This window comes from Camarhynchus parvulus, chromosome 3 (genome assembly GCF_901933205.1).
Source record: "Camarhynchus parvulus chromosome 3, STF_HiC, whole genome shotgun sequence".
Taxonomy (NCBI): Eukaryota; Metazoa; Chordata; class Aves; order Passeriformes; family Thraupidae; genus Camarhynchus; species Camarhynchus parvulus.
The window spans coordinates 88695614-88767463 of NC_044573.1; the positions used below are offsets into that span (position 1 = coordinate 88695614).

Genomic DNA, 71850 nt, shown 5'->3' on the forward strand with positions numbered 1-71850 from the left:
GGAGCCCTTTTCAAGCATCTGTATGCAGAGAGGTGCAGAGAGAAAAGATCTAGACAGAAACTTCATTTACACTTAAGCCAGAGGTACAGGAACAAGTAAAAACCTTCCCCTATACTATGCATAGAGGATCCCTTTACCATCTACAGCTGATATTAAAAAAACACTTAAAGAGTAAAAGGAAAGCCATAGCTTCAGAGTCTTTCATCTGACTTTTAAAACCAAACAAGAAGGCCTACCTCTAGTCACTCTGGGGTAGGTGATGCTCAAAGCAAGATTATTCCCTGTAGAGTTGCAGCATCTCGTGCTTAGTGCCTAGAAGAGGAACTCTTCCTGTCATGAATCAAACTGCAATTGCCAAGTATCTTAAGAGAAAATGGTGGCAGTAGTTGCTTTTTTTAATAGTTTTTTTTATGAAGCTTTTCAGGCATTTCTGCCCTCAAAGAGCAAGACAGTTTATCAAATACACAAAGAACCAATTTCCCTCCATTATATACATTATATACAATTGAGTGATCAGTTCCTTCATTGGGTTTTCCTTGTAAATGAGACTCTTCATTGTCGATGTGAATGAAGAATACCTGCCATAAAATACCCAGCCAGCTCCTCAGCTGCAGTGTAGCCTCAGTGTCAGCCACTGGAAACTCCACATGTAAAACAGAAATAATTTCTGCTTTTAGTCTATCCCACTTAAACCATTTCATGACTAGCTTAAGGCTAATTTTGAAAAAAAAAAAGTAGTTTTTTTAAAGTCTGTTTTTTCTCTTGTCCATTTTTATGGACATCACACAGTAGCAAGTCTCTCTTTAGAGGTTTTAGTCTCTGAGGGCTGGATTTTTGTGGTGTCTTGCCGAGGTAATCCATAGAGGTAAATAGAAATGCACACCAGGAGAGCACCCAGGGAGAAGGTAACAGCTGAAAGGAGACAAAATAGTTTAAATAAAAACATTCATATAAGAAACCTTCAGCAAGCCATGTAAGTTATGATATCTGAATGACAGTATTGAAGTTACCCAAAACTAAACAAGACAGCAAACTTGGTAAGTCACAGCATTTCGCTTCATCCTCTGTCACTGGGATCTCTTGAGTGTTTACAATCCCCACACAGTTCCAGTTGGTCTCATAGTAAGAATGTGGTGGTGGTGGTCATAAAAGCAAGAGTAAAGCATCTCCTGCAGTCCCAGGTGCCAGCTGTAGAGGCTTACATTACAATAAACTTAAATCATAAAAAGCCAGGGGATGTAATAAAGCACCCTGTGATAATACCTTTTTTGCCTTTCCATGTCTAGACAGAGTTATTGAGAGACTCTATTAATGAGGCTTTCACAGAAAGATCATTAGTCCAGGTTTGATTTGTGTCAACTGTCAAGAAAACACTGCCCAAGTAAGTTTTTAAAATTTTTTTCATCCCTTGCTTTATGGTGCTTTTTTGTAGCCAAACACTGATTATTTTCTCCTTACGCAAACTTTCCTTAAGTTTTGTCTCACTAATACTACATCAAAAAGCTAGTTTTCCCACCATTTTCCCACACCATCTTTGGATTAAAGTAGGAAACTACCCACAATTCAACAGTGAAGGACTGAGCGGGAGTGCTGGGCACAGTATCAGACGCAGACTTGACTGGGGAGAAAACTGCAGAACAGCCCAGAGCCATCTGCTGTTTCCTGTCAAAGATATTCACCACATCAGTCAGTCACAACCCCAGCTGCTCTTTGACTTTCTCTCATGGTGGTGTCCACAACAGATGGGGAAAGTAAAAGTTAATGCAGTAGTGGGTGTAACTCATTAGGGATGTGTAAAGCCCTTGAAGAAATAGCTGAGGAATTAATTTGGCACTGGCTGTACTAAACCCAACAAGAAATAATAATCCATCAACAGCAGTCCCAGATTAAAAGCTGAATCATACACTAAACTGCATCAGAAAGTATGCATGAAAATAAAGCTGTTTAAACCAGAAAGGTTCTTTCTGTTTGAAGTTGCAGATGCCTCTGAAAGAACAAAGCACCGATGCCTTTGAAAGCTGAGTCATCTGCACAGTCACCTTTGTGCACTATAACAGGGACCAATGATGCATTAGTGCACAGGAGTCCTGCAGAAGACCTGAAGCTAAAACCAGTAAAACTGAGAGGTTTGGCTTTGGTAGGAGCTGCGTGCAAGCAGGCTGGGCAGGCAAAAAACAAGCACAGCCGTCAAATCAAAGGCAAAAAGGCACTTACTTATCTGGAGGCCAAAGAGGATGACTGATGCCACAGTAGAGAGAACAATGGCTGCCGCTGCAGAAAAGCCTTTCATTATGTTATCTGTGTACTTAACAACCACCGAGGTGTAGAGGCCACCCACGCTGGCCAGAACTGGAAGCAGATAAGGTGTTACCATAAGTACAGGTGCAGGAGGTTACTCTTGAAATTATGCATTTTACTCCACTAGTGTGCTTCTGCTTTGGGCTACATTGTCCTAATTAATGATTTAACAGATCATTCAGGGGAATGGGATGTTTACATGGCACGCTGTAAATAAGATATAACTAATTTAAAGATGATCTACTTGCTAGTCAATTATTTAGGCTGCTGTTTCAGCACAATTTTAAATTGAATAAGTGAATAATTTCCAAGAAAATGTTACTTTTAAATAAAATCCTTCGAAACATGGTTAAGAGTGTGTCATACTGAATTTGTAGCTTCCTGCAATCAGTTGTATCATTGTTAAAGAAGAAAAACAATGTCAAATAACAAAAACCACAAGGTACTTACAGACAACAAACCAGACGTAGTATGTGTAGCCATAGAAAAACCCTTTCTCAAGAACTTTGGCTCCATCTGACATGTACACAACACATAAATTCACCACAATCCCAGATAAGTACAGCTGAATGTTCCTCACCCACAAGGAAGTATCTGAACTCTTTAACACCTTTTCAAAATAAACTCCTGAAAAAAACAAAACAAACAAAAACCCGAAAATATTTCAGTGAGAAGAATGATTCATGGTTTATTGCATTTTAAAACCAGACAACCTCTTAAAGCCAGCAAGCTCTCAAGTTCACTGTCTGTGGAAGACCGCTGCTGAACACCAATGATGGATCCAGGGATGTGCCGTCACTCCTCAAGGCTCAAGCCCTGGCCGGCTGAGAAGATGAAAAGGCATCCCATGGGAGTACTTCACTGAACTCCAGGGGCATTTTCCACCTTGTACAAATTCCTTTACATCTGTGTGACCACGAATATACGCTACAGCACAGGGACTATGAATGTTCCTCCCTTAAATTCTCAAGTACTTCAGATTTGTAACTAACTCAGCCCTATAAGGAGTTACTGTTGTCTCAGAATCTTTTGTTAAATTGTTTCAATTGGGCTGTTACGTTTAAGCGCGGTTAAAACCTTCAGGCCTAAACCATTGGTCAAGTCGGGGTAAGTTTAGCAAGGGGATCCACTCTGACTCAACGGGAAGGTCTCCCTCAATCCTGTTTAGCCTTACCCTTTCCTATCCCTACCCCTTTTCAATCCACAGCCTCCATGAAAATAATTTTATGTTGATTTTAGTTTTAGATTTGTTTTTGTCCAATTTTTCTCAGAGGGTAGGGGAGAAAGGGAGGATCTGTATTACCTCAGTACTGAAACTGAAAACTCCTCAGGAGCTTTGTGCTGGCAGAGCACTTGGCAGAGCAGCTTGTTCTGAAACCACAGCTTCAGGGGATTACAAGAGCAAATCAAAACTGAGGCCTTCTGCTAATTGAAAATACAGGTTGGTTTTGAGGAAGTGGATTTCATTTTAATCTAAAGCTCCAGCTCTCGATACCACACTGAAGAGCATTATTTATATGCTTTGCATTACTGAAACTCCCCAAATACTTCTTCATTATTCTACTTGGGAGGCATTTGTCAGACTAAGAGGCAGACATTTGGCAAGGCCCTCACCACCTGCCTTTTTAACCATTGCTCACCCAATCAGGACTCTTCCAAGCTCTGGAATTTCCTCTACATTTCAAAACAAAGCAAGCAGTTTGTAGGACTCTTACTAGTGACTTCCATGACCTTCTGGTGAGACCCCTATTGACTAGAAGTTTATTGGTGATTAGTATCACACACCATCCTTCATACAATGTGAGAAACTAATATGGAACCAACAAAGGTGGCACAAAGACCCATGTGTTAGAAGCCCTAGGGACATACCCCTCCCCTCCCACCAAAAATCCCCAAATTGGCTTCAAGGAAGGTCCTTCTGCTCTTTTATTAGTGAAAAATGCAATTTATAATTTAATAGAATACAGTGAGTACTTATGGTGAATAAATGAGGAGGCAGATTTATACTCCAGGGGTTCAAATAATTATAAAACCAAGGAAATATTGTACTATCTCATAAGAATATAAATTTTTGAAATGTAAACAACAACAAACTAGTACTGTTAATGATTTCAGCCTTTAAAATAACCCAGAATAATTACCTTGAGATTTCTGCCCCCTGAGAAGACCCACAGAGCACAACGAGGTGTAACGAACATAACAGAAATTTGGCTTGAGTATGAACCATACTTGTAAATGTTATAAACTGAGAAAACAGTAGGCAAATCAATAGAACTATGCTTCTAGATTTGTGAATATACATTTCACAAATCCACTAGGCAAGAAGAAGGAAAGAATGGGGGCTGATTAGGAGAACCTACTCCTCAGAAATGTTGTAAGTCGCAAAGGATTTGCCGTTAAATTATCCCTCCAATGCTTTTAAAAGCATTGCTGTGGCCCCAGATACTTGGAAATTATCACAGGATCAGCAATTTGAAGAAAAAACTTCTTTTCCATCTCTAAGTGACAAACACACACAACCTTTTTTTCGTTTTGCTGGACTAATGAAACACTCCGTAAAACATAGTCAGTCCAGAAACTGGACGTCTAACGGCAAAATAACTGCTTCATGTGAGCGTAGGAAGGAAAAACAGGAAGGCAATTTAAATAGAATTTATATTTTCAACATGTAAAGCCCCAAGGGCACAAGGAACTCTGTGGATGAAACACACAGTCCCTCCCAGCTGCCCCAGAGCTTCAGCTGTCAGCAAGGAAACCCAAGCTGCAATCCTTCTGCAGGAGAAGAAAGCCCTAAGTGTCTCATGCTGCCTGCATCAGCCTGTCAGTGCTCTGAGTTTGCAGGTCTTTGGAAGCACAGCTCTTGACCCACATTATCTGGGAAAGCAGGAGCTTTAGGAGATTCTGAAGGCTGTATTTTGTCTTGCAGCTTTGGAGCACCTATTTAAATTAGGAAATTCATAACCTTCCAGGAAAAGCTGACTGAGCTCTACACAGTTTTATTTAGTATTTCTGCTTCAAAGTGCCTATTTTACTGAAATGACACCAAATAAGAATGACACTCTCCTCCTCTACCCAGCAGAATGTTTTTCCATGAGTAATGAGCATCTATGCACAGCAAAAGATCATTCTTGCAAGATTTTCCAGTACTAGAGGTAGGTGATAGTACGTTTTTTTTTCAGGGGGAAGAGAAGAATCCAGTTTACAGTCAGGGGAATATGCCCACTTGAGTCAAATTTCAAATTAACAAGTAACTTGCATTTCTTTATTTCTGAGCACCAGTTCACTTGTCCCAAAGTTTTGGTGTCCTTCTCCAGAAGCCAGAGAAAAAACTACGCTGAGAGGAGGGTTGTAGAACAAAACAAAAATAAACAAAACCAAAAATCCTTCACTGAGTTTATCCAGGCTTCCTGCTACTACTCTCTTTGCCTTCTTCATGCTCCCTCCACACCCCAGTTAGATTTTCCACCTACAGAACTATGGCAATGTGTATTTCAGGACTGAGCTGGTACAGAACTAAGTGAGGAGCTCAGTTCCCCTTGTAAAAAAAACGCAAGTATTTTATGTGATCACCAAAGGGGAGCTATTCAATGCAAAGTAAACTTTATAAAATTGATGTACATTAATTAAATGCACGGAGTGAGTCATTATGCTGCTCCCTACAGTCTTATTCACAGCATTTGAAAGACACTTCCAATTGCAAACCAGCCCTCTATGTTGCATCGTGTAAAACCAATGGTACATGCTCCTATCATTTGCTTGACAATGGGAGTAATCATGTTATGAATCTGCCATAATTACCAAAAGTAGAAGACAGTTATGGGCAGAGGGAATAAACTATTAGAGGAAGACAGTTAACAAATGTAGAATGTTCAGTTTCAAGCACTGAGAGTTCTCCAGTCCTTTAGAGACAGCCCACATACAGAAATAATACTGTACCTGCAAATCCTGAACAAAACACTGCCACAGCAATCGCTCCAAACCCTAGCCATGGGTTCTGCTCCACCTGCAACATCAACCATTATTTCAAAAAGGATATAACATTTCAGTCATTCACAATAATCAATTTCAGAGTGCTGTGGTTTAAATTCAGCCAGCAACTGGGCACCACACAGCTCCTCACATAACCCCCCAAGCCCCACAGTGGGGAGAGGAATTAAATACAAAAGGTTAACTTTATGGGTTGACAGAAGCACAGTTTAATAACTAAATCAAAATAAAAATTACTAATAATTCTAGTATTAACAAAAGGAGAGAGAGATATAAAATCCAAGAAAACGAAATGATGCACAAAGTAATTGATCACCACCTGCTGACAGATGCCCAGCCCATCCTGCAGCACCAATCAGCCCCTGCTGGCCAAATTCCCTGATTTTCCATAGTGGGTGTAACATTCCATGGTAAGGCATATCCCTTTGGCCAGTTGAGGTCAGCTATTCTGGCCACACTACCTCCTGGTTTCTTGCGCCCCTCCTCACTAGCAGAGCAGGAGACACTAAAAAGCCCTGGACTCATGGTTAAGCACTACTGAGCCACAATTTAAACACCAGTGTTACCAACATTGTTCTCATACTAAATCCAAAACACAGCACTGAACCAGCTACCTGGAAGGAATTTAATTCTCTCCCAGCCAAAACAAGGGCACAGAGCTACTTCATTAAGTAGAGCAAAATTATTAGCATTTCACTGCAGCACCACATGCCCTTGCTGATCTAGGGCTGGCCCTCAGGTCAGCTCAGTGTAGCTGGGTGGTGTTTCCCTTTCTGCGGGCGCTCTCACAGTGCTCAGAGGCCCTGTCCACTTGGCTGTGGCCAGTATTCCCAGAGGCATGACCTACCTTTCCCACTAATGCAGCTCAGCAGCAAGTATGACTTAAGAAACAGAAGACACTGGTTTCTCCCTACAACAGTATTAGGTCAGCGCCTCTGAAGGGTGTGTTTAAATGACATACCCACATTGCACTGGAGTTTTGCTCCTAATTCCTTGCACTACTTTGATTCCAAGTTCTCTGTTCCAACAATTACAATGTTACCAAGGCCAACTGCTGGAAACAATATATTACTCAGACGCTCCTAGGATGGTGCATTTGATTATGATGGCTGTGGTAATTTATACTAATTGTAGCAATCTGTTGCATTTCCAAAAAAGTGAGACCAGAGCAATACCAGAAGCCTGCCTGAACTGGTACACAGTAAAGGTGAAAGCCAAGGATCAAGGACCATTTATTCTTTATCTGAAGAGGGAAAATTTTAACTCTTACCTGTACTTTTGTAGCCTGAGCAGGCTCCCACTGAACAAGGGTAACACCACCACACAGCATGAAGACAGAGAACCACTGCAACTTACTGAGGGTACGGCTCAGCATCAGGACTGTACATAAAGCTGTGCAAGGGATCTTCAACTGGTATGTCACCTACAAAAGATGGGAATGTAGTGTAGAGGACACGGTTTTATAAACTCCTCCAAAACAAGAAAATAAAATAGAAAATTTAGCTACAGAATGACAGATTTTTATATTCATTGATTTCCTACATATCCATCTCCAACTACAACAATGTGAATTTGAAGTGACTCTAGCAGTGAGCGGCTTGGCTCAGAAAGCCAGAGCTCTGCAGCAGTGTATGCTCTGAACAGAACAAAGCACAGTTTCACTTTTAACACTGAGGCTGAAGAGACTGCTGCATGCCAGGCAGATACCTGACACATGTGCCTAATGAACCAGGAAAGAGAAATACATTTCCAGGTCTGTTACTGGCAGAAACCTGTATTACCTGGTAGACTGCAGCATCCAAGTTGCTAAGAGCCACGAATGCCATATTGTTTTGGAGAGCGTACACCACAGATGGAACACTTAATTTTAGCAATTCTTTAGGACTTCCGAATACATTTTCTTTTAAAGATGTTATTAATCTTGTCAGACTTCCAGCTTCTCTGCAAAATAAAATATTAGCATAAAGGAGGGCATTCCTAAACTGGTATTTTAAAACAGAAATCAAATCAATGCATCCCTTGGGAGGGCTGAAAATTCATCTTCCATGATCAGTTGTACTTTCTGTTCATAAAAGAAAAAAAAGATTAACTGGCAAAAAACAAGTGAGGTTTTCAACAAGTAGAAAGCCCTGAAGGCAAGAGAAACATTCTGGAATCAGGAAGTTAGATGCATTAATATGTAACAGCGTGTCAATATAGGCAATGGAACAGAAGGCTGTTGTTCACATCTCCCCTTTTAATGTTTGTGTGTGATGTCAAATGCCCATGATTTTCCAGATCCTCTTTAAACTAGGCCTCACAGTACAGTCAAAAAAGGATTGTACCCTTGCACACTTCTCATTCCTCAGTCAGCCATGGGCTCCCAGTCTCACTTGTGCTGTGGGAGAGGCTGGACCAGCAGCAGCACACACATGAAGAGGGCTGGTGGGCGTGTGGGGGCTCCCTGTCACCTGTCCCTGTCTTTGCCTTTCACACCTCTCCTTTAAGTAATTACAGTGTGTGACAGAGCAGGCAATGGGGAAGAAAGCTTTGCTGGTGGCTGCTTTTGCAGTTTGCTACTCAGCTTTTCACAGCTGCCCTCTGTATTACTGGTACTCCCTCATCACTTGTACATCAATCTGACATTTGCTGCTTACTTGTTGCTGCTGCTCCAGTCCTCTTCCCGGTTCTCCCACGGCCCCCCTTTCCAATCTTCTCTCGCTTACCACTGACAAATACCAACATCCAAAATCATTCCTGCCGCCTCCCAGCCTTTCAACTTGTAAGTTGTACTCCTCTTAAATTTAATTCTCCTTGTGATTCTATTACACACTTGTATGAATAAATAGCTTTAACCACCTTGTTTCAGCATATTTTCTTTTCGTGATCAACCACTGACTCTGTACTCCAGTTGTTCAACTTTTCCTCTCTGAAGATTTACAGGCTTTACCCTCTCATGATCCTTCCACCCAAATTTCTCTCCTTCCTTGCCTTCCTCCCTACTTGCACCAAGCATTGACTTCCTTTTCCTCTTTTATTTTCCCCCGTAGGGAGAGCAGTTGTTAGGCAGAGGCAGCTGCAAGGGATTCTTTTTGTACTTTTCCGTAACAGAAAGCACACACAAAAAACCAGACATGTCTGTCCACAGGGAATAACCGTGACAAGGAAATCCATGGACAAATAGCAGTTAAAGTGAAGTCTGCAATACAAGAAAGGGGAAGAGTTCATGCTACAGCTCACCATGGTTAATTGCATTAGATACAGAACTGTATAAAATGTTCGGAGTCATTGATATCATGGGCAGATTTTTTTTGTTTGTTCCATTTCTGAATGTATTTATTACATTGGCTAGGATTGGGAGATAAAATGTACAAGGAAATTGGGTAATTCCCAAGTACAGCTGGACTAAAGTGCTTCTATCTCAAATGTCTAACTGAAAATAAAATATATTTAGCACAGACATGGTTCTGCTCTATAAAAATAAGAAGTAAAAAAAAAAACCACGCAGGAATAACTTCTTCTCTTCATTGATACTAAGGTGGGCTGTCAAACAAGAAAATAATATTTAAACTACAAAATAATATTTTAAATATTTTTAAATAATATGTAAAATAATATTTAAACTGCTTTTGTTCCAGACCATGCTCAGTGAATTTGTTGATCACATTTTTAAAGTCACAGCAGCAATAGTAACTTCTGTCTACTTTGACTTCAAGAACAAAATGTCAGCAATGAAGAATAACACGTGTCTAATAATCACCACCTTCCCTTTAGTTTTTGAAAACAAGAAGATAAACTATCTAATAGTTCATCTGTGCAGTAGATGTGCTTTCTGAAGCATGCACCTACCAGCAATCTCTAACTGTAGGTTGAATTCAGTACATGACCAAAAAACAACTTGAAGCAAACCTCCATGTACAGCTGATAATGTAAAATTAGGTGCCCAAAGAAGTACACTGCAAGATCAAATTAGAAAAGAAACAATTATGTAGCTTAAATTCAGCTTTCTTGATGTTGATCTAGGTTTGAATTTTAAAACATGATCAATTTTCTTTGTAGAATGGTTCAGGTTTGAAGAGACCCTAAGACCATCTCGTTTTAACCTCCCTGCCATGGGCAGGGACAATTTCCACCAGACCAGTTTGCTCCAAGCCCCATCCAGCCTGGTCTTGAACATCCACAGGGTTGGGGCATCCACCACATCTCTGAGCAGCCTGTCTCAGAGATTTACCACCCTCAAACTAAAGGATTTATTCCTAATACCTATTTTCTTCCACTTCAAAGCCATTTCCCCTTTCATAAATTCATTACCCCATTGAGAAAGCCAATTTTTAAGTATGAAGAGGTGAGAGATACTAATAACTATCAGTTATGCAACAGAAAAACACATTTGTTAGAAAAGTTAAAGAAGTTAAAGAAGTTAAAACTAGAGTTTGCAAAACAGCTCTGCTTTTCTTCATCCATGACTAAGTAGTTATGTACCAGCTAAGAATGTAGCAAGTACTATTACCAGATGGTGAACAGGACTTTAAATAAGCATGAGAAATGGAGAGTATACTTCAGTTAACAGTTAGCACAGCTTAAACTATCATAAGCTTCTCTTTTGAAAGACAATTCTTTGGCATTCATCCATTCAATATGCCCTCCAGGAGATGCCTTAAGAGTAAACAGTGAAGGCATCATGTAATAATGTGTAAGAAAACAAATCTGGCAGCTGGAACAGCCGGAGAGTTGTACTCTAGTATCCTGTATACTGCAGTTACCAATGCTACCTCTTTCAAAAAGCAAAGGCACCCACACAAATGTATGCTGCTGTACAGTAAAAAAACAGGACTGGTTACTGAACAAAGGCATCTTACCTTGGGTAAGACAAATTGGTTAGGATTTAAAACTGAAGGAAGCTGTAAAGGAGAAAGAGAAAGAAGCTGTGCTGGAATTGATGCTGTTCAGCACATTCATAAGTGATCTGAAAGGGGAGGTTACCAGAAAGCTGGCAACTTTTGGACCCACCAGTATGCCAGACACTTTACCAAGGAGAGGTGAGCTTGGCCTGATGAATAATGTCTGCTGGTGCCCATCTCTTCCTCAGCTATGGAGAAAAAAAACCCCACCAGCTGACCAGATCAAAATAGACCTTATAACCTCCAAAGAGCTCAGTGAATCTCACTCTTACCATTTTAACTGGTAAATAAGGCTCAGGTGTCAATAAATAAAAAAGAACCATAAGAAATGGCCACCCCTATATTACAGCAACTCTCTCTCATCTAGTTATGGAGACCTGGCAAAAAAATGCAAGTAGTTCTTGGAGGGCACTTGGAGGGCAAGTAGTTCTTGGAGGGCTCAAGGATGGCATCAGCTTCAAAGAAATGAGCAGAATCCTTAGGAAAGGAACTGAGGCCAAGAGAGAAAACACCTTTACTCTCTGCCATGGCATGTTCACATCCTGAATACAGCATGTAGCTCTGGATCCTGTTTCAAAAGGGAGGTAACAATACTGGAAATGCTCTAAGGATGGGTACTATGATGATCCCAGAAAAAGTAAACTAGGGCTGCCGGCTTAGAAAATAAATCAGTGATGAAAACACAGATCTGTAGAGTTATGAAAAGCAAAATGAAAGAGGAAAGATTATTCATCATACCTGTCAACACAAAACAACAAGCTCCATAAGTTACTGCCACCAGCTAAGAAAAGCTCAGCCCATGCTTGCCCCCTTGGCTACACTTCCATTCTACACAGCCTCTGCTGACAAAGGGAAAATAATGGGCTACACACACTTTTTGCTGTGCTGGGCTGTTCTAAAAACATCAACATGCTAAGACTTCTTTCTGAGTTAAAAGTAATTTAGTTTTTAATTATTTCAAGTAAAAAAGACCATTCGTACATTTAATGAACAAAATATTACCGATCCTTAACAAAAGGAATTGCTTACCCTGCTGCACTAGGTGTACTATAAACAGCCTGAGTCTCAGGTGCACAAGATTCAACAAATTACCCACACAGGTGAGGCTACCCAGAAGTAGCCCTCTACCCTCACCATTGGGAAGCATGGGCTGCTACAGTCTCCAGAGAGGAAGTGGGATCTTCATTGGTTAAAACAGTGAGAACCACAGCAGAATCACGTGTCAGCAGAGTCATTTCTGCCAGCATTTTGTGCTGACAGAGAAGTCCAGGGTGCATGTAAAGAAAAACAGACATTCCCCACTGGACGCATCTGCCTTCCCTAACACATTCCATTTAATGAAAGGTTAAAGAAAAAAAGCAGTTTGTCACAGTTACCTCACCAAATTCAAATATCGCCTCACTTCTAAAGCAAGTAAAATGCCATTTGTGTGTTAAGAGGAAAAGAGCTGATGAAAATCTGAAGTACATCGTGTGACTCCATGAGCACATAACAGCCAGCCTTCTGATGTACCACAAGCCACAAAGAGAGACAGAGATCCTAAAAGAACAAATTCTACCACAGCAGCAAGAACTGGGCTTTGGAAAATAGAAAAAATAAAAGAAAACAGAAAATATAGAAAAAATCTTTATATTCCTTGAATATAAAGATTCTTCCTAGGATGCTGAAAAGGAGAAAAGGCAGCAGACTGATTGCCTCCCTACTTGAGATGCTCATGCATGGACTAAAGTTCTAGTTCTTAGCAGCAGTCTGGGATTACAGAAACTACTATTTTTTGACCACAGTCTTTCAGTATTGGCTTGCAGATTATTAGAGACAGCAAAATGTCTGTCTGTAACATTGTTTGGGAAAATTTATTAGTAGGAATGTTAGAATTTTATGTAACTCATCAGATGATGGCTCACAGCAGATGATCAAAGTCCGACTTTTATCTATATCATCATCATCTTAAAGACCAAAACATCATGGATAATCCATGCTGACACTCTGAACTGATTCCAAAAATAGAAAATATGTAGAAAGGATACACCTGAATATTGTGCTGTATACAAAGCAGTTTCAGTTGATGAGGACTCACAAGCTCTAACCTGCTCTAAATTACCCTTCCACAGCACCATTATCCAGCCACATTCTCAAACATACCTGCATTCAGGACCCGAGAATCTGAGGTTAGAAGCAAGGACTGGTTTTCAAAACAGTGATCAGCACTCCCACACTTACTTAGCCAGGATGCCCAGGCTCAGGAACAGCTTGATAACTTCAGTGACACACACAGCTGTTGTTGAAAAGTAGAGCTCTGTCTCCACTGTCCTGGTGTACCGCAGTGCCACTGTGTACGTGGCAGCAACCAGGGTCATCACCGTGAGGCAGTACAGCTTGAACAGCAAGCTGACATTTTCTGAAACAAAACAGAGAGAGCCTCAGTGTGACCCCCATTTTAATTTAAGAACTGAAACAGTGTGTTCTCTAGCTGGAGGGGTGTATCAAACACCACTGTGTCAGCAGACAATAATTACAATGTTAGGAAACACTTTCCATTAAAAAATTTTGGTTGAATTTTACAGCCTTCTCAAAGAAGCTTGTACAGGACCCCCAAGTGTTTGAAAATTAGATGCTCTCTTGCCCTTGTAATCATCCTTCATTCTAGAAAAAACTAATCATACATTAACATTTATCTAATAACAATCAAAAAGTCTTTCAGTGCTTTCCTGCTCTCTAGCTGACAGTAGGCACTCGCTCTGAAATGGCAGCTGATCGTCTTTGTGTAATACACTGAACTCTGACACAAAGAGCATTGGCAGACTAGCAAAAGCAAAAAGAGAGGAAAAGTTCAATATAAGCAAAGAAATCTAGCAAATCTTTAAAAAAAAGGCAGCATTTCTGTCAGCCCTATTTTCCACTTAAGTTAGTAAAAGAAGATTTTGCTCTGAATGGTGATGGGACTTCACACAAAGGACTTCCTTGAAAAAATCCCTGTGGAAAGGTCTAAGGTTAAGGCTCTTGAAGAAAATTAAATCACACAAGGACTGTGTATCATTTGTGTTATCCCCTCTGTCCTCCCCACTGATATATTCCTACAACAGCATCAATACCTGTAACAATTTTGGCCCGGACTAACTACTATCCTGCAAAATTTTGGCGTTAGCCTGTCCAAGGTCCCCTGGAAGAAGGCAGTTTTTCATCCATCTGCACTCCTCCAAGGCCTGAGAGCTCCATCAGGCCACTCCAGTGCATTGCCAGGTCAGGGAATGCTGAGCCTGCATCTGAACCAGATAGGAGAACAGCACACAACTCCAAATGGGATTTCTCTGCACAAAGGCAAAGCCCACCACGAGACATCAGCAAATGTGTGGCTTCTACAAAATCCTTTTTCACACTGGCAGATTGTTATGTTTGGCATCTCTCTGGTGGGTATTGGTCATTCAGCAGCACCTTTGGGGCCACTGTCATGTTCTAAATATGCTAAAGAAATGTGTTTTAAATGGTGTAAGTTTGTATTCCTCTGCTGATTAGGGATTGAGATACAGCATAAGTAGTTTTGTAATAACTTTGTTCATTTAATAAAGGAATGAGTTGCTGAATCCAGTGCGACCAATGCTTTGGTTCATTTTACTTTCAAACCAGAGGTATCTTCAATTGCATAACATTTCTGCAAGGTACAGTTAATACCTCCTGCCACTGCAATCATTTAAATTAGCTACTTCCTCATAGATAAAAATCTTGCCCACATCAGTAACCACTTTTCAAAGGTAGAGGCAATTAGTTTTTGGACTAACAATGCTTAGAAGAGACTTACAAACTGTAACCCATTTTTAAATTAAATTTGGATTGTGGGGAGGAAATACAAGGGAATAACAACCAGGAAATATAACTAACCCCATCTGGTTTTACAAAAACTTATCTTCAAATGACATTTCAGTGCTGACAGAAATGATATTAATGCTGTGATTTGACACACGAAGATTTTAAGTCTATGCACCACCAAACAAAACTAAACTTAATCCTTGACTCTAGTAGCTACTCTTAAAAAAATAGGCCCCAGTTTGGCAATGGTTTGGAAACTTGGGTAAGCCAAAGGCAGCAAGACATAACAAATCTAGTATCTAGACTAGATAGTTCCAGCATTATGTAGAAAGGTATTTGTAATTCTTTTTGGCCTGGACATTTCTTCGGCTGGCTCCCATGTCTGCATCAGTACCACTGCAGTGAGGGGAGCAGAAGAAAGCATAGCTGGGGTGCCCATAACTTCTGCTGGATAAATCTGAACTTACACCTGCCTAAAGAAAAGAAAAGCTGGAAGAAGCTTTTGGTTTTTTTCCCAGTAAATCCCACCTGGATGAAATTATTTCTGGCAAAAAGGGACCAGACAGGCAAAAGCCTCAGGATAAAAGTGCGAGCCTCCCACACATCTCCACGGCTGATCTCAGGGCTCTGCCAGGGCTCCTGGAACACAGCCCCGGGCCAAGCCTGGCATGGGAGCACAGCCCGCTGCCTGCCCGCTAATTTGGGGTGGCAGGTGCCCGGCACACCCTGCTGGGAGCCTCCTGCCCCTCACACTGCCAGGCCCGGCCAAGCCACCGCTGGAGCTGGGGAGCCCCGGGCAAGGCCCTCCATGGGGGAGCTGGAAGAGGGGCAGGCAGAGCCGTCCTGGTGGATTTAAGCCCTCCTGGCTTGCCCGAGGTTCTGGCTTCGGGACCGTGTGGGCTCTGGCCTCGTTGTACACAGAATCCCTGAGAATCAGGGAATCAATTAGGTTGGGGAAGACCTCTGGTGTCATCGAGTCTGACCTATGACCGAACACCGCCAAGTGAACTACACTATACCCCGAAGTGCCACATCCAGTCTTTCCTTAAACATCTCCAGGGATCGTGACTCCACCACCTTCCTGGGCAGTCCATTCCAGCAACTAATCATGCCTTCTGTGAAGAAATTCCTCCTTATGTCCAACGTAAGCACACTCCAATATGCACCTGGGTGCGGCGGCGTTTCCAGGGACACCTGCGGTGCCCACAGGGTGGGCGCAGGGAATGTCCCTGAGCACTGACCGCCTGCGCCCCGGGATAAGCCCCAAAGACGCCGCGACACGGTCAGACGCTCCCAGAGGGGATCTGGTGGAGGGGGAGACGCGACTGTGGCGGACCCTAAAGGTGGAGGCGTTCCGGAGACCCGGGAAGCCCCGTACCGGGAGCACCCGCCCCCCACACGCCGGGAATGCAGCGGTGGCACACCGCGAGGAGAAGCTCCCGGGCGGCGGGAAGAGAGCGGGAGGGCGGGAAAGCAGGCGGGGAGAGCCCCTCCCCAGCGCGACCCCGAGGCCCCGCGGAGCCCCTTCCCCCCCTTCGCTCCCGCGGTGGTGGCGCCCGGTGCCACAGTCCCCAGCGGGGAGGACAGTTCCACTCCCTCTGGCACGGGGGAGGCAGGGGGAGTCTGCGCGCGGGTCGCGTTTCCTCTTGGGAAAGGGGGTGGAAATTGTCCCCGTTCTCCGGCCGTGCCGCCCACCAGGAACCGCGGGACCCGCCGCGCGCCCCGCACCGCCGGCCTTACCTTTCGGAGGCGACATGGTGCTCGCCGAAGGCTTCAGGACCGCCGGGCCGGGGCCGCCCGCCGTGCCCCGCCGCTCCTCCCATCGCACCATAGAGTGCGGCGTGGCCGCCCAGAGCGCCCCGCCGGCCGCGCCGAACCATCGAGTCGAGCTCGGTCCCGCCTGGATATCCTGGAGAGCATCCTGCTCCACCCGGCCGCGTTTCGGAGCTGTTTCACTGGCACCAAACATCCAGGAATCTCACACGCGTATTTCTCATTGCCAGGGGCAAACTCGTAGCCACCGACACGTTTCTGCCGCGAGAAAAACCGAGATGGAGGTTACAGTTGCATTCCCCAGTATTTTACAGCAGTGCAGTACCTTCTCCAATGGAAAATAACAAAGCAGGATAAAATGAAATTTCAATCATCGGTTTATTTTTAAACAAAATGTATTTCTGGATTCTTGAAATACCAGTTTGTTGGTAAGAACTGTAACATAAAAGCCTCAAAGCAAATTATGATAATACAGAGAGATCACAGCAATAATAAAGAAGTGACAGGGTATTTTTCTCTGGACAAAAAAAAAAAATAAAGAAAAGAGATGCAGCTAGTAATTGCATTGACATTTTAATTAATAAATCTAATCACTGGTGCCCGCTCATAATTTAAAAACATGGAGGAGCAGCACATCTAGCTGCTGCTGCTTAGTTTATTTTCCCAACAGAGAAAATCATGTAGTCAAAAACAATTTAGCAAAGTTCTTTCTTAGTGCTCCCCTCACACTCCTTTGATTTTTTTAAATAATGCTTTGGGGATTAGTCCCTGTTGAGAAACTTTTAAAAGTGAAACCAAATACCCTGGAAAACAACAAGAGAGTGCTATCCTGCACAATGCCACAGAAAAATCACTCAGCAGCTTGAATCTTCATTGTCACAATCTTGTCTAGCTACGAGCCAGGAAACCACACTGCATCACAATGCACACACAAAAAAAAGATATTTAGAAACCTTAGCATGCCCTTTGCAATCACAGTTGTGCACCTGGACATTGTGCAGACAGCAGCTTGAGGAAGTCTTTATTGTCATCAAAAAAATCTCAGTTTTAAAGTACCCCATTTCCATTTGAGAAGATGTTTCATCCTGAAGCTCAAATAATTTGTGTTTTCACAAACAGAAATACCATCTGCAGTTGCATTGATCAGACCTGGCACATAATTCTTTGCCACAGTGACATAAAGCTGAAAACTTTTTCTCTGTTGTGCTTTAGTTTTTCAAACACAAGCAAAACAGCTTTCAAAAAGGTCCCCTGAAGTCAAGTTCCTATGGTTTGCAGTGTGCTCACCAGTACACTGTTTAGCCAAGAAATTGCTAGAGACCTAAAAAGGTGCCAGAACCACCCAAGACAGAAGCCCTCTTCTCAACCTCCCAGCCTTGGTCTGCACTCATTGGGTTGGGTTAATGCCAGCACAAGCAGACAGGCCCAAAGACCCAGACTGGTTTCATTTTGTTGGTTTTGCCTTCTTGACAATTCTGCTCTAAGGCTGGAGCTGTTGCATTTGAGTGACTCTCCTAGGGTAAGTTTTTTCACTTAAAGACAGTATTTCAACAAGCAAATTGTTGCATTAAAACTTCAGTAAAATCCCAGAATGCTACATATTTAAATGTTGGAAGTGAAAGTCCTTGGGAACATCTTGATTCTAAACTGCTATTTAAAATCTGTGCTTCAGGCTTATCACTTCTGTCATTTAATGCCAGTCAGCAGTCCCTACAGATAAGATAAACAAAACAGACCAACTGTTCCTGTAATCAACAGACACAGCAAAATCTTTAGTGTCTAAATTCACATATATTCAGGGATTTTTATATACACATTCAAGATGCAGCTTCAGGTTTCTCATTTTCACTTAAGTTTCATCCAGTGGTCTTGTTAAGTCTACTGCAACCATACGAGTAGTGGGAGATGATCCTCCTCGGAGACCTTTCAAGAAAATCTGGGGTTTGGGTACATTGCTTGAGTTGTCACGCTTAGTCTGGGTGCCAGCATCTTTTGGCAGGTACACTTGGGTGCAGTTCTCCCTTCTCATGTGGCTGAGATCAGTCTGCATGGAATGAGTTAACATGCGGCGCAAGTTGGCCTAAAGACACAAAAAGAATCAGATTAAGCAAAATTTTGTTTGAACATTTTAGCACCAGTGTATACTCAGGAGTGTTTGTCTATTTTACATCCATGGGCTTCACAAACCTGGATCATGGCCCTCCTTACCCTCCTGTCAATATACAGTTGTGACTGTGACTTGGTAAATCCTCATCTAACAGGATGTGTGAACAGCACTTTAGGTACCCCACAAAATTTTAAACTAGTCTCTTAATATTTTCATACCATTGGTCATTGTCCTTCAAATTTTGCTAAATGCTTCACCTTTGTTTTGTTAGAATAAAATGTTTTCATGGCAAGTGCTTCCAGTCTTTGGTTTCTGCCAAATGTGATGAGGTTTAGAGGGTGGTGTCACAAATTACCAGATAAAAGTGAAAAAATGCCTTTTTATACCGCGTTGCTCACTAGCCCCTGGACAAGGGGTAAAAGTTAGGGCAATTTATGATCAAAGCTGGTTACTCACAGAAATTGCCATAGATACAACAACAAAACTACTTCTCACAAAATGTTGATATTCCAATGCCAGCACTTAAAACAAAAAAATGTTCCTTATTCCACTGAGCCTTCTGTGTCAGCAATAATGTAAAACACTGTAAATTATGGTATAATGTTGTCCTCAAAACACATAAAATACAGTCTCATGCTGGAATTCAGGCCCCTCCAAGTAAGTGAGGAAGTCCCTGGAGTGCAGTCCAGTCAGTGAAGACTGGAGTCAGTGGAAGCTGGAGAGTGATACAGCTGGACAAATGTCCTAAATGTTGTATCAGGGCAAGTTAAAATATTCTCCAGCCTCCACTACTGACGTCCCTCTCTGCTGGAATGGAAGGTGAAGCACCTAAATGTAAGCACATTTTGGTACCTTAATCTACAACTGAATCTTATATGCAGAGTCATCAAGCAGAATCCAGCAAAAAACAATAAGGAACTTATAGAGAAGATGCCATGCGAAGAAAGACAATATATTAAGTTTTGTTTTGGTTTGGTTTTTTTTCCGAGGGTTTTAATGATGAAATGTATGCTATTACAAGGAACTATACTTGCACAGAGAAACAAATGTGAGCTAAAAATTTTACTTCTAACAGCATATAGGTTTTAACAAAGTAATAATTTAATATTTCATACCACTCCAAGTTTTTTGGCTAGGTATGAACAACACAAAAAACACCAAAGGCATGTGAGCTCATCCTCTAACAAAACTCACAAATATGTCTGATGTTTTCCTGAAGTATCAAATTCATTGATGCACTGGTAAACTATTTCTGTTATTTTATCACTTTGTTATTAAATGTTTTATCATATCCATATTACAAATTAGCATAGTCAAAGCACTTTTGCATGCATCTGGGATTTTTTCTTTCAGCTCCTTATCACTAATCTCACATTTGGACTGCTGAGGCTAGAACACCCTTAGTACTTTAAAAGTACTTTCTCTAAATATTTTGAACTAATGAGCTACAAATTTGTTTGTGAATGGTCTTCATGACCAGATATTGGAAAATATCCACTTTTGCTTATGCTGAAGAGCCACTGACCACATCTTATGTTTATTTATGTACTTTTGTCCTTTACAGAAGCAAAAGAGGCTTTTAATTAGGCTTCTTGTAAACCTAATTGGCTTCTTTATATACCTCAGTAACAACTATTTCTTAGAATCCTTTATGAGCTAGCAACAGTGGCAAGACTCCTCAGTCCAAAATTTTGGTTTCCTTTCATAATGTTAGAGATTTAATGGTGAAAAGGAAAACAGAAAGGAAATAGGCTGCCCAGTAGGCCACAGACCTCCACAGTGCATCTGCTCACAGAAGAAAAAAAAACCTTTAGTATTATATGTTCAGTTGATATTGTTAACTGCAATATTCCCTGTACTCACAAGTTGTTGATTTTGATTGAATTCTGAAAATCGGGTGTTATACCTTGACAACTACATGTGCTGGCAAACCCTAGAAAGAAGCTTCTGACATATTTACTGTTAATTTAGAAGTTTTTATGTACATATGTGGTCAACCTTCTATGGACAGACTGTGATTTCCAATCCATCAGAAAATCCTGATAGTATGACTAACATTTGCTTTGGCTTTTTCTCACAAAGAAATTATATAGTAGTATCTTCAACTAAATAAATTTATTTGAATGTAGAACAACCTTAATATCTAATGCAATTAAATTCAAAACAACAAACTCTTATTACATAAAGAAGGCAACTGAAAAATTTGAAATTAATAGGTATAGAAGTGGAAGCACTGCTCAAAAAACAGGGAAAAATATGTAAGAAGTGAGAGAAGTCTAAAATAAGGAAAGAGAATATCTAGAAAAAAAAATTGGACCAGTTGTAATGAAGTATATGTCTTTGAATAAAAGGTTAGATTTATGTTTCAAGGAGCAAAAATTAAGAATAATTTATTATAAATTTGTTATATCCAACAATGAAAATCTGATAACAGTACAAACCAATTTTATAGCTTTTCTTCTCAGTTCCCATTCATTCCATTCATAGGATCTCACAATAGTTGGAGGCAAGATATGAGTATCAGTTTGAGTACCACTCTCACGTTTTAGGGGTGGTTTCATCGAACCTTTGCTTGCCTTTCTGGCCTGGATGAAAAGAAACAACCAAAGCCAAGCAAGGCATTGAGAAGAATACACAGAAATAGCATATGGGTATAGTACTTTTTAAAAGCAAATAGAGACCTGCAAACCACAAGTGGATAATGATTTTTACATTCAACAACATTTTTGTTCCCCATGCCCCCACTAAAAGGAAAACATTAAGCACCTGGTGGATTTAATTTCTGACAAAAAACCTTTGAGACAGAGGCCACAGCTGAGTTGTAGGCTCCTGTCTACCTAGTGAGTGCTTAATTGTTGGATTTTAGAAAAAATGGGTCCCATCACCAGTATTTTATGATGCAGGCACCCCAGTTTGTCTTCATGAATGGACTAAAAATCACAAATCATAACTGGGAGAAGTGCACACATCTCTGCTATAGCTGGAATATAAACTACGTTTCAAACCAAGGGCCAGTTCAAGACTACATTCTTTCCACTGCTTGGGATCTAAAATTCACAAGTGGATCACAGAGAATGTTGCCTATAAATCCAAACCAAGTCTTTGAATTTCCCAGAATAATACCATCACATTCATTATTGGTGACTCTACTTTTATTTTTTAATATGTTCCATAACTCCTGTCCCCAGATACAACTACACCCTCATCCAGCACACATGGATGGACTGCTGAGCTAAAGCTCCACTTAACGTGATATCTGACATATCTTCTGTTGCATTTATTTACTGGTCCTTTAAGCTACTTTTGCAACAATGAGGAAAAGAAACATCAGACACAAGGCTGCCTAGGCTATGGACTAGCAGCTTTTATCACTGCCAGAGTACTTTGGATTTACATATTCTCCTATGAATAGATAAGGTGAGAATGACACTAAGTAGAAACATTTCTTCAACACTCTGAAGACCTAGAAAAGATGGACCTTCAGACAGGCAGAGGATTTTACTATTTTCCTAAAGATAGGTATCATCTGTTCTCTTTTAGAAAGGACAGACCAACCAGTGACCCAGTAGCTGTTTAGCAAGAGGCATGGGCAGTGTGTACCTGTGTATGTGGAACAAGGTATTCAAACTGATGATGGAGCTCAAGCAGTTGAATTAGCTCTGCATATTTTTTTGCTTTTTCTATATTCAATTGAATGAACTTATCTGGATCTTCAGCAAAAATGTATGCATCTTCTTTTGAACTGAATACATAGTATTTCTCCTTGTGCTTCAAAATTCCAATAGCAGGATTTCCTAAAAATGAGAAGAAAAACTAACTCAAAATAAGCCCCACAAAATAAAATAGTGAAGAGTATGATATCCAATACAAAAGACATTTGTAATCAAGATTCTGTATTTGCCTCAAGTTAGTTTCACTTCCTTCATTTCTGAACTCAGTATAAACCCTTAAAAGCAAGCTTTTTTAAAATACAGAAAACTCTATTTCGTTAGGTCAGTAAAACTGCTTTTGATCAGTCCACATCCAGCATGCCTTAGGTGCATGTCTCAGAAAAACAACAGATAAAACACATATAGCAAAGGCATAAGAAACCAGTCTTTACCCTCAAATGTTTCCCCTAAAATCTTCAGCAAATATCTGATTGCAGATCAGTAGTGCATTTATACCAAAGGGCATAACACTGACATGAACTGAAGAAGCAGATAAAGTAGATGGGAAGCCACACAACAAATTAAGAGAGAAAATAAAGTGTCAATAAAGGCCAAATAACTTATACAGGAAAACACAAACTGATTTCAAGGACAGTGGCAGGTTGGGCTTCAGATGTCATTGCCCAGGAAAGACCAGAATCATCACAGACCTTGAACACACTCAGTCAAAAAAGGAATTATTAGTATGCAAACAGAGGAAGAGAAGAAAACCAATATTATAACAACCTGTAATAATATTTGTAATAATACATTTTGTTCCAACACAACAGAACAAGTAAAAGGGAGCTAGGGGTGATCAAAGGCTTGTGATACCTTTCATAGAAGGAGGGGTTAAAGAAGAAAGCCTCCTCAGCATTAAAAAGAAAAAAGAAATAATATGATGGGGGTTATAAAACCATGAATTGTGTGCAATATAAAATTACTATTTAGTAATTTTCCTAACAGAAGGACTATCAAGTCTTTGTTGAAATTATCAAGCCAGAGCTCAAAATCATCTCAAAAAGAGGTACCTTTTCATAGCATGTATAATTATAATTGTGGGGCTCTTCAGAATAAGAACATCCTATGACAAACTCTAGATGGATTCCAAAATCAATTAGATAAATTAAAACCTCTTTGAAGGATTATTCAACAGAAGGTTACAGACTCAACATTAATCAGAGGAAATCCCATAACCACTAACTGCTAGGGTTGAAAGGATATAATTAAGGAAAGATCACTCTGACTTGAATTCTCATAATTTTAAAGTGTTCATGACCGTCCATGTGCAGTAATCAGATACAGGCCTAGAGAGACCTTCAATCCAACTATGGACAGCTGTTCTCATGTGCAATACTAAGTGTAAGTAAATTACATTGCCATAAAAATATCTGTTCTTTAATACTGACTAGTAAACGGCCATATTTTCCTCCCAAACTCCCATAGGTTTTAAAAAAATCTGTATGGACAGGTTCTAGAAAGGACAGGAAGATGGGAAACATGAACTAGGATAGTTGAAATAAGACTAACTTTCAAGACAGATGAGCCTAGAGAGACCAAAAATTCCTACCATTAGTTGACTTAATCAAGTGCACTTTTGCATTCTTTTCAGGAAAGATTTTTAGTACTTTGTCATGACTATTTAAAATACATATGAGGTAGGCATGAATGGCTATGTTTACACATATGGATGCACAAAACAGAAGGAATTGCCATTTCCCTATGCCTGCATTACAGCACATTAACAACAGTAACCAAACCTCTATTCAGTTGCAGTGTAGGTTATACAGACACACATAGAGCAGGAAGAAACATTTATCCATAACATCTTGTTTCTGCCCCTGCTCCTCTTAAAGCCATCCTGCCTTCTACTAAGGGCAGTTTATTTGTGTATTTTTAAAAAGATACTTTAACAAGGGAAATAAGTTACCTGGGGTGAAAATTGCAAACGTAGAAAAACAGTATTCCAGCTTTGACATAAGAGGATGCATTCAGAATGCCTTTACATTTTTCCCAATCCTTGTGTAAATATATTGTATGGAAAATATCTAACCACAAAGCATACCTGGTACGGTGATACCTTTCACACCAATTGAATGTGCACAGAAACCATGGTACTGGATCAGCAACTGATCAAAGTTATCAGTAGTCTCTGGAAAAAGCCATTCTTGGTTCGTGAAATCAGAAACATTCACTCTGGTTTCTAAGAAAAGATAAAACAAAGGAAGGACTTCAATATTAAAATATCAGATGTCTAAAAGCTAATGATATTACAGGATGACCAGATTACTCTGGTTGACAGGATGACCTGCAGTGCCCAGATCTCAGAAGCCAGAATTTCGCCCTGCCTTGAAAGCAAACCTACTGAAAATCAGTCCTGTGAGAACCTTCTTTAGTAGCATTAGTTTTCTTTGAAAACATGGGACAACAACAGGAAGATAATAGTTTAATATTTGATTTTGTTTTCACCCACACATACATTACAAACACCCTGGCATAAAACTTGGTTCCTGGGGATACCATCTTATAAACAATCCCTTCTGGTAACCAAAGCCCTGTTAAATCATTTTGTTTATACCCTACCCTTCAATTTCCAAAGTTCTGAAATGTATAAAAAGACATTAATACACTTCAAAATTTTTTTAAAAAAATATAAATATTCTCTGATCATTCTGAAATTTTTGTAAGGCATCCTTGTATCTAGAAGCTTTATTTTAATTTTATATGTGAAAACAGAATCACAAGCTATACTACATGAAAATGTAAATCTATACCCTACAAGGCTCATTTTAATTTACTGTGCAAATTCTGAGTATAAAAAAATCAATATAGCACACCTTCTGTAAAGCACCTATTGTAAAGAAAATTCAAACTACAAAATCTTGGAAAATTAAGGAAAATCAAAAAGTTTCAACTTTCCATACCCATGGTTTCTTTTATCCTTTCCTCATCACTTTTCACAGTCACTCCTTCCAGAAGAGATGTTAGCATTTCCTCTGGAAAAAGCTGTGACTGGATTTCCAAGAATTGTTGCAGATTGTCAGCCATATTTGTGAGGAAGCTTAGCAGTAGCATTTCATCCTGAAAGCCGGTCCAAAGCTTAGAAAGTTCCATAAACAGAGGCTGGAACATAAAGAAAATTATCTGAAATACAGATTTGTTTTATGTCTACAGTGTAACCCAAGCACTGCGCACAACAATCTCAGCTATGAACAAAGCAGACCTGATCTCCAAGGCCTTCAGCAACCAGAAATTCCAGGGACACTGTAAGAGGAGTTTCCATCACATATGCCTAAAGCAAGTATATCCAGCATGTCAACCCGCAGGCAAGAGTTGTACTTTTCTATATTTTACTTCAGAACCTTTCTCAAACAAATGTACTCTGTGACCATGCTTTGAATTTAGCACTTCACTGACAATACAGTTTTATAACTGAAAATATGGTGTACAGGACTAAGGACCAGAAGGAACACACCTGATTAATTACCAAAGTAGGTAAAATCACACCTCTATACAAACTACCAGGTTTTGTTATTTTGTCTGCCCTGCTTCCAGAGTGAGTTGGTACCCAGCCCATCATGTGTCTCAAATGGAAGGGATGCAGGCCTCTCCAGAGTGGTCCAGGGTTCAAGGCAAAACTGGAGACTGCCCTTCCCAGCACTGACATGCTGTTGGCATACAGGTGTAGGCATGTAAAGTAGCAGCCTATAAGCTTTAAGTTTAAATGCTGTTTTCAATGACGGTGACATAAAATGTGCCTTGTTACACCCAAGCACACAGAGAGCATTTACAGCAAGAGATTCAACCAATCTGAAACGCACACTTAACCACACATTTTATGCATGCTAACAACATTATCATAAGAGCAGCCAACAGAGCCAGCTCTGAAATTCATCAGCATTGCTAATGCTGTGGAAGTGTTATGGTTACAAAAATGGAAGAAACTAAAGGAAGATCAAAAACATTCTTAATAGAATAAACAAAGAATATTAATGAAATGTACTATTTTTCCTAAAACAAGTGTTTGCTACAAATATAGACCTTATCCTATGCTTTTTAAAAGACAGAATGCCCTGTTTCTCTACCTTTGTAGAGGATCCAGCTTGTCAGCAACAAGCCAAAGACAAGAAAAATTATTTAAATAGTATGTTAATAAAAAAATCTCTAGCTGAAAAGGATCTGAAATCGAAAGGCATTATATATTTTCTCTTCAGCAGAGAAGTCAAAACAACTAACCAACCAGAAGAGAAAAAAATTCCAGGAAGGCAGCAAACAACAATAGACAGCTTTTAGGGAAAAGGGTAAGATATATCAGTCACTCAAGCCCCACAAAGATGCAGAAGAGGAAAAACTGCTTTGAGTAGCTTGACAAAAGGGGAAAATGTCCTCCAAACGAGAACATCTGGTTTATAAAATCAAAAGCATACATAAATTGAAGTTTGGATCATTCAGTTAAAGTGCTGTTCCCATGAGTTTCCAGCTTGGATGCTCTTATGTGACGTGTAAAAAATACTCTGAGTAGGTGGGGGTCATGATCTTCCTCTTCCCTCTGCAGTAGGCTTTATTTTGCTTTCTAACAGTTAGCTTAGAATGTTAAAAAATAACCTAAAACATGTATGAAACTGCATGCTGGTGCAGCAGCCAACCACAAGGAATTGGAATGATAATCAAATCACACAAAATAACGAGTTCTTACAAGAAAAGCAAATTTAAATGAAGCTGGTTTCTAGCATATTTCTCTCCTGTTTCCTTTATAACATGCCAGCATAACATTCCCAGGTTTTCACAGGCTCATTAAGCAGCCTCCCTCATAATACCTGTAGTTCACAGAACTCATTCCTTTTCCCCCTAATACCTCCTTCCCATGTCCTGTAGCTCCCAACCAAGGGTGCAACAGTACAGAATAACAATCTTTCAGTGACTGCTCACTGGCCAAAGAGCACACAAACCTCATTTCAGACCTGATCTTGGTAAGAATCTAATTGTGTGTCTCTAGTTGCTCTTATTTTTCCTCCATAAAATTTACAGAAAATGACATATTTTGAGATCTTTTCACTCTGACAAATGTGACTGAAACTTGTCCACAGGTTCAGAAGCCATTGGGAGGGGAAAAGAGGCTGACACCCATCACAGCAACCCAGTTTCTTCAGAAAAATTGTATCAATGACTCATACTGTAATTACAGGGATTGTTGTGTGAGGGAACTTTAAAAGAATCATACTCTGTTGTGCTGTTTTCTGCAATCATTATGTTCTTACAGTTTCTGCAATGAATATATACACACACAAAAGAAAGAATATATAAACATACAAAAAAGGAAATCTACAAATAATGACAACTCAAGACACAGTAAAATACCATTTAATTCCTTTGCTCCCTTTTGGTACCTTACCTTTTTTTACCTTAAGAGCAAGTCTTTTAGCTGCCCCTTCAAAAATCACAGATTTTTGATATTGTAATAGAGAGAAAATTTATAGCCTCTTGCTAAACATAAACTACTCAAACACACACCTGCAAAGTATCTTACTTTAATAATGTTTTCTACTGAAGAAGTAATGGGTTTCCTAGTCATAATACTTACAAAAACTTCTCTGGACTCTATGGAAGTCCTATCCTGCACTGTGTTTTTCAATAACATCATTGCTGCTTCAAACTGAACATCCAACGATTCAACTTCTTGAGCACTTGTAATTGCATTAGACTGGAAAGAGAACAACAGGCAAAATGTATCACACTCCAAAAATCAAGTATTTAGTAATAAGTATTTACCTGGGCCTCTTCATTCAACTATTTTCAGAACAATTGTTTTAGGGAACAAAATGTACTCTAGCTATCCACAGAATACATTTTTCCTTAAATGTTCAGGTGTTCAGGCACTTCAGTCACACATAAACTTTCAATTTTTATAGGAAATCCTCTGGATTTTCCCAATGAAGAGAACAGAAAGAAAAAAATACTTTTTTTCAATGCCTTATACAGGAAAGACTAATAAAAAACTGCAGTTTCTCAAAAGACAAATTAAAAGCTCTTCAGTAACAAAGTAAGAATTTAAATTGTATTCTTCAAAGACTTTGATGACTCCATATATTTTGGGGCTGTCTGCAGACTAAAACTGAGATGATTTATGTATTGATCAAGGAGATTTTTTTCTCTCATGCCTTCTGGGGCAGAGAATTAGTATGCAAAGAACTGTTTAATGGTGGACTTGGCAGTGCCAGGCTAATAGGTTAATGGTTGGACTCAATGATTTTAAAGGTATTTCCAAAGCTAAACAATTATCTAAAGATGTATTTTATTTTATTTCATTTATTTCCAAATATTTTTCTTATATTTCTGTCCTGTGCAAGTAGGTAACTCGAAGACATTCCACCTGCATTAAAAGTCCACAGGATACAACACCTCACCTGAAGGATGCAAAGGAAGGCTTCGTACTGTCTCACATTGAACAGTGCTTCTTTTAATTTAAGAAACCTAAGGTGGGAGAACCTCTGGGGGTCCTGTTGCATGGCCTCCAGCAGGGCTGTGTAGCGGTGGGCCAGCAGCTGGCAGGAGTTCAGATGCTCATCCAGAGTCCGTGTAGCCGAGGGAATAGCTTCGCTCAGGATGCCTGGCACTACTCACATGCAATAAAATATGTATAAAAAGAATTCATGAAATCATTATCACACAGTTAAAGTGCAATATTTGAGCATAATGGCCTTCCAATTAAATTTTGATTTCTACATTTTGTTCTTATATTCATGCATTTCCAAATACTTGCAAACCAGATTAAATCACCCTATCTCACTAGTCAGGTTGTTGCAAATACTTACAATTACAGGTGTGGAAATACCACAGTCAAGTCAAAGAATGTGAGAAAACTTGCTTTATGGTAAATGCAACTCCGTTGCTACAACTGACATGGGCTTCCTGAGAGTATCTGCACAATTTTCAATTCTCGGTTTCCTAATTTGTAAAATACTAATAACAATAACATGCCTCCCTAAGATGGGAAATTATTGGAGCAGCTCCAATGAAGAAGTCCAGTAAGAATGAATTGGTAATACCCAGATCAAATGCAGTTGTTTACTTACAGTCATCAATGCAGCTTCCTCCTTTCTGGCACTGCTTGTTGTACAAACGAATTCCTGTCACTAGCATGGCAAGATCTTTCAGCTGTTGTTCTTTGTCCTTCTTACTGAGTGAGATGAAAGTAATCATTTCTGTCTGGGGGAATATACTCTGCAAGGCAGCTATAAGCATTACAATGTGGGAGAGAACCCTCAATGTGAGGGAACAGAAAAGAAAATCATTAAATAAGAAAAAAATAGCCTCTCCTAAACAAATGCAACAGGTAGGAAATCTATGGGAAATTTACACTTCACGGCTGAGCAGTAACAGTTTGGATAGCAAGCATTCATCACAGTTTACCCCATTTGTATCTAAATATCAGTGAAGAGGAAGTGAAATTTTATTTTTTCAAGAAGAAAAGCCCAATTTCACAGCTGGGAGTTTACTGACCTGTTACCTCCCTGACAGCCTCAATATCTGTTGGGGATCCCAGGCCAGATCTCAGCAGCACACAGGCAACAATCTTTTGATATACATTCTCCATTTCTTCTTGCGTATGTGGACCACTCTCAATGATGGTTCTAACTACAGGAGCCAGTTTTCCTTCCAGAACACGCTCCTGCTCACTCAGTAATTCATCTAGGAAAGAAGGACACTTAAAAAGATAGATTTAGCTATCTAAATCCTTTGAAATTTGCCTTATACAGAGGGTGTAATTCATTTCCACACTCAGAGCATCAACTTAAGGTTTCTGAAACACGGGTACATGAAAGAGATGTTCGTAGTGCCACATCATTAGAATTAAAACCAGCAGAGTTAAACATTAATGGGATGTTAATTAGCATGATTAACATCTGTCAGTAGAGTCCTGAGAACTGTTCAGGCCAGACTAGACAGCAAGTCTCTGGCTCTGTGAACTCCTCTGACTGTAGGAGGACCTAACTTACACACACACATATTTCAAAGACACCTGAAGTTACATGCTCAAGTTCGAATACTACTCAGGGTCTCAAAAACTTGCTGGAGTTACTGAGCTTATAGAGTTCAGAGGATTTAGGAGCAGCTCCCCATGTTGCTCATTTTTGGTTTTAATCCATGCTAACAGGAAAACATTTTCATTATCTCCCCACAGAGAAATGTTTTTTTCACGTCTATGCTTGTTCCATGTCTTGTATTTCCTAGCCAGCCTCCACTGTCCCTTTGAGATCAGGAATTACATTTACAGCAAAGGCATTTTCCCTATCTCATTTTATTTTCAAATTCTCATTCTTAGACCATGTGAAATTACTACTGATGAGAAAAAAAAGTACTCAGCTAAAGCTGTAACTGATTGTTCAAGATTACTTAAATCTCCCAGTTAGGGATATTGATAAAATACTGAGTTCTGAGTGCCTTCAGATACACGGGTGCAGGTGCAAGCTTTTCTTGCTGAAGGCAGCTAACCACTGAAAGTGTAAGTGTCCTCAAGCAACCTAATACATTATATTCAGTAAATCTCTCAGACAGCACGAGAAGAGTGTACTCTCAAATCTAATGTACACTTTTCCCTACTATACCCATACTGAAACATCAGACTCCTGTACAGTAAATTTCTCCTGGGATTTTATTTTGTTTACTGACAGGATTCATTTAACAGTAATTACTATTCTTAAATTATAAACTCAGCATCAACTTCTATGAAAACATATTTGAAATTACCTCGGTTTGCATAGTTCATATCAAAGTAAACTTGCATCTTAATTGTGCTTAGGGATGGGTTTGTTGTGTCAAGCAGTCTGGTAACACAGAGCTAAAAAGAAAGTCAGAGAAGTGAGTTCTTTCTCATTTCTGGGGAAACATCTGAACTGACAGTGATCTACTAAAGGGTTCACAACAGCTGTAGAGCCCCCTCACTACCATTTTCTCCATATAAAGCTTTTCTAAGGCATTTATTTATGGAAAAATAGTCCAGTCTTTAGCTACAGAGCCATGAGAATAAAGCAGCACTCAAATTTTGAAAGAATTAGTGTAATTTTAGTTAACAGGAACAGGTAGCAAATAATGCTATAGTCTTAGATAAGTAGTGACTCTCAACATCATGTCAGAATTACCTGGATAAGATCCTGCATATCGTTTTCTGTAAGGGTTCGATCCATATTAAAATCATTTCTTGGATCTAACACAACAGCTTTCACCTAGAGATTGCCAAAAGAAAGATATTAATTTATGTCACAAAATATCATCTTTGCAATTCACTTTTTATTTTCTGAAATATCTCAGATGCATTCAATATTTCTTTACTATTTTTTATCCATTTCAGTCTTTGATAATGAAACAAAATTACTTCATTTCACATCTTGCCTTCATTTTTTAATTTGTGATACAAATATTTAAATATAGCTCCTTTAAAATTTACTTGGAAAAATATTTTCTTAAGTAACGTTTTTTGAAAATCCATCATGGTTGTTTATAAACTTCTACGTTGGTGCTATATGCATTGATATAGACATTTACCATTTGAATAAAAAAACCCATAGTGTTCTACATGCAGGAAAATAAGTGCATGTTTGCAATTGGTGTTCATGCTAGGTGTCTTGTCAGCCACTTGTACAAATTTTTTACTCACTAAAATTTTCCTGCTTAATTGATTAATACTGCTTTTGAGTCCAATCTTTTTTCTAAAGCTGCAGTGTCACCTTTAGGGGAAAAAAATAGCATATTAACAGTACTGCTATGAAGCATTTACATTTATATACAAGTTTATCAAGAGCTGATCATCAATAAAAAAAGAATCTAGCCCATCTTTCTTCAGACACAGCTTTGCAGGCGCATCCGGACTATATTCTGCAGCAGTGCTGTGTCTCCTAAGAGATGCCAAAATGTAAAATGCTTTTAGGATACTTAAAGTTGTCTACCAAGGACAATACTGAGACTGATTCCATTAAATTTTCACTTTAAATGGGATCTAAGCCAATTCCTTCAAATATTCAGCCCATTTATAGTACCTGGCCCTGTCTGAGCAGAGAAACAAAATTATCCATCACAAGAGAGGGAGGAGGTGAACATCGAAGAATAAATATAGCTGCTGCATTAAACATTCACCTATGCATCACAGGTTCATTTATAAGAGTGTGAAGAAACGTTATTAAAACTTGGTAAAACTTCTCTTTTTCACTTCTGAAAGAAAACAATAGTTTATCTGCCTGCAGAAGAAAGCTCCGAGTTGCAGTTCAGAGAGTTTGCAGGACTCAGGACCTGCAGCCTTCTTGGAGCATTATATTCCCATAAGGTTTCAGGGGAATAAAATGCTTTTCCAGGTTTTTAGGACCCAATACTGGGGCTGAGTGCCCCTTTAAAATACCTCACTGCAGGCAAAGGGAAACCAAGATATTTCCAAGTTCAGGTCACCCCTGCCAGCCTCAGCTGCTGCCAGCCCCACAACGCCTCCTGTCGCGCTCACCATGAAGGCCACCAAGGTTTCCGAGAGGCTTTGTCCCTGGGCAGCGCACTCCAGGCCCACCTGGCGGATTATTCTCTTGAGGACACTTTGGGTCAGCTCGCCGGACATGCTGGCCAAGCACGCCGGCCTTAACCGGCTTACATTCACTTCAGCGAGGGTCCCTCCCGGCCCGAGTCCGCCGCTTGCTGAGCAGCCTGTCCCGGCGCCGAAGCTCCCCGGTGCCGCTGTCCCCGCGCCCGGCCGCTGGCCACGGGCGGGAGCGGCCGCGGCCGAGCGCCGGCCCCGGGCGTTGCCATGGGGACGCGGCCCGGCCCGGCCCGGCCCGGCCTGCCGGGAGAGCGGCGAGGGCAGGCGGGGATGGGAATTTACACACGGAGCACAGGGAGACAGGGTTTGTGCAGGATAGATGGGGCAGTGTGTGTGCAAAACGTACACGCCTGCATGTACTCCAAAGTCGCGGCTGGGGAGGCACAGGAGCGGAGGTGTGAGTGTCTCGGCACGCACCCGTGCTGTGGACGTCTGCAGCTATGGCTGTATGCAGCTGTGTGTAAATATACATACATACGTATGTATAATGACACATACATACCGTATATGTACCTTAATATTACAGAATCACAGAACTGTTAGGGTTGGAAGGAACCTATAGAAATTATCTAGTCTAACCCCCTTGCCAAGGCAGGGTCGCCAAGAGCAGGTTACTCAGGAACGTGTCTAGGTGGGTTTGGGAGATCCATGATCTCTCTCTGGGCAGCCTGTTCCAGGGCCCTGCCACCTTCAGAGTAAAGAAGTTCTTCCTCACGTTGAAGTAGAACTTCCTGTGCTTTAGATTATGGCCACTGCTCCTCACCCTCTCACTGGGCACCACTGAAAAGTGTCTGGCACCATCCTTTTGGCACCCATCTTTGAGATATTTACGTGCATTAGTGAAATCCCCTCTCAGTCTTTTCAAGACTAAAGAGGCCCACCTCTTGCAGTCTCTCCTTATGAGAGAGATGTTACAGACCTCAAATTGTTTCTATGGCCCTCCTCTAGACCCATGTATACTCATACATACAATATATATCCCCCCCACCACGGCAGCGGGGGTCAGAACTAGGTGATCTTTAAGGGCCCTTCCAACCCAAACTGCTCTATGAATGGTCTGCTGGAGGGGGGCAGAGTGGGAAAAAGAAAACCTTCATGCCAAGAAAGCACACAGCCAAAACACCTGTCTGTTAACAACACACCACAGATCCAAAGCACAGCATCACAGGGAATGATTTTGGGGATTAGAAGGAGAAAGAGAGGGTGCCAATGCCAGCTCTCTTCCCCATAAAAGCAAGTTAGCAAGCAAACTCCATCCCAGCCAGACCCAGTACAGATAAATGTATTTACACAGCTATAAATGCATACAATACATAGATAAATTCACATATACATGTATAAACAAAATGTGTGTATGGTACACAGCAAATGCTGTAGGCAAAGGCAGCACAGATGAGGCAACTGCAACACAAGCAAGAGAGCCATCTTTGCTTTCAGGTCTCATGATTGCTGCTGGAGGTGGCAGCTCCTCTGGGTGTAGTGCCTGCAAGTACTACAGGTCACAGCCTGCAAGTAGCAGCCCAGTGAGCCCCAAGTTCTTGCACCCACCAGTGGGCACACCGCTGGATGAACGCACGGCCTTGCTGTAAGTGGTTCAGTTAGTCAATATGCAATTAATTCTAACTTTTCTGTGTCAGATACAGGAAAGAGTAATAGCATGCTAATTAAATTTAAAAGCCATGTCCCTGAAAGGCAATCAAATAAGCTCAAAAGGCACAGGGAATGTAGGGATAACAGATGAAAAGCTACACCAGTTTTCCACTGATTTAATTTTTTTTCCCTTTGATTTACGCTGTCAGACAGAGGGAACTCCACTGAGAATCATGATGAGATCAAGATGATAATTTTTTCCACTGTGACCTCAGACAAGTCACTCTTATCAGTAAAATTAAGATGATACTATGCTACCTGGCAAGTAGCTGCAGGGTTACATCCATGTTGTCAGTGTGTGTACAAAGGTACAGTGCAAGGACTGCCAGCATAACCCATGGGAAATGCTTTGGGAAGATCTGTGGAACAGGGATCAAAACAATCCTGCAACGGACATTATAAAGTCTTAGGTTTCATTCTAGTAGCACAGCTAATGGGGCTTCTTAATATGTCCTCTGCATTGATATTTTAAAAAATTTATACCCTTCAGCTCAGTAGTTATAGCAAGATTTTCATCAAGAGCATAAGAATCTACAGGACCTCTTTTTCTACAAATTGCTTGATGAGAAGCTTTTGAGGCCCTTCCTGGAGCAGAAGTGTGTTGCTGTTAGTGAGCTTAGGGTCACAGAGATTTTCCACTGTGCTTCGTGGTAAATCACACAAGAACCAGCTCTTCTGCAGATGCAGGTGGGGAGGAGCAAGAGGAGAAGAAGAATGTAGTTTTGGGGATTAGAAGGAGTAAGAGAAGGTGCCAATGCCAGCTCTCCCCCTACAAAAGCAAATTTCAAGTCAGTCATAAAGCTTGGTGCTCAAAGCAGTGCTGGCAACACTTCCTCCTGAAAAGATTATCAGCTAAAAGCAGACAGTTTTACGGAGTTCAACCAAACGCTGTCAGCAGTAGCGATGGAGGTGGAGCTTGCAGAAAGTCAGGTCCCATCCCATAACAGTCAGCGAGACTTTTGCTGACACCTTCACAGGCTTAGTACATGAGTATTTTCAGAGAGAGCAGGAATCTGCAGGTAGGATTTGCCCAGGTTTTTAGTATGTATGCAGAGCATGTGTAATTGTGCAATTTTGGCTTAGCAATTTAAGGACTCTTTAAAGATGGTTTACAGACTATTTCAATATGTGTCTGTGTCTACATCTGCAATTAGCACGATCTCTGCAGAACATTTGGGGCTGAGGATCTGGCAGCCACAACATACATACTTTAGCAGTTGTTACTTCAGCCTAGCTTTGGTCTGGTCCTGGTGACCGGTGCTTTGTTTGTGACTGAAGTGCATTAGTGCATTAGGGGCACTGCCAGAGATCTCCTTCAAGGTTAATTTCACACAAAATATTCACATGCTCAAAGCCTGCTGTAATGTGCAAACCAAAGCACAGCAGATGAGGACTGTATGTAGAGATTCTCTCTGTGAACAGGCGCTTGACCCTAAATTAAAAACCACACACTGTAACATCCCACTTCCCCCTACTCCAGTATTCACAGTCATGTTAGTCTACAGGAGTATTTCCTGGGGAAAAAAACAAGCTTTCTAAAAAGCTACCAGTGCTTGCTCACATCCATAAATCCCAGCAGGAAATGTCCAACTGCCTGTACACTTTTAGGCTGCAGGCTGGAAGGAAAGAATATATTTTCAGTTTAGCATATTGAGAATTTAAATTCTTTTATTGTTTTAAGCATTTCAGTAGTATTAACCTATATTTCACATAGGGAGGGGAGGGGAGGGGAGGGGAGGGGAGGGAAGGGAAGGGAAGGGAAGGGAAGGGAAGGGAAGGGAAGGGAAGGGAAGGGAAGGGAAGGGAAGGGAAGGAAGGGAAGGGAAGGGAAGGGGAAGGGAAGGGAAGGGAAGGGAAGGGAAGGGAAGGGGAAGGGAAGGGAAGGGAAGGGAAGGGAATTATTTATTTTCCAAAGAAAAGCATACTTTCAGGGAAGGTTTGTAATCTGTACTAGACCACAAAAATTGCTTTAACTTATTTGTAACCTACTGAAGACTTTAGGTTGCACAACACTGTTTTCTAACCAAATCAGTTGGGTTTCTCTTGTAGAATTAGTATAAACTTTTAAACAGTTCCAGGAATGGAGGCCTGGTACCTGAAAGACAGATAAACTCTTCCCCCTGGCGGCCGATATGAGGCATTGACAGACGGTCAGTAAAAAGATTCCCGGATTGTGATAGGACGAATTCCCGGATTAGTTTGAAGAGTCATTAAAAACAACACACACGGTTGTTTTTAAATCTCTGTAGTTTGACACCCTATTGCTTTATTCATGGGAAAGCATATCAGCTATTTGATGAATTTGCTATCACATTAAACTGGGTGTCACGTCTAGGAAGTCACCCCTTTATCCTGCTATAAACGGAAGATGGGATTTACTTAAAAAGTTGCTCAAGTCTGAGCACATACCCTCATTTTGCTAGTGTGGGGACAAAGTTGCAGCTGGGTGCTCTTACACCACTGATCTGCAGAGGAAACAACCCAGTAGCAGCTACATGACTCAGCAGCCCAGTTCAGGGCATGGCCTGAGGCACATGAGGTGAAAGGAGAGCTTGCACCCCAGAAGATAACAATTTCCAGGATGGCAAAAAGCAGTGCTTGCTGAAGCTTCACCCATTGCCTTGTGCCCAGTGGGGATGCTGGGCTGAGCAAGAATCTGTCTGAGTCCCATTAACACAGCCACATTCACCAAGGGATTCTGCAATCACTAACCCTCCAGTCATTCCCACTCATGGCTCATCTGAAAGAGACCTTCCAGCTCGGTTAGTCTCTCTCTGCACTCAGAGCTCCTCTGACTGGATGCCCTGCTGGTGAATGAGCACCAGCCCCTTGGCCTGAAGGTCTTCTGCTGCCATAAATATTCCAAGGCACCGGTTAAAGTTCTTCGAAGATGATACACCTAAGTGCAAGGACTTACAGCTGACAGGGCAGGACACAAGCAGAAGCTGAGTCCCTTTCCTCATCTCTGAAGTTAAAACATAAACTGGGCGATGCAGGTTTTTGTTTTCTACTCTTCAGAGGCCTGAAATTACCTTGCACCGTGATGCAGAAATTAAAGTCCACTTGATTACACTTGGTTGTTTCAAAGGGAGCAGTGCAAGGAAAGCCTGTCTTCACACAGGAATCTAAGGCCTGTCTCTTTTGAGAGGAAAATACATTCCGTCTATCTGGCTTTATTTCCAAAGTGTCATGGAGAAGTGTCACAGTCAGAAATCCATTTTGTGAGGACAGACAAGTCATGCCACCTCTTTTAGCTTGTCTATTAGTTCACAATAAAGCTGACTTTCAAAGCTGAGAATGTTTTGGTGCAAGGATTTTTATTCTTTCTTCCTCCTCAAATCTGTGTATCAACAAATGGAAACGTCTGTGCTTGTGCTGCCTTGTTTGAAGCACAAAGCTGTGGTGCTGGCCAACCATGCTGACCAGCTCAGCTTTAATGACATGGTCACACAAGAGCATGCAGTGCTATTTAAAGCTTCCATGACTCTCCTGAAAAGCTATGTGAGTGGTAGGTATGTAACCACTGCAGACTCATTGAGGCACAGCGCAGACTAATGGTTCACATTCAAAGGAATCCTAGTCAACATTTATAGCAATCATTTAGCATATAGTTTAGGGTCTGACCCTCCCTTTTGGAATATGATAAAGGAATGTTAGACTGTTCTTCTATTTACTTCTGCCAGCTCCAACATTTTTCTGCATTAAAGAAGGGATGTCTGAGGATGCCAGTGCTGTTTCTCCCCCTAATTTCCACTGCATCACAGTTTCATTGCAATATGAGGCTGACTGGAAGGGACCTTAGACTTAAGCATTGGACAGGGGTCTCAGATCAGGGAAGACAATTTATTCCCAGGATGAAACCGCCACCAAGGCAGCAAGATTTTGCTGGACAATGAAGTCTAATTTGTCTTTTAACTCAGAAATAGAAAAAAAATTACAGATAACATGGCACAAAAAGTTTACCTTTCATTTGAGTGTTTCTGGGGGAAAAAACCCCGTAAGTATAGAAACCCAGTTAATAAATGCACTATTGTTAGCCTGGACCCCTTAGCAGGCACAATAGATGCACTGTATTTTCCAGGTTACAGAAAAAGGTGCAGAGCACAATTATTTGTCCTTCAAACCTTGAGAGCTCTGGCAGTCACTGTACAGAGGGAGAGATTCCAGACATACCATCAGTGCCTCAACTGGAAACTCCTGCAAAAGATGCATTATTCAGCTGTATTCAGATGAATCACTACTAAAGGCTCCCAAACAATATTAACATTACATTACCATTTCAGTTAAAGGCTTTATAAAAGTAATCAAGAGAATTTTGCATTAATCATCCCTCTAAAAAATCTGCTCAAAGCTAGACTCAGGACTTATCATTGACTCAGAATCACAGAATCACAGAATCACTAGGTTGGAAGAGTCATTCAAGATCATCAAGTCCAACCCATGGCCAAAGACCTCAACTAAACCACAGTACTGAGTCCCACATCCAATCTTTTTTTAAAACACATTCAGGATGGTGACTCCACCACTTCCCTGGCCAGACCATCCCCGTACTTTATCACTCTTTCTGTAAAAAACTTTTTTCTAATATCCAATCTTTATTTCCCTTGACGCAGCTAAAGACTGTGCCCTCTCATTCTGTCAGTTGCTGCCTGGAGAAAGAGACCAACCCCCACCTGACTACAGCCACCTTTCAGGGAGTTGTAGAGAGTGATAAGGTCACCTCTAAGCCTCCTTTTCTCCAGGCTAAACAACCCCAGCTCCCTCAGTCATTCCTCACAGAGCTTGTGTTCCAAGCCCCTCACAGCCTCGTTGCCTCCTATGGACACGCTCAAGCGTCTCAACATCCTTCCCAAACTGAGGGGCCAGAACTGGATACAGCACCCAGGGTGTGGCCTCACCAGTGCCGAGTACAGGGGAAGAGTGACCTCCCTGCTCCTGCTGGCCACACCATTCCTGATACAGGCCAGGATGCCCTTGGCCTTCTTGGCCACCGGAGCACACTGCTGGCTCATGTTCAGTCAGCTCTTGACCAGCACCCCCAGGTCCCTTTCTGCCTGGGCACTGTCCAGCCTCACCATCCCCAGCCTGTAGCACTGCAGGGGGGTTATTGTGGCCAAAATGCAGGATTTGGCACTCGGATTTATTAAACTTCATCCTATTGGACTCTGCCCATCCATTCAACCATTCCAGGTCTCTCTGCAGAGCCCTCCTACCTTCAAACAGATCGGCACACGCTCCCAACTTAGTGTTGTTGGCAAATTTACGGATGGAAGACTCAATATCCTCATCCATGTCATCAACAAAAATATTGAACAGAACTGGCCCCAGCACAGACCCCTGAGGGACACCACTGGTGACTGGCCACCAGCTGGATGCAGCATCATTCACCACCACTCTCTGGACCCATTCAGCCAGTTCTTAACCCAGCAGAGAGTGCTCCTGTCCAAGCCGTGACTCAATCTATATCAAGTAGTTGCCACATATTCCTGCTGAGCTGTGTTTCAAAAGACAGTAATTTGGCCAGAGTGTGGCTATTTCATGGGATACCTAGATAGTATTGGGCTTGATAATAATTCAGAAACATTGATTTTTTTTTAAAGGTAACCACCTCTTTGTACAATGTTTAGATGAGTCATTTCAACATATAGAATATCCCATCAGTATGCAACGGTAAACAAACAAAACACAACAGCAAAAAATCCCTGGTGCTGTAATTTTCTCTTGAGCTCAACAATTGTAAGAATCGACTGCTGGGCAGCAGCCTGCAGTGATGGGATTCATCAGGAGAATAGGGATTCATGGAGGACTGAGGACTCAGGGAGGAGATTCATGCAGGACTGAGGACTTTCTTCTCAGTTCAGGCTACAGGAACTTATTCCAAAGTTACGGAACTACAACTATCCAATAAATAGATGAAGGAGAAAATCTTACAGCAAATATCCTGCTGTGTCTGACTCCATTAGTGCAAAAAGAAAAAGTGCACTAATAATGGGAATGTGGTTATTCTACAGTTTGTAAATTAACTTCTCCACTCTGCTTACTTTTATTCAGCTACAGGCTTCTCACTGATGTACAAGGATGCTCTTAATTCATCTGTCAGAAAGGAAGGGAATGATCAGTGAATCAGAGAGGGAGGGCAAGAGGATTTTTGTCCACAGTACTCCAGAGCCCTCCCTGCAGTGTTTTTCCCATGTCAGGAAATGAGCTGAGAACCAAATAGATACCCTTGTAGTTATGTGCAGATTTCAATTATTCTCCAAAATTCTGGGGGTTTTTTGGTGGTTTTTTTTTTTTTTTTTGTTTTGTTTTTTTTGTTTTTTTTTGCTCAAAAGCAGTTCTATTCCCAATACAACCTCTCTCCCTTAAAGCAGCTATTAAGGCTTAAGACCCTGTCAATTTGTGCTGAATTCTTGTCAGGAAAACTCTTTAGAGAGCTGTGCCTGTTTGTAGCAATCTTCAAAAGCAGCACTAAATCAAAAGCAGACTGGAAAAAAGTGGTATTTTAACATCACGGAATGTCTAATAACCTTCAGAAAACCAGAAGCATTGCTGAAATAGCACTTCTTTCTAACCTTTTAGTTTAGAAATGAATTCTAAGACTTTTCTTTAGATATTCAGCACTGGCCAGCTGTGATTGTTTTTTCAATCTGGCATGTCAGCTGATCTTGATAATAGAAATGGAAAACATTATTTGGATAGAAAATAACTTGAGGAGGTAGGAAACTAATTTGTGAAATTACAAGTACACAAAACGTGATATAGAAGGAACTGTTCAACTATAGCAATAAAATCTGAATAAAAGATTTAGTGATGGTCATAAAATCCATCTTGCTGGCAGAAGAGCAGAAGTCCTATTCCTTGGCAAGCACAAACATTTGAGAAGCACAAGCTGGGCTTACTTTGAATCAAAGGCATATCTTGAAAAAACATGTCCTAGCCCTTTGCTAGGACAGTTTACCATGCTGACTTTCTCCCCAGCTCCTTCCCATGACTGAAGTGAAACTGGAGTTTTCTCCAAGCCTCTATCAAAGTGTAAGCCGGAAGTCATACAGACCTGCAGGCTGACCCAAGTGCCTAACCACAGCACCAAGATCAGGAGCACTTTGGCAAGAGAATACCTATCAGCTTTAAGGTACTTAGAAGTGTGTCTGCTGGCAGATCATTTTGAGCACAGTAAATCTTAACGGCAGATTAAAAGAGTTTTCAATATTAATAAATGTAGGACACAAGTGCTCTCACGTGCTGCAGCAAGATATTGCTTTACTGAGAAATATAATGAGAAGTAACAGCTTCCAAAAAGTCCTGGTTCTGAGCAACTCTTTCGAGTTGGTTGCTTGCAACATCTAGGACTATTTGGAAAAAGCAGAAAGAAAATCCCTACATTCACATTGAGTCCTTGATGCCAAAGCTTTGCCCGTTGTATCCTCTGGCATTTCCTGAGTAACAGCTCTATGTGGAGATCCAAGGATGTAAAACACATGACCATCAATCATGAGCATGTCCTGCTCCCTTGAAGTGCTAGATGTAGTCATCATTTCAAAAGAGTCACCAGCCAATGCCACAACTCCCTCATCCTGAAGGAGACCTCATTTTTACACAACCTTGTTTTTTTGTAAACAGTAAGTCTCATTTTAATTAGAATTTCTTCTAGAGATATCTGTAATGATACCTGGAGGAAGGAAGACTATTAATAAGTTACACACATCTTGACATGCACATATGGATGGATACCTGCACATGAGGGAAGCAGCATGCTAATAGCTTTTTCAGTCTGAAGCATCAACCAAGAGCAGAAAGCTGTAAGAAATATCTTTTAGTCCAGTGCAGACTAACTGACAGCTCCCAGAATTCCTAGTCAGTATTTACATGTCTTTTAACTAGAGAGCTACTTACAGTTGGCTGCATTAGAAACAGAAACTTCATATACCTGACTTGGGCCTCTACTTATGGCAGCCTTTCTTACATCTTTGCAGAATTCACTCACTGGTGAGCAAATCACCTGCCCTGATTTCTGCTCTTATTTTTGCCTTTTAGACCCTGGGTATTACCTTGCAGTCCAAGTTTTCAGACATGAACCAAGAGAATGCATGGCCAGTATTTGGCACCTCACGAGAAGTGCCCTTGCTGCTTTCTAGGGGCAGATCAGGAGGGAAGTGAATCTCTCATTTTCATTCCTGTTGGAACAAAGCAGTCCTTTCATGGCTTTTATTCACTTTTTAGAATTCTTGGCTTTGCAAGCCTTGTGACTCCTGCAGTTCCTTAAATCCCACTCTAAGAGTGGTGTAAGCACTTCCATCTGCCTTGATATGGATTCTATAGTGTTGCAAATCATGGGCATTCTGCACGTGAGACAAGAGGCATTATAGATAATCCACCACAATCTGAAAATCTGAGTTTGATTTTTATCTCTGCTGTAGAATATTTGGCCTTGCCAAATAGAAAATTCGATTTGTTGTCAGGTGATCTATTAGGCTAAAACATGTGTATTTAAACACAATATTTATGTACAAAAAAAGCACCTCATTATAGTTTCTATTAAAATCTGATTTTCTTTGACTAGCTGAACCCTGTGTTGTTCCATTTGAAAGTGAACAGGATTATTTTACTGAAACAAATTCTGAAACAGGTAACCATAGTGCATAATGCTCTTCTTTCAACCGAGTTTTTTTTATACTATTCCTCATAGTTAGCTCTACTTTAATACATGTGCAACATCATGCTGTTTCAATCTTAAGCTCTCCAATAATGAACAAAGGATATTTGTTCTCAGAAACAGCTAAGGTGGGTCATCTCTGTAGTCATCTGGGTATGTTCACTTTTATAAGACAGACAAGGAAGTTCTTGTTTTACTTTTAATCTGTGACTTTAATCAGTTTTCTATGGGCTTTCTCTTTAGTCTGGTTTCGTTAATCTGTTTGAATTTCATGTAATTCTCTCCACTTGTGTGTCACCATATTCCTGATGTCTAAGTAGTAGTGACCTTAAAGGGCTGCTCCTAGCTCAATTTCACATCACTGCTCTATTCTTAGGTGAGTATAGCTCCTCCCAATAGGTCTCTCAATTATCAACTTAATCTGATTGCAAAGTTCTTGGTTTATAGTGTTTGAAGGACTGAATAATTTGTGTTGATACAAGACACATCATATTAAGCTTTAAAGCTTGCACACACCAGGTTGAGAACGTCCAACTGACAACGTTCACAATCTCTTTTCAAAGTTCAGTTGGGATCGAATTAATTTAAAATGTAAGCACCCTATAGGATGAGATTTAAAAGACAACACATTAAGTATTGATATGAGTGTCTTTCACAAACACAGAATTCAGGATCAAGCTTTGACCTACACTATTAAAGCAGTAACTTGCAGATTTAGAGAAATGGGCCTTTGGAGCAAAGCAAGGATTTTCATGCCTGTATTGACTCCACTTGTTGCAATTCTTTATTTCTGAAGACCTTCAATATTTTCAGCCAGCTCTGAAAATTACATCCCCTTTTACTTCATCCTGAAGAATATCCTCTTCCTCCTAAAGTTAGAATTTTTGAAGGAAGCCCAGACTAACATTAAAAGCTTATTTCTCAGCTTTGCAGATGACCCTTAATGCACAAACTGCTCTCAGAAGTGCCTGTGAAATTCTGGAAGGATGTTTTGATGAAAGATGACTGATCATTTATTTGACCACTTTCTTACACTGGAGGTTTCACAGCATTCTAGATAATGGACATCTAGATAGGCAAATAAATATAGAATATCAAAAGGAAGAATATAAGTTTACTGCCTGCTAAGATCTGTATCCTCTCTATATAAGACTTCTTCTAGAACTGTCTGGAAAATACCCACAATGTAAAACTTCCCCCAAAAGCTTGAGTTAATGACTCCACATCAATGGGTATATCTGGCAAGAAATCTGTTTATGTCCCAGTCAAGTAGAACCTGCCCAAGTCACACCTTAAAACATGAGCAGCAGATCAAACATTTACACAATACCTGACTGGAATGCTATTGTACTTAGGGCTTTCAAGAAATAGCCACTTTGTTCCTGCATTGCACCCCCTACCTCTAATGAAGACACGTCTGTGGGTGAGGCAGTCATTGGACTACTTTGCTGGTCAAAAATTTTCTATCCCAGTGACTCAGAGCAGTCTTGCAATGAGCTGCAGAAGAGACTCGTGACCAGCATATGAAAAAAAAGGTGTTTTTATGTCCCATTGAAGAGTTGGGTCTAACTAGAGGCCTGCAGCTGAAGGAAAGTCTTATCTGTACTGACAGGCAATGTTTTTACCATTTGAAGTCAAGAGAAGAAGAAAATACAACAGGTAAGAAAAATGGGCTATGCTTATAGTGTGAGGTGTATGTGTGAGGGGGAGATAAAGCTGAGAGATGACTGTGCATGTGAATATAACATGGAGCTCCTGGACCAGGTCCAGTGGAGGGCAACAAAGATGTTGAGAGGACTGGAGCATCTCTCTTACAAGGAAAGCCTGAGGGAGTTGTTCAGCCTTTAGATGACTGAGAGGGGATATCATTAATGTCCATCAGTCTCTGAAAGGAGGGTGCCCAGGAGGATTGAATTAAGCTCTTCTCAGTGGTGCTGAGCAATAGGACAAACAGCAATGGGCAGAAACTGATGGACAGGAAATTCCACCTGAATATGAGGAAGAACTTCTTTACTGTACAGGTGACCACACACTGGAACAGATTGCCCAGAGAAGTTGTGGAGTCTTCCTCACTGGAGATATTCAAGAACATCTGGACACAATCTTGTGCCTTGTGCTCTAGGATGACCCCGATGGAGCAGGGAGGTTGGACCAGATGGCCCTCTGTGGTCCCTTCCAATCTTACCCATTCTGTGATTCTGTGTGACTCTAATTCACTGAAGAATTCCTGCAATTTCTGCAATTTTTTTCAGAATTTCTGCAACTTTTTTGCACTTTTTGGTACCAGTTCTGGTTTCTTTGACTCTGAATATGGTAGATTAGTCAAAGCCACTTAAATATTTTAAAAAATAAAAAGTTGTTGTTGCTCCCGTCTATGTGCACATAGAGTGACACTGCATCACAGTCACTTTCAGGGAGAGGGAGAAAGGAATTCCTCCAAAATATTCAAGAAATTCCTGCCTCCAGCATACATTCAAGAGGGTGGCTTGCCAGAGTTGTAAATCCTTTGGCAGACTCACCATTTCTGATCTACACATATCAGATTCATTAAGACAGCCTGCAAGGAAAGGGCAAAGGAGAAAAGTTTTGCTATCCTCAGTTTAAAGTCATACTGATACCCACTGACATCCAGCTTTTCCAGCATATTTTGGTGTCAAGCCTGCATGACTTTTTACTGGAAGGACAATTTCCATTTTTAAAAGAGTTCAGTAGAAGGTGCTGTAAGAACATTATTGCCAGGAGCTGTGGAAGGAGACCTGGTGCAGTGCACAGTGACAAATCCACACAGCATGTTCGAACTCAGAAACTCCTCAATGCCATATGTTGGATTTAACAAAAAACATCATGTACAAGAGGAAAGAGGCCTGTCAGGAACCTACTGAGAACCAAGAAAAAGCCACCACCTAACATCAGCTGCCATCCTCCTGTGGGGTTATAATGGTTCTTACTGTTCTCCTGGGCTTTAGACAGCATTGTACCCCTCACGTTTTCCAGCCTGCTTCCTGTACCAGCATTTGGGTAAGAACAGATAAGTAAATTGCAGGAAAACAGATCTTTTTGTCCTAAGTAAGGCTGCAAGGCAATTAAAATATGATGATTTTATGTTACAGATTACAGTATCCAAAAAAGTCGTTTTTTCACTAGAGGAACAGAAAGATACGCAGTTTTAGTATTCTTAGAGGAAGAACAATTTTATTAAAGGAAAAATAATTTTAGTAAACAAGAAAAAAAGATGCAAGCAGCAGGGCCTTCAGGAACTTAACAAGGCTTATGGACTTCAACTCTTATTATTCACTTCCAAATGAGCTCAGTTCTTTCAAGAAGTCTTTCAATACCATGTATGTCCTTTTACACTGCCAGACTTTCAAGACCCACTCCAAGTCACTCAACATATTGCTGCTTAGATAGAACCAAGCATGGGAACAGATGAAACTGAGGCTTTCAGGCTTTTACAATATTAGAAGCTTTTTGTTCAGGAGGATCTTTGAACCATGTACATTCTAACACCTTAACCTTGGATTTAAAGTTTAAAAGATTGGGGGCACATACTGAAAAGACCTCTGCTAGTGTGGTGTGTGTAGAGAATCCCAGGATATTTTCCTTCTGAATGGAATAAAAGAAAGTTTTGCTGTCTTTTTGGCAGCTTCCCAGGAATCCTCTGGCAAGATCATAGTGGTCCCACATCATACTATGAAAGGAATCCAACTCCCCATTGTCCTTGGTGAAAGCCCTGAAGAGGATGGTCTCTGCTCAGTGCAGAATTGGCAAGCCTGCAAGAACATGTGTCAGCTTGCACAGCAGAGACACAGATCAAGGCCTCAGTCACAGGGGTGCACCTCTAATTGACCAGCAATAATGTCAGGGAATTACAGTTCATGTCCCATATGCAGCAGACTGGGTGGCTGGTGGTTTCTGTAACATTGCAAGGTTTCCAGCAAAGTCACCCAGGAACTCTCCAGTACCTGCCAATAGAGCCCTTTTTGGCAGCAGAATTAAAAGAATAAGAACTTACCCTTGGCAGCAAAGTTAGTAATTCTAAGCTTTCACTTACAAAGCTCAGCTTACTGAACTGAACCCAGTATTACAGCCTTGTCTGAGTCATGCTTTGAAACACAGTTTCTTTCACATGGTTTATGAGATGGAATGGGAATTTTCTGCTCTTGGACTACAGCAATCATTTTCATCAAATGTAGTTTATTACAGATGAAAGGATCAGTCCAGCTTGTGATGGAGATCAGATTTCTCTCATTAACAAATACAGCAGTCCAAACCATTTAGGAGTCTTTATCCAGGAGAGGTCAGCAAGCCTTCTATAGAAGCCATCTGTTTAATAACCAAGAGATGGATATTATTGAATATATACCTATATTCCTGAATGTTAATCAGTTTCCATTCTCAACTCTCCATAGACACATTACCATTTATATTTAATCAGTACCTAAATAGAAATGGGAAACTAACACAAGCTGGTTACAAGAATAATCATTTCACAGCTATCTTCTGATATTGATTAAACACATTAAGAAATGGGGAGATTTTTCATTTCTTTGAGCTGGCTCCTCTTCCTCATCACAGTGATGGCACCGGTTGTCTTTGCTTTCTGTTTTTTCATTGGCACAAGAATGCAATGTATAAATATAGATTAAAGTCAGAAGACAAACACATTTACAGGTTTGGGGTTTTTTTCTGTTGTGAAATTCAGCAGTTGCCCTGTAAGAAGAAACACACCTGAGGGAGTTAACTTTAACCTAAGCTCATCCAAGTTATTATTCAAAAGTGACCACTAATGTGACATTTAATTTCTAGTGGGGAAAGAATTTTAACACACACACACACACACACACCAGAAAACAGTCAATCTCACAGATAAGTTTAGGAGAAGTTTAACACAGACATTACAGCAGCAGCTAGTTTCTCCTCTGTATTCCCCACATGACTCATGACAATGCATTAAACATGCCAACAAGCATTTACCTTGTTCTCTATTGAATCAAGAGCAAAGATCCTGTTTTATAAAAAAAAAAAAAGATCTACAAATATATATGTTGACTGGACTCACCACTCTCTCTTCTTAAAATGGAATTCATTATGTTAAAATGTGGTCTTACTTGAAAGTAATGTTAATGCCTTTTTAGCAAGGTGAGGGACTTTTTAATATCTGATTCAGAAAGTGAAGGAACTTAGCCTGTTTTCAACATGTAGCTCCAAATCCAGAATAATTTTCCAGTTTTAATAAAAAACCTCTCCTTTTGTATAAAGGGGGAGAGGCTGTACTAAGAGTTACTCCTAAAGGATCCTATTTAGTGCTGCCTTGCAGCCCCAGAGTGAGTACCTTGAGGTAAAATGACACTTGAGCTCCAGTGCTGACCCAGCTGCCATTTATTTTGATACTAACCTTGCCAGTGCTGGAAATATTTCAGGTTCTAGTTTATGCTTTGACGTATCTGAGACACATGCACCGTGGCTCTTTGGGATTAGCAAGTTTACAGGCCTCACATATTTTATGACACCTTATGTAGCATTTGACAGCAACTCTTCATAAAGGCCTTCTTCACAAGAGCCATAGGCTACACTTTTTTCCCCCAGGACTGCTCACCTTTAGATGACTTGTATGCATGTTTAACCATGGCAGCTCCTACTACAACTTCACAAGAGCCTCCACAAGTTTCTGCTATAGATTTTTCATACTTTTTATGCTGAAGTACCAGGTAAGCTGTATAAATATTTAATTTGAAACTCATTATCTAAGGTGTTACTATAAAGACTGTACCACAGCCTTGGTTATAAAGTGCCTGATATACTGCGAGCCAGTGCCCAAAAGAAAATGTTCTCTACTTTTATGTAGCTAAATGAGAATTGTAAGAACATGAGCTTTGAGAGTGCAGTTGCCCAAAATCTTCTGTGTTAGTTCTATGTAACAAACTAATGAAAAGGCTCAGAGAAGCATTACTACCTCCCTTTGCAGCACCTTTCCAGTGTTACACCTTCCTCTTCCTCAAACACAAAGGGCTCTTGTGTATTACATTTACAGGCAGTTTTGATTTTAGACAAAATAGGATTCACTCACATTCTCATAGCCATGGATTCATAAGCAAGAACATGCTCATGCCAGGTAGTCTGACCAGGATTCACTGCGGTGACACAGTGGACAAAGGAACATACCTGTGGTGATGTTGTCACCACAGCAGGGCTGGAAGTCAGGTTAAAGGACATTAGCATAGCAGTGATGCATTTACGCACATAACCGCTGCTTACAATATCAAGAACACTTCTGTCTGAATTCATGGTTTATTGAAAAGCTCTTGAGTGCCCCAGAATTATGCTTTGAATATAGAATTTATGGTTAGGGAGACCTTCTCGCTAGCTTACTTAACAGGTGTTGGCATCTCGATTCCTCCAACCTGTGGACAGTGAAAGTCACAAGCCAAAAAGTGCAAGCATTTGGTGTTCAGAATGAAGATGTTAAGCCTTAGAGGAAGAGGTTGGGAGCTTCAAGAGACAATTTCCAAAGTTACTTAAAGCTATGTCTGTATACAACAGCTTGTGTAGATCAGATATCAAGTCAGACTGGAAATGTAAGAGAATGTGTATCCCACTGCACATTATTTTGAGAGTCGACTCCTCAGTAATTTTCTCATGACAGCTCTAAAGATTTAAAGCATTTAAATATTCTAGTTCATGTAACCTAAGAATTAATCTCCTCTTATTTCAACGACCTTTTTCAAAAGTCCCTAAATTTCATTCCTGTATATGAAGAATGTGTTTATAATACAACAGTATGAAGAAAAACAACTTCCCTCAAAATATAGGAAAGATACATTCAAATTGAGATCATTAGTGATACTAGAAATGTCCTTTGTAACAGAGAAATTAGATGCAACACCTGAAAGGTCACTAAATATGAATGGTGATGCTGTCCAGGTAGAAGCAGGAGAGCAGAAAACAGGATAAGATGGAATCATCTAGTCAGCTGACCCAGAAATAAGCATATTTGGCAGACAGACATACTTAGTAATTTAATGGAAATGTGACAGAAGTACTTAAGGTGCTCACTAGAATAGCTAAGTGTCTCAGCATCAGATTCCTATCAATATAATGAAATGACAAAATTGTTCAAGGTGAAGTTTAAGGCTGAAGGTCCAGATCACTGACTTTTAAATCCATATTGAAAATCAGAACTGGGTATAAATCAGGATTATAAAACTCATACTAAAGAGGGACTATCAGAAACATATCAAAGATGGTTAACACCTTAGGTATAGAGTCAAAGTGGGTCAGATTCCAGACTCAGAGTTAAACTACTCTTTTACAAAACCTATTACTTGCAATACTTGGTTAGACTCAAAGTTAAATTACTCTTTTTCTGAAATCTAACCCCTGTAATGTGCAGCACATCAGGTAAAAAATCCCAAAACCCCGAAACCCCAGGTATCATTGTGGGATACCACAGGCAACACAGGGAAGGGACTGCAGCTATTATCACCAGCAGATACAGCACCCAGAGCTCTACAATTAATCTGACATCAGCAGTTTAAGTTGCCAAGAAGCCACGAAGGAAAACAGAATGAAGTGGAATAGCCTGTTTATACTGTGGATTAAATTTTTGAATAAACAAATTGGAAGTGCCTGTGCCTTTTGGAAAGCTGACTTGAAGAAGGAATAATGTAATCTTACAAGAAAAATAATGGAAAAATATGGTGCTCAGACACCTTGATGAGTAGGATTTTTCCCTAGTCACTCAAGTTTTAGGAAAAGCAACAGCAGACTGCAGCTACACAGTGGAAAAGTCCAAGTATACAAAAGAAAGGCAAGACCCAGCAATAGGAATGAGGCTTGGAGTTAGATTACTAGCTGTTGTTAGTCAAGCTGTTTACCTTACTCTTGGTTTGCTCACAGACCCAAAGACAGCTAGTTGATTGCTAGTCCCAGTAAACTGCAATGAAGGGAGCACAGGTTTTCTCACTTCTGAGGATGTTGCCATCATTGTTATTGGCTCAGTCCTCCTTCTAGGATTTGTCTTTCTCTCTGGTCACTGCTGACACATGCCCAGGCAGAACCCTGCCTAGATATCCCCAATACACCGATGTACTGTACCTACTAGCCAGTATTAATGCCAGCTGTTCCAATATCTGCATCTTCCACCAGACACTTGCTGCATTCTGCCATCGGTCACTCACTTTGTTTTCCTCCATATGTATTTTAAGTAGCAGCAAATGTAATGCTGCACTTCTGTTAATTAAGCCCAGAGAAGGAAATGACACCAGTAACTCCAGTCCCAATGGCTGGGTTTCTCTCAGTGTGGCTCCCCCTCCACCCAAGCACAGCCACGGTGCATTCATTCTGCGCTCTGGTGCCCATCAGGCACTTCGGCTCCTTAATTGCCTCACACGCACAGACCGCGTGCACTCACATTCCAAATGCTACCAGCCTCATTAGTTCCGTTCACACTTCATTTCTCCATGTGAGGCATTCAAAGGTTTCACAATCTGCATATCTTCCTTTTAAGATGTCACAGAGCTCTTCTGCAGACCTTTGAGGGATTAACGAGCAAGATGTCTCCATTTTATTAATTAGCTGCTTCTCAGCCATACTCCACAGCTCTCTACTAGTTCAGCAGCTCAGCTACAGTAATTAGACAACCTACTTTTCAGTCTTCCATAACACTGCCTTAGAGAGAAAGTCTGACTGTTCCTAAGACTGTGGTATTTTCTGGCAATTATTAGACATCTCCTGAATGACTAATAGAGAAATCCTGCTTTCTGTATTATTCACTGCAGCATTACATCTCCCCAGTCTCATGCACTCTGCTGTCAATATGTGCCATCACTGGCACTCGAGTGTCCAGATGTTATCTGAAAGATTCTTTATTTGCATCGTTCAGACATAACAGTCATAAAGAATGACCCCCTCAGAATCAGAGTTGCAAGTAACAAGGGTAGTGTTACTTCTTATTTTGCAATACTTCTCAAACAGGAACAAAATCAAGCCAACAAACACATGCTGTCTCTGCTTCATGCAATGGAAGGCTTGCTTGTATGTCTGAGCCCACAATTTTTTTAGCTACCTGTAGCTCATGTATTCACAGTACCTGGCATGCAGAAATCTAAAGAATATAAAATGGCCTCTTTTTTTTAACATGGCAGTCAATCATAATTAATATTGTGCAGTGAGTACAACTACAAGGGAAAAAAATCTCTTAAATTGCACTTACTTACTTTACTTGCTAAAATATTTCCTTGAAATACCAAATAGTGTCCATGGTGAATAGCCCTCCAGATGCCATAGCAATCCTACTGCTTGCTATCTTGTCTATTTATCTACATTACCAAGCTACTCATTTAGGCCAAGCTGTGGCTTCTTTCATCTCTCCAAAACCAAGCACATAGACTTAAGAGGACATGCTGTTTCTAAGTGGAACAAACACACCTTCAACTTAACACTTGAAAGCAGTAAAACAAAATGTTTTTCCCTTCCCAAGAGGCAACGAGAAGCAATGCCAGGGTCTGACAGACTGTTATGAGCTGTATGAGCTGTGCATACACTGCTGAGTAAGTCCATCCCAGAGTAGAGTATGTCGGCAGCATGGATATGTACAGACACAGCTGGCCAGATCTGAAGCTCCTGCTGCCTGTCTCCAAATATGCCTCCAAAGGCTGTAGATCAAGAAAGGCCTGGGATGTGCACTCACCAGGACCCTTGGTCTTGTCTGGATGAATGAGGTGTCCAGGACTAAGGTCCACCACAGACAACACTTATTCCTGTAGCTCCCATGGTTTGTATCAGTCCCTGCCACTGTATCCCAGATAAAAAGCGGGCTAACCCTTTAAGACAGGGTGACTTCTTCCTTCCATGTGATCAGTAAGGCATTGCAGAATGATGATTATATTATGTCCTCCCTAGTAGAGAAGAACTAACAAGTCTACTTAGCTATCAGTGTTAAGAGAACCTGTTGAACTGTTTGTTCAAGGAAAGTTGAAACACTTCAACATTATCTTGGTTTTCTAACATGCAGCTTGCAGAATTGCCCTTTACGTTGCCTAACACACAGAGACACACGCATGCAAACAGTGTGTTATGTGCAGTTTATGCATTTAATTAGACAACTGTGAACACGAAGTTTGGATTTTTTCAGCATGGATGTAAGAGGGAAATGAACATGGAATGTCAGTTATCCACAGAGCTTCCATAATTCAGAGAGGTAAGGCTTTACAGACACGTCAGAAATAGTGCCAGAGTGTGCCAAATATCTGTTTGAAGTATTTTATATTAATTAAACTGTTCCACAAGAAAGCAGTGACTTCACTGTCTTCACTTCTTAGTTTGGTAGAGTGATGGACTTTGAACTATCCTACACTTAAAACCCCACTTCAATCACTCATGCATTGATGTGTTTGCTTAGACAGATGATGAATAAATTTTCCACTACCAGCTGTCCAAGTTCACTGTTAGTTAGCACTTAGCTAACCTTAGCTCACTAAGGTTAACACACCTTTTAAGATGAACTGCAAGAAACAAATGCCAACAAATATAAAACATGCAATTACTTCAGTTATATCTGTCTCTTATTTTGTTTCAGCTATAGAATTCTCCACCTGGGAATTCTCCCCAGCCCTTACTCCCTGGAGCCAGTATTATCAGGGCAAATGGTACACATCCACATCCTGAGCACTCAGGTCTATGAAAATATGTAACACTCTTATCCCAAGTAACTGAATGGTTAAACACAAGGAACTAGGATTCTGCCGGCTACTGTCAGCAGATATTATGACAGCAAGAGAGAGAGCTCCCTTGGAAAACAGCTCCATAAAATGGAATGAACTCTGTTGAAAACTTAAGACCACTGTAAACCTCCTGCTTTTCCTCTTGAGGTGCCAAGTGCATTGCTCTGACTGCCTGCAGTATAAACAGATAGCTATTTAGAAACTTGTATAAAATAAAATTCCAAAGCAAAACACTCCAGCAATTCTCTGTGAGCCGTTCATCATCTGGTGGGAGGCTGCAAGACTACGGATGGCAGGTGTCAGACGCGCTGAGTAACGCCTGCCTGAGGAGCGCTCGGGTGCTCCGGCAGTGAAAAGCTCCGAAGTGGTGCAGAGAGCAGGAAGGCTCAGATCCAGAAGGATCTCTTTGTGTATTTCAGTCTTTTTTCAGATATCCAAAAAGCCATATAAAGCATGAGTCAAGCATATAGAGAAACATAAACCTACAGCTGGCATGCTTCATTTAGGAATATACGTATGTTGGCAGTTTTCCTTCTCCTCACTTAGGGTCGAGTCAGCCAATCTGTTAAACACTTAACTAGCTTTGATGGACACAAACCTTCAGGACAGATTTAAAGTTAAGCCTGTACTTTATTGCCCTTAGGAAATGCACCTAATCATGAAACAATGCCTGACAATGAACTTAAAATGAAATCCATAAACTTCATGCAATAAAAAAAGGTAGTGAAATCTTCTGAAAGGGAATTAAAAATCCAGCCAGCTCAAGCTCACATCTCATCAAGCACAAAGCCAGTCGCTTTTCAGGCTAAGTACTTCTTCTGGCACTAGAGTTCAAATCTCAGGTGAATAAAGGTCCTGGCTATGGCAAGCATTAAAAAAAAACCAAAAAAATCCAAACAAAACTTTTTTATTTATTATTATTCAGAATGACAATCTTGTTGTCAAGCACTCAGTTCTGTCATGCTGGCTATTGCCACAGTAATGAAAGCATGTTGTGCCTTGATGACACAGCTCTTCCCCTGTCCATTTTATCAAGCAGTGAAGAGAAAATAATTGAAAAAGAGAAGGTCTCTGGTCTTCTGGGTATGTTTCACACTGTGCGTGTCAATGCAAGGCTGAAGCCTCATGCCTCCAGGCAGGCATGGCACTCACCCTGCTGCCAGGGCTCTCAGGACATTGATAAACTCTTGATATCGTTTAAATCAGAAACCAAACATTCCTCTTCACAACACACATTAAAAAACCGTGCACAACGTAATTTCTGCAAAACTTTACACTGCTGATCAGAAACTTCTAAGATAATCAGACACAGCATATACTTCAGATTCTTCCTAGATCCTCAAACATATGAATGCTACCATGACCCCTTCATCACTGAGGTTATCATTGTGGTATGCCATGAAAAAATCAAACCTCAGGAGACTGTACAGAGCTTCAGTCTATGGTCAGGAGCCAGAATCAGGTGTAAGAAGGTGAGATTCAGGATTAAATATCCCAGCTGCGTCCTGTTGAAGGATGATGGGATGATCTGTGCAAATGTTAAACCAAACATAGTTCTTACCTAAGTACTTGAGCTTCAGAAAACATCTGCTAATGGTCTTGCAGCTCCTTTGCCTTTCACGCTTCATTATGCCCAACTCAGAATGCTTCATGCACGGCAGAACAGCTGACCTTTTTCTTCCCTGAATATACTGGAGTTACTAATATGGAGCAGTTCTTTCTTACTAAGATGTAAATGCATTCATGACTGGCCAGAACACATAGAAACAAGAGGACTTTGGGTTTTCCTAAATCTCAGATTGCAATAAAACAAAGGAATTTCAGAAATGAACTTTCCCAGTACCTTACAATGAGTTTAATGCTGTGTTCTGGAAGGTTTATACTCCTGAATCTGATCAAAAGCAGCACTGGGAGGTGGTGGTGGTACCCTTTTTAAACACACAGCACAACAAAGGAATCCAGATCAGAACTTCTGATCATTGTGATGTTCCAGTGTCATTCTGTAATAGTTACTAGAGTGTCAGAACTCTACTCCTGACAGATCTCATTTGCAGGCAAAACTCTTACTGTTACTACAGAAAACACGCAAGCTGGTAAAAGGAGAAAAATCATTGGCAATTGTTTACCAAGCTAGCTGAAACATTTGCTTTCCAATTAGGATTTAAACATGCTGACAATTCAGTAGCAGCCAGGAGACAGATGATAAGGGAGGGTTTAATGAAGTGACCCTTTCCAGCCTGAATGCAGCTTCCTGTGCAACAACTGTTACTGGGCAAGGGCTGGTTTCACCCACAAAGAACTAACTTTCCCTGGTAATAGTTAAACAGCATCACAGTAGGCTTTGGCCCTTTAATTGTTTAATTGCTTTTTTTGTTGAATGCCAACAAGTCCCATTCACACCACATAATCTAAGGAGATCTTAGGAACAGTACAACAGCTACAGTTTTGGATATTTTAATCATAGCATTTTGTTGCTCTTCTTGGAAAAAGATGTGAAAGTCAGCACAGACAGTAAGGAACTGGCAAAAACCTCATAGAGCCTCTGCCCAGGAAATAATTTTGACTCATAGTTTTTGTCAAGCCAGTTATCATCCCTTATAGATAATTATCACTGTACTGAAGACTGAAATTGAAAAACACAGAACAAAAGAAACTATACTGGCGCTGTGTGTTTGTCCTCTAGATGCATAAGGGGTGTCATGCTTTCAGAGCTGAGCAAACAAATTTTGGTATCAAAGCAGTTTTGTTTGGGTGGGGTTTTTGTCCCTTTAATCCCTATACACACATTGTTCTTATGATAAAAATCAGGAACTTAAACCAGCAAATGCCTGTGTTGATACTGTAACATTCATTAACCTACCACATACCTCTATGTATTTGCACTGCTTTATCTCTTTTTTATACATAAATTGTGTATCATTAGCAGTTATCTGCACAGCAGCTGCCAAAGAAATAATAGGACAAACTTAAATACCTATTCTTTCTTCAACCTTTCTAAAGTAACCTGGTCAACCTGAGTCCAGCCAACATTCCAGAGGCCCTATCTCAGACAGCTTTTGTAGGAAGTGTCACTGGCATGTACATGCCTACACCCTGTCCAGGTCAGTCTATTATCTTTTATGCCTCCAGTCCCGCTTTCTTTTCCCCAGTAACTGCCAGATCCATATTCACTTCACAAAACATAACTGAAAATCTTGAGAACACAAATCTTGCATTATTCTCAAATAAGAGAATGGGCTTTCAATTCATCTGCAGACATCTGCAGAGGATCAAAGCATGTATTCCAGAAGCCTATAGAAAAACAGGTAAAAATACTTACCTGTAGCACTGATTTGGGAATAATTTAGTCAAATTCATGCAAACATATGAGACCTGTGCATTTTAATGAACTGAAAAGAGCTAAAATCCTGCGCAACCGTTTTTAAAAGAACAGATTTATTCTAAAGATCCTTCACAAACATAAAAAAAAAATATTCTGATGTTCTGCAGGATATGCACAGCATGTGAGAGTCCTGAATATTTGATCATTTCACCTGGAAATTCCTTCACCAATCAAAAGGCAAGTAGTTTCCTCACCTGCAAACTTAGATTTGCCCAGGAACCTTGCTGTTGTAGGGCAGCAGGCTCACAGAGAAGAATCTGCTTTTAAAGGCTGCAAAAACGCCCCTTTAAAAAAAAAAAGCTTTACTATAGGTAGACCTCACTTCCCTTCTCAGGAAGGAGGCAGTTTAACCAAAGCCCCACTGAATTTAAGATACAGTTAACTCTAAAACAAGAACAGGAGTAAACTTACAGATTCAAAGTGAAGGACAGAGAAATCCCATGGTGCAACTGCTGTCCCGCAAGGCAGCCAGTCACCTTTTTTATCTTCAGTACCAAAATCTTTTGATAAAACCCAAAGCAACTCCCAGAATGGTAAAGCAGGAGTTCCTGCATGTTCCTTCTCTGGCCTGACAGAAGCCACCTTGGTTGGAAGAGGGTCAACAAAGAGGTCTCTCAGCCCCTGGGAGCCCTCGTTGGGTCTGCAAATACAAGAAACTGAATGGAAAGCTGCAACATAACATCAGTAAGGGTCCATGGCAGAAACAGGTCACAGCCTGGTACGTGTCCTCCTACCACATGTTCTGGAGTCTGGTTAATGGGACACTGTCAAGGAAACGTCAGGCACCCAGAAGCAGCTGGGAAGCTCATGGGAGAAGGACTCGGTGCTGAACAGGAAGACACCTGCCTCTACAGTTTGCTCAAATGCTCACAAGGGACCACCACATGTGCTAGGGAAACACAGCAATGCCCACCCACCCTCCAGCCGCACTCACAGAAGTACCTGGGGATTTTAGACTTTCCATTCCTTATTCTGAGTTCAGTAACCTGCAATAAATTAATATAATGTACTTTGCAATACAGAGAAATGAAATTTTTGAATGCAGTTGATATAAGACCAGTCCAGCTCACTAGTCAAGATTATACAAACTGGCCAAGCGGGAGCTGAAGCTATCAACTGGCAGGCTGAAGCCAGCCTGCTCACTGATCTGTCATATGGTGCCAAACAGAAAGGATTATGGCTGAGTTCCTCCTACCTTTCTCTTACCAGCAGTACTTGTTTCACTTTTTCTCTATTTGGCTACTCATTTACCTTTTTTATTTGTAAGGAAGAGTAGATTAAGCATCCAAGAATTATTTTGGCCAGTATTTTACAGTTTCCTTTATGAAATAAAACCCTTCACCAATTGCTTCATCAGATCTTCCTTGCCTTAAAATTAGTTTACTTGCACCACTGTTATCAACAGAACATATCTAGTTTTCTTCTCAAAGACAATACATTTTTCATTCTGTTAAAAATATATATAAACCTCTGACTTCATTTAATCAAAGCAAAGAGAAAGCTGAACTATCATGTCAATTTCTAAGGCATTTACTAATACTGATTGAGGTCCAAAGTGATTTCATGTCTTCTGACAAAGATCTCTGTGGAGATCATAGAGGGCAATTCTTAAAATCACTTTTATTTTCAGATGTATCTTTACTGCAGTTTATTTGTACAGGCACAGCATTTTATAAAGGATTGGATTGGATTAAATAGCAAGCAAGACATTTCTCCATTATTTCAAGGGAAAGAGAAAAAACCAGTATTGCCTGGAAAAGTTCTCTGAGTGATTTACTGATTTCCTTTCTTACATTCTCAGTCCCACTTGGAAGTTTTCCTCCTCATGTATCTGGACCCCTCACTGTCGATTGCTTCATAGAGGTCCTTTTTATTCTCTGCTGTTGCATGCAAATAACCAAGGTAGGCCACACAGAGGCTAATTGCTATCAGTCCAAACGCCATCACAGGTTTGTTCTGACAAGAAAAAAAATGTGGTAAATGTTTTTAGTCAAAACATTTTTCATTAAACTCAAACATTACATTCCTCTATGTCAGCTTAGAAACTGAACTGTAAACTATTGTGACATCTGCAAAAAATCATCACTGCCTTCTTGCAGACTGAATTTTCCGACAGCAAAAGGAATTCCCTTTGAAAAAGAAGATTCTTTCTGGAGACAGAGCAGCACACTGCCCAGTACTCTCTATTTTGCTGGCTGGAAATGGTGACTGAGTATAAATGAACCAGACAAAACCAATTACTGAAGGTCTCCACTACAAACTTTTAACAGAATTCATCTGGATATTCTACTGGGACAATGCACTCTGGTCCTGCTTGATTACAATCCTCTAAACGACACTTTGTATTCTTATCACAAAATCCACTTTTATTCAATCTATACTTATTATATGCACAAAATTTCACTCATTTCTGGGTTCTGCAAATGCAGACAAAACCCGAATATCATCAACTTAATTATAAAAGCAAGAAAAAGGAAAATCTAAAATACTGAAAAGCTACCAAAAATCAATTCAGTTCATACCAAAAAAGTTTGCATTCTATGATTTGTTCCCTTTTAAATATTAAAAACAACAAAACCCCTGTTGTTTTTATTACTTAAAAGTAATATTATTTAACCTGTGAAATTACATGGGTAATATACCTCTAAACAGGTCTCTCTGAAAACAACTTGGCTAGGTGCAAAAGAATCAGACAATATAGCAATGAAATAAAAGCTGCAACAAGCATTGTAATGTTCTGTGCTCTCCATAGTCAAGAGTGAAAAAAAGTAAAAATATTTTTAGTTACATTTCTGAGTGGTTTGCATAACAAGAGATGGTTATATAATGCCCAGAGAATTGTAATGATCACTTCAAAGCAACTGTATCTCTTCAAGCATATTTAGTTTCTCTCAGAACGACTGTCTTACAGGCTTAATGAAAAGCTCTGGGTTCACAGCTCGGAAAAGCATAGTTGTCTGAACACTCCTCAGTCCTGGTTTTCTCTCTTTGGGTGTTTCATTTTCATTCGGAGGTTTGGTGGAAGACATGTTGCTTAATGTTGAACACTTCCTAGAAGTAGAATGAAAAACAGGTGGAATTTCTGTAAAAAACCTGGAAGAGCTGCATTCACTGAATGCAAATTCACACTCGGTTTGTCTTACAGCATCAATTTTAGCTGGTGTAAATATTACTGATCACCCCTGGTGTCACCTAACATTCCCAGCTTGCACACACTTATTTTTGATCTTGTTAATTTTGTGCATCCTAAAATTAACCTTAGGAAATTCACATCGTCATACAGCAAATCTAAATCTCCTGATAATGGGCTTAGGGTTTTTCACTTGCCTTTGGCTAATGCTTTAGCTACCTGTGGACCAAACAGCATCAGTCTTCAGACCACTGGCTAAAAAGACAATCGTAGGAAAAAGTCTTCTACAAAAAACGTTCTCCATGACAGGCCAGCCCAAGCACCACTGTAGTGCAGTCACTTTAGCCACCCACCCCAGCAGGCCCAGCACTCAGGTCTCACTTCTGCACTCACAGGGCAAATGCCTTGGGTTCAAAATGAAAGAGGGGAAATTTAAGCTACTTAGCATATGCAAGAAATTCTTTATTCTGCTGGTGGTGAGGCACTGGAACAGGCTGCCCAGAGAAGCTGTGGATGCCCCATCCCTGCAAGCGTTCAAGGCCAGGCTGGATGGGGCTTATGAGCACCCTGGTCGTGTGGAAGGCGTCCGTGTCCCTGGCAGGGGCGTTGGAACGAGATGATTTTTAACCCAAAGATGATTTTTTTCCAACCCAAACCATTCTATGACCACCTGAGCAAAGGTGGAAAAACTCGCCCTCGGCTACCCCTGATTACTGAGGGGCAGGGGAGACACGGGCGCTGGGGATCCCCTAGGAAGGGAAGGGCAGCGCAAGGACAGTCGCACAATCCCATTCTGGGCGGAGAGGGGGCTCCAGGCGCCGCCACCGGGACGAAGGGGGCAGTTTGGCCCCAGTTTGGAAGAGCCCAGCGGGAACTCCCGGGACACCGGGAACCTCCCGGCCCTTCCACCGCCTCGCGCGGCAACCCCCCCCCTTACTCACGGTTCGCAGCCAGCGGCACCTCCCCGCGGGGCGGGGCTGCGCCTGCGCGCTGGCGCCCCCTCCCGGGCGGAGGCCGGCGGCGCGGGCCGGGGGGGCGGAGGGGGGAGCGGGTCCCGCCCCCGCCCCGCCCCGCTCCTCCTCTCCCCTCATCCGTGTGGCGGCGGGAGGAGTTGTGTTTGTTGAGGGCTGTGGAACTGTTTGCCCGAGTCATACAGCCATCAAGGCTAGAAGAGAGCTTTAAGGTCATCCGGTACAACCGTCCACCCGACACTACCACTGTAACCCATAAGCACTAAATCACCCAGCTCTAGATCCAGATGCCTCTTGAGCACCTGCAGGGATAGTGACTGCACCGCTTCCCAGGGAAATACTTCAGCGCCTGACCACCCTAACAGTGAAGAATCTTTTTCTAATGTCTAATCTAAACGTCCCCTCTCTCAGTTCAAGGCCGTTCCCTCTAGTCCAGTCACCGCAGGCACGGCAGAAGAGACCGGCCCCAAAAACCTGCCAGGGAGTTGTGGAGAGGGATGAAGGCCCCCTCAGCCTCCTCTTCTTGACACTAAACAACCCCAGCTCCCTCGGCTGTTCCTCATAAGACATGTTTTCTAGACCTTTCAAGAGCCTTCTTGCCGTTTGCTGGCCACACTCCAGCACTTCGATGCGCTTTTTAAAGTGAAGGGCACAGAAGACAACGCAGCATTCCAAAATAATAAGTGGGAGATAAGGGGAGGAGGTGGCTGGATCAGACGGGCCCTTCCCTGCTGGGCCCGCTCCTAGCACCTGGCCATGGTCACAGCCAGTCCTGCCTTCATCCTCTCCTCAGCCTCCCTGCAGGACTGACAGACGCTGTGGAGGTTCCCTTTTAGCTGTGTCATCTCGAGGCTGAACAGGCCCTGCTCCCTCAGCCTTTCCTTGTAAGAGAGATGCTGAAGTCCCTAAGTCATCTTTCTTTCCTTCCACTGGACTCGCTCCAGGAGCTCCATATCTTTGTTGTAACTGAGGAGCCCAGAACTGGTTGATCCCAAGTGCTGGAATGAGAAAGATTCATGTGGAGACAGTCTCTGGAGTACAGTTGGCTGAGCAGGAAAATATGCTACAATTTAAGTGTCCAACTTCTGTTGTGTAGATCCAAACCCAAGATTTTGGGTGTCTAGAAACTCCTGGTTATGTAAATGCTGCTGTGTGATGTTTTGTTTCCTTTTATTTGTAAACAGTAAAATTAATAAAATTTCTTGAAGTCCAGAGGAAACAAAGCCCATGTGGTTGCTTCTGACTGCTTGTGCCTCCCTTTCTGCCTTCAATGCCATCGGGCAGTTTCAGCCACATCATAAAGTAGGGGAGAAAATTAAAATTTTGGAAAAAACAATACCTGTAGGGAAGGGAGGGACACAGATCAGCGCTCCCTTAGGTAACTAGCAGGCAGAACCGAGATGTGATAGACAGTATTACAGTTTTAGCAGCAGTGAGCTGCTGGATTAGCACACGTAGCTCTGGACTCACCAGCCCTGGCTCACACTCCTCTGTACCTGGAGGGTGAGTGAGAGCACTTGGTGGAGTGTCTGCTTATTGCAGCCAGGGAGGCAGGAGGGAACAAACAGAAGTCTTGGCCAGCAGTGGCTGAACACAAGCTGGCAGTGTGTCCAAATGGCCAAGAAAACCAGTGGCATCCTGGCTTGGATCAGCAATAGTATGGCCAGCAGGACCAGGGCAGTGATTGTCCCTCTCTGCTTGGCCCTGGTGAGGCCACACCTTGAGTGCTGTGTGCAGCTCTGGGCCCCCTCACTACAAGAGGGACACTGAGGTGCTGGAGCATGTCCAGAGAAGGGCAACAAAGCTGGGAAAGGGTTTGGAGCACAAGTCCCATGAGGAGACACTGAGGGAGCTGGGGGTTTTCAGCCTGGAGGAGAGGTGGCTCAGGAGGGACCTTATTGTCCTGTACAACTGCCTGAAAGGAGGTTGTAGTGAGGTGAGGGTTGATCACTTCTCCTAAGTAACAACTGACAGGACAAGAGGAAATGGTCTCACGTTGCACTGGGGAAGTTTGGATTGGGAAAATTTCTCCACTGAAAGGGCAATCTGGCATTGGAACAAGCTGCCCAGGAATGGCTCAAAAGGCATGTGAATGTGGCAGTTGTGGATATGGTTTAGTGGTGGAAACAGTCACCCTAGGTGTACAGTGGGACTTGATAATCTTAGAAATAATTTCCAACCTTAATGATTCTATAATTCTATGAAATGTAGAGGTATCCATCCAGGCTCACAGAGCTTCTTGTTCCATGTTTTTATTCTGCAGTAATCAAACTGCCTTTTTTTTCTTTTTGCCTTTTTTTTTTTAAATACAGCAGAGTAATTATAAATTGCAGGTTAACTTTTCATGTCTAAATCCAGATGGAGTATCTAAATTTTTTTTTCTTGTTGTGAGCAAATATAATGAGGTGAGAAAAATAATAGGGAAATAAGTTTAGGTGTCAGGAGAGGATTGAGTGGTATGTCTGGGGTTTGTGTCAACAATTAATTCACAACATACCATCTGCTAATCTGGTAGCTATTGTTTTGGTGGCATATGCCACGCAGCTGATTTTGTTTGGAAACTATTGAGTAGAAAATCTGAGTGATGCTGCTTTTGTTTGTTTTCATATTTGTCTAATTGAAAGAAGCCAATGCGAGGTTTTTGCAAGAGCTTGGTTTTTGGGAAGGTAGCTTGGTTTTCTTGAGGGGAAGAGGGATGTTTTACTGTAATATAGGAGATATTCTGCATACAGCTCCCAAGCAATTTTTCCCCCCACGTTTTGGAAGCCAAAAGAATGACATCAACAGAGAGAAAGCACTCTCACTTATTGGCCCATGTACCCTTTCCCAGAAAATACACCACCCATGCAGATAAAAATTCTGATCCAAAGTCGGCCAGGGACATGACAGTTTTTTCCAGATTTTGGTAGGATGGGTTTGTGCCAGAACACATTTGCAATATATTGGTGGCAAGGATTGTTAGGTCGCTGCTAGTTCTCTAGCACTTCCCATCTTATAAAGGACAGGTAGGGCCCAGGCATCACTGACAGGGGCAGGTCCTACACTGTACAGAAAACACCACTGGCTGAAGAGAATATATTCTCCATGTGAAGAGCTGCAGGATAAGGCTTTGTGTGTAAAAAGAGAAGCAGAGAGGGATATAGAAACAGGCTTAGGCTTTGATGTGAATGCTGGTACTTGGCATATGTTAAGCATGTGCCAACTAACCAGATTAACTGTGCAGTGATGAAAAGCTTAGACTGCTTACTGTTTCTAGTTTTGCTTTATGACTGTGGGAAAGTGTTGTATGTTATCTTTAATGTGAATATTATGTTCCTATCATCTGACCCCAAAGGATGTTGAAACATTCATTCCATTAAGTCTTATGCAGTTGTTTGGTATATTTTGTGGGAGAGGCTTTATAAAAGTGTAGAATAGTAAACATCTGTGGCATTTCTGAGTCACCCATCCTCTTAATATCCGAGTATCTCTCCTGAAAAGAAATCACACAAAACCCCTTCCTTTTCTAAACCTGAGCCTGTTACTGAGATTTATTTTCCTTTCAACTAAATTCCTTTGGGATTCTGCATTCAGCATTGTGCTTTGTGCCACAGCCATTCACAACCTAACAGCAATTTCTGCTTTTCTTGAGGCTCACATGCCCTTATCGTTTGAGCTGCAGAGGAGCCTCTGCAGAGAGCAGAGCGCAGCCGGCGCTGTGCCCCGCAGCCGCGGTTAGCGTGCGACAGCCGCCTGGAGCGGGGCGGGGAGCGGCACCGTGCCTCCTGCCCCGGCTGGCTGACCTCACAGCTCCTGCTTGTTTCAACTACTGCACAAGAACAGAGCTTCACATTGTCTTCGGAATAAAGATAGGGTGCCTCAAGTACTGATAAGATTATCCTTGCTTTAGAGACACAGAGCTGTTGTGGGCTGAAAAAAATATTTTAGCAACTACACTGGAACTTCAGCACTGATATGACTTGTAGTGAGAGGGGCAACTACCATCACATGTTTGAGTTTTGATATATGAATGTGAAATTCACTTTTTAAAATTATTTTTAAATGTTTTAAGCACCATGAGTTTCACAATATTTTAATTTGAATTGACAACTGGGACTTTTTTTTGTTTTGTGCTGAACAAATCTGGGGGAGAAGGGAAAGCAAAAATTAGTAATTAGAAGTACTTTTCCCCTCCTTGCTCAAAGCTAATGATGAGAGTAATCGCTGTTGCACTGAGGCATGTGGAGCAGTATGGCTATATTAAGGACATAAATGCATAAGAAACAAACAGACCAGCTAGACAGGGGTGGCATTGAGGGTATTGAGGGTTTTCTGCGTGGTTGTTGCTCTGCTCATGTCAGTCTCAAGAGTCCTTATGCTGATTTTCAGCAGCTTTTGCTCCTTTGTGTTGTTCCCATTGAAAGAAAGCTGTTTTCAGACAGCAGCATGCACTGTTTGGGACCCTACCACTTACAATCCCAAACAGTTTTAAGGCAATATGCTTTTTAAAACCAAGACTCTTCTGTGTTTCATAACATTATTTGTATGTCTTCCGTAATACTTGTTAGCCAGCCCTTCTCTGTGAGACAAAACAAATCACTCAGCCGTGCTTTCCAGCAAAGATTAAAGCAATTGTTGTTCTTCAAACACTGATCAAGCTTATAAATTTTTTCAGCTGAATTCAGTATGGAAGGAAAAAGGCACTTTGTATGGTTCTACTTTCATTTTTGAGTGGGTAAATTGGTTCTGACTGGGAACAGAATATCAAAACTCAAAGCATCCCCTCTAGAAAGAAAAGGTGGTTTCTACTACAAAAGAAGAGCAGAGAAACATATGCAGCACTGAATTTTCTCACTACAACAATGTACAGCCAGATACCTTACATGGGGTTTAAAGACAAATTTGAGCTAAGACTGCATCTTCAAAAAGGAAGGGCAAGGGGAGACCTCTTTTCACTTGTAATTGCTCTGGACTTCTTTGCATGCAATGTCATAATTGCTCAGCTTTGCAGTATGCCAGTTTTGTTCCCTGGTCAATTGCCAGAAAAAAAAAAAGTTTATTTTTTAGTCTAATATGAGCAGGGCAATGCAGTTGGGAAGGCAGTTGGAAGTGGAGGCACAGACCAGGACTAACCTCTGCCGCTGACACCAGGACTCCCAATCAGTTTAAGCTGTGAGAACTTAAAATCCTTTCTAATGTAGGCACGCTTTCTAATCTCAGGCAGGGAACACAGCTCCTAAGAAGACTACAGAGGGTAGAAATTTCACAGTTTCAACAGAACACACTCTGTTGTAAGGGAATCTGACACACAGCATTCTGGAACTCTTCAGATTTTCTGCACCTTACAGTTGTCTTTCAGTATATAGATAACACCACACAGAATAATAGAATCATTAAGGTTAGAAAATACCTCCAGATCATAGATCCTGAGAGGAGCTCAGCTGGTTAGAGCATGGTGCTGATAACACTGAAGTTGTGGCTTCAATCCCTGTATGGGCCATTTACTCAAGAGCTGGACTTGATGATCCTTGTGGTCCCTTCTGGTTTCTGTGATCTGTGAATCCAGTGTCTGACAGAACACTGCCATGCTGTTATAAATGAGAAGCTTGACTAGGCCAATATTCAAGCAGCAATCAATTTATTAATTAATATGGTAAGTATGAGCAATACAGCGCTGGGTACAGTGGGGGAAGTTTTCCCTCCAACTGCACACTGATAGTTGAGGCTTACAGGTATTTATAGGGGTACTCATAAGCTTTCTCAGCAGTTTCTATTGCCATTTTTTACATCACAATTCTATACACTATTGTGATTTAGTTTTTCTCAGGATGTATACCAGAAAGGAGTATCCCCAGATGGTGGTGGTCCGGTTTCTGAAAGAAGGAAGAAGTATCCCATCTGGTGAGGTCCAGTTGTCCAGATGTGGGTCCACCTTTTGATTGCCAGGACTATAAATCTCATAACAGTGATGTCCAGCTTCCCTTGGCTGAAACTATTAATCTTAAAGTTGATGTTCATCTTCCTTTCTCAAGCTGCTTTTCACTGTTTTGTTAAGGCGTGAGATAAGCATATTTCCTTTTTATATATTCTAAAGCTATAGTTTCAAAGATCCTTACTACAAGCAATATTCTAAAATTATACTTCAAAAGGTTATTATTGCAAAACTCTTTAAGGCTTAACTACAAGCAGAAAATTCCTGTCAAAAAGCAACATCCTTAACGCTTTAATTCAAATGCTCCTAAATCAACTTAAGACTTATAAAGGTTAATTGCAAACAAAAGATAGGTTCAGAGACCTTCTTCCATGCTTTACTTTCCTCAGTTATTATTAGAATTCGCCTTTATAACTGTCCCATGGTCGGTTTCCACACATATTACAACCACAAATACACACGTTGCCTGTATGTACCTGACACAAAACACAGCTTTGTATTTCACAATGCCAATTAAACCATAGCACTAAATGCCATGTCCAGTCACTTCTTAAACACTTCCAGGGATGGAAGTGTTGATTGTTGAACCTTATAAAATTGGCTTCAGCCCATTGATCCAGCTTGTCCAGATCCCTCTGCAGATCCTTCCTGTCCTCAAGTAGAGGGCCTCAACACTCCCACTCAACTTAGTGTCATCCACAGCCTTTCTGAGGGTGCATTCTATCCCCCTGTTCAAATCATTAGTGAAGATGTTGAACAGGGCTGGCCCCAATACTGATTCCTGTGGGACACCATTAGTGACTGGATGCCAAATGGATGCAGCGCCGTTCACCACCATTCTCTGAACCTGGCCACTCAGCCAGTTTTAAACCAGGACAGGAATGTGCCTGTCCAAGCCATGGGCTGCCAGCTTTTCCAGGTGAATGCCCTGGGAAACAGTTTCAAAGGCTTTGCTGAAGGTCAGGTCACAGCCTTTCCCTCATCCACTGGGTGGGTCACCTGGTCATAAAAGGAGATGAGGTTGGTAAGGTAGGACCTGTCTTCCCTACCTCCAGGCTGGCTGGGTCTGATCTCCTGGTTGTCCTGTACATACTGAATGATGACACGAGATGTTCTGCTCCATAACCTTCTCCAGCACTGAGATCAAGCTGACTGCTCTGTAGTTTCCTGGATCCCCCTTCCAACCCTTCTTGTAGATGAGTCACACTGGCCAACCTCCATCCCACTGAGACCTCCCTAGTTAGTCAGGGCTCATGACAAGTGATGGAGAGGGGCTCGGCAAGCTCTTCAGCTCCCTCGCTACCCTTGGGTGAATTCCATCTGATCCCACAGACCTGTGAGGGTCCAAATGGCTCAGCAGTCCACCAGCTACTTCCTCTTGGAGTGCAGGGGGTCTATTCTGCTCCCTGTTCCTGACTACTAGCTCAGGGGACTGGTTGCCCAGAGGATCTCTGGTCTTTCTGTTGAAGACTGAAGCAAAGAAGGCATCAAGTACTACAGCCTTCTCCTCATCTTTGGTTACAGTGTTCCCCTCTGCAGCCAGTAAAAGATGGATATTTTCCTTGGCCCTTTTTTTGTTGTTAATGTATTTGTAAAACCACTTTTTATTATCCTTCACAGCAGTGGCCAAATCAAATTCTAGCTGAGCTTTTGCCTTATTTTTATTCTTCATAACCTAATGACATCCTTGTGCACTTCTTGAGTTTTCTGCCTCTTGTTCCAAAGGTCACAAACTCTTTTTTCCCTGAGTTTCAGTAAAAGCTCCCTATTCAGTTAGGCCAGTTTTCTTCCATACCAGCTCATCTTCCAGCACATGGCAATGGCCTGCTCCTAGACCTCTGAGATTTCCTTCTTAAAATATGTCCAACCTTCCTGGATCCCTTTGTTTTTAAGGGCTGTTTCCCAAGGGACTCTGTGAACCAGTGTCCTGAGCAGACCGAAGTCCATGCTCTGGAAGTCCAAGGTAGAGGCTTTGGTGATCCCCCTTTCTTATTTCACCAAGGACCAGAAATTATTATTTTGTGGTTGGGGTGCACAGGATGGCCACTGACCACCACACCTCCCACCAGCCCTTCTCTGTCAGCAAGCAGCAGGTCTAGCAGAGCGCTGCCCTGGCAAGCTCCCTTACCAGCTGTGTCAGGGAGCTACCTTCCACACACTCCAGGAGCTTCCTAGACTGCCTGCTCTCCACTGTGATGAGCTGCCAGCAGATATCTGGGAAGCTTTGCATTACCTGCAGGCCAGCTCCAAGCTCTGGCACCTTTAGCCACCCTCTGAAGGCATCAGCTTCTCTGGGGGCAGTACCAAGGTGCAGGTTCAGGCACATGTGTAGGGATGTGTGATAGTTTCCTCTCTGTAAAACTACCAAACATTCACATGTAATTCCCAGATAAAAGCCACAGTAAATTTGAGCTAATTAAATTATACTATGAATAAATTAGAGTGTGAATAATTCATTTAAGAGGCAAGGAGTTCAGTCTTTCTGCATATTTTGTAATGTTGCTCAGCAGAACAGCTACATCCTAGGTAAAATTGGCCACCAAAGCTCTGATATGAGATGCATAAGGCAGGGCATAAACACTTATTCCATTGCTTAGTTATTGAGAGTAAAGTTCTAGGCTTCCTGTGGGGAGCGGTTCAGCTGTGTAGGCCAGTGTGGGTACTGATTAGCATGTACAGTAAACAAAACACATTTCAATTAAAAAAACCCAGGCTTCACTTGCTTGGGAAAACCACTGTATGCTAAAATTCTAAGAGAAAGGCTTTTCTGAGCATTTGTGTAATGTATTGTTGGGAGAATATGTGTGTTTTGTGGACAGCTGACTTGCCCAGGAGAACACAAAATGCAGATCTGATGTAAAATGTCAAGAGCAAACGGTGTGAGTTAAGGCTCACAGCATACATGCCTTCAGGCTGTGCTACTATGAAAACACAGAGTGCAGCATCTGAGCTGATGCCAATGGGTGCTCAAAAGAGATGCAGATAAATCCTACAACTTCAAATAAATGCCAGTTTCCTCATATCTTTCTGATGATACAAGCTGCTTTATGGTTCTGGTTTGAGCTGTGTGCCAGCAGAGATGATCAGGTTGCACTCATTTAGTTTGTATTACCTAGGAGATAAGCAGTTCCCATTTCCCAGGCATAAAATAGTAACTCCCTTTCTCAGAAATGAGCTGTTGATTGTTAATTCCACAAGAAAGCTGGGATCCAGCTGTAATCATTCACTGGGACACAGGTAAGTTAGATTTTCTTGTTATAAAATACAGTTTCACTGAATGAGAAGTTGATTTTCTAACATTAAATAGGACTGATAGTAGCCTCATGCAAGTGTCCCATCAGCCAACATAAGCCATGGATATAATCTGCTTTTTGTTGCACTATTGCAGCTTCATAATATTACAGAGTTAAATGCCAGTGACAATTTATTGTCCAAGTGGAAATCTTTTGATTTTGTCAATTCTTTTTATTATTTTACAAGTTGACTAAGGTGTGACAATAGTAACAGTAGCCTGAATGCAGCAATAATATTTATTAATGTTGAAGATCATTTGCTGTGGAGGGAGATTTTTGTTTACATCAGGAAAGCATGGTAGTGATGGGTTATCTGTTTGGCATGAAGGTGATGAGAAATGAAGTTGTAGTCATGTAGGTGAGATAGGAATATCATGGCTTTAAAAATTAAATAATTTTGGCTACTTCTGAGCTTAATTTTTTAAAAATACATTATTTACCAAGTAACAAAGAAAACAGTGAACTGTTTCTGCCCTGTCAAAAACCATTCATTGCTGCAGAGAAGAGACCATAGCAATTAGCAGCTGGCAAAGCATTACATTCAGCAGCTGCTGGTTTTTTAAGTGATGTTTGTGGTTTCCCTAAATACAAAACAAGATGGGATTTTGCCATAGTTTACAAGTTGTATTTTCAGGAAAGTGAATGTTTGGCAACTAAGATCCTGGAGCACAGGAAAAAAAGGAGATTTGTCCCAAGCCACTGCAGAAACCCATGTGAAAGTCAGATGTAAAGCCAAATCAATCAGCTCCAGTATTGTGCTAAATCACCAGCTGAGCCCTCTTCCATCTAGTGTTTCCTTTTCCTTCCTGTAGTTGGTTGACAAATAAGTATTTAGGCTAATGTCTTTACATACCACATGTCTATTTTAAGCCCTATTTATTTCTGCTTTTAATATCACAGTAGTTAGGGGTTTATCTCCCAGTGGACCAAAGAGCTTATTTCTTGCTCCAAGGAGTTAAAAGTTGATAATAGGCATGGAACTGTGAGAGGTTAGAATCAGCAAGCTAAGGCAGGTGAAAGCAAGG

General features: G+C 41.2%; 3 protein-coding genes across 3 annotated transcripts; all 3 read right to left on the reverse strand.

Moving 5' to 3' along the window:
• Window positions 1-386: 386 nt before the first annotated feature.
• SLC35A1 (solute carrier family 35 member A1) lies at window positions 387-16977 on the reverse strand. Its single transcript, XM_030944574.1, has 8 exons — window positions 16710-16977; window positions 13386-13563; window positions 8067-8226; window positions 7556-7708; window positions 6235-6301; window positions 2749-2925; window positions 2215-2349; window positions 387-912 (listed from the first exon to the last, which is right to left on the reverse strand). The coding sequence occupies exons 1-8, from the start codon at window positions 16936-16938 to the stop codon at window positions 782-784; spliced, it is 1230 nt and encodes a 409-aa protein (XP_030800434.1). The 5' UTR covers window positions 16939-16977; the 3' UTR covers window positions 387-781.
• Window positions 16978-17347: 370 nt separating this feature from the next.
• On the reverse strand, window positions 17348-33239 carry CFAP206 (cilia and flagella associated protein 206). Its single transcript, XM_030944571.1, has 12 exons — window positions 33028-33239; window positions 31679-31762; window positions 31287-31377; window positions 30039-30227; window positions 29612-29770; window positions 28943-29151; window positions 28120-28239; window positions 25463-25661; window positions 24604-24741; window positions 22450-22643; window positions 21291-21434; window positions 17348-18822 (listed from the first exon to the last, which is right to left on the reverse strand). The coding sequence occupies exons 1-12, from the start codon at window positions 33133-33135 to the stop codon at window positions 18592-18594; spliced, it is 1866 nt and encodes a 621-aa protein (XP_030800431.1). The 5' UTR covers window positions 33136-33239; the 3' UTR covers window positions 17348-18591.
• A 25886-nt stretch (window positions 33240-59125) lies between these two features.
• On the reverse strand, window positions 59126-61650 carry SMIM8 (small integral membrane protein 8). Its single transcript, XM_030944579.1, has 3 exons — window positions 61592-61650; window positions 60430-60571; window positions 59126-59476 (listed from the first exon to the last, which is right to left on the reverse strand). The coding sequence occupies exons 2-3, from the start codon at window positions 60547-60549 to the stop codon at window positions 59318-59320; spliced, it is 279 nt and encodes a 92-aa protein (XP_030800439.1). The 5' UTR covers window positions 60550-60571; window positions 61592-61650; the 3' UTR covers window positions 59126-59317.
• Window positions 61651-71850: the final 10200 nt, after the last annotated feature.

Excerpts from the sequence above, each read along its gene's own strand:
- SMIM8 (XM_030944579.1), bottom strand. The coding sequence starts at position 60,549 with ATGTCTTCCACCAAACCTCCGAATGAAAATGAAACACCCAAAGAGAGA. Across the intron at positions 59,477-60,429 it reads CAGAGCTTTTCATTAAGCCT|AACAAACCTGTGATGGCGTT; the intron begins GTAAGACAGTCG and ends TTTTCTTGTCAG.
- SLC35A1 (XM_030944574.1), bottom strand. The coding sequence starts at position 16,938 with ATGTTTGGTGCCAGTGAAACAGCTCCGAAACGCGGCCGGGTGGAGCAG. Across the intron at positions 8,227-13,385 it reads AGCCTGGGCATCCTGGCTAA|AGAAGCTGGAAGTCTGACAA; the intron begins GTAAGTGTGGGA and ends TTTATTTTGCAG. Across the intron at positions 6,302-7,555 it reads CTCAGGCTACAAAAGTACAG|GTGGAGCAGAACCCATGGCT; the intron begins GTAAGAGTTAAA and ends TTGATGTTGCAG.
- CFAP206 (XM_030944571.1), bottom strand. The coding sequence starts at position 33,135 with ATGTCCGGCGAGCTGACCCAAAGTGTCCTCAAGAGAATAATCCGCCAG. Across the intron at positions 22,644-24,603 it reads GAAAGGTATCACCGTACCAG|GAAATCCTGCTATTGGAATT; the intron begins GTATGCTTTGTG and ends TCTCATTTTTAG. Across the intron at positions 21,435-22,449 it reads ACCTTGTTCCACATACACAG|GCCAGAAAGGCAAGCAAAGG; the intron begins GTACACACTGCC and ends CTTTTCATCCAG.